Source organism: Schistocerca americana, chromosome 2 (genome assembly GCF_021461395.2).
Source record: "Schistocerca americana isolate TAMUIC-IGC-003095 chromosome 2, iqSchAmer2.1, whole genome shotgun sequence".
NCBI lineage: Eukaryota > Metazoa > Arthropoda > Insecta > Orthoptera > Acrididae > Schistocerca > Schistocerca americana.
Window position 1 is genome coordinate 9,431,976 of NC_060120.1, and position 72,089 is coordinate 9,504,064.

Genomic DNA, 72,089 nt, shown 5'->3' on the forward strand with positions numbered 1-72,089 from the left:
CCAAACAAAATTCTTTAGATAAATCCGGATGTGAAAGAAGTGGAGCAGCAACTAAAGCATCACGAAGCTGTTCAAATTCTGACTGAGCTTCCTCATCCCAACACCAATTAGATTTCTTTCCAGATAGTTCACATAAACGAGGTGTGACCAAATCGTCCAATTTAACAAAGCGTCTAAGAAAATTACAGACACCAAGGAAGCTACGAACATCACGTTTCGTAGTAGGAACAGCATAGTTACGAATAGCGTCTAATTTTTCTGGATCAGGAAGAATACCTTCTGTAGAAATAATGTGACCGAGAAATTTCACCTGAGAACGACCAAATTCAGATTTTTCCAAGTTCACAGTTATGCTAACTCTTGCTAAGATACGTAACAATGAATCCAAAATTTTGTTGTGCTCACTCCAAGAATGTTTAGCAATAAGAATATCGTCAACATATGAAGTAATGTTGTCACGAAGATAAACAGGTAAAATTTCGTTTAAGCTACGAATGAATGCTGCTGAAGATACAGTAAGTCCAAACGGTAATTTCCGAAATTGGTAACAGTTACCAAAGGCTAAAAAGGCAGTATATTTTCTACAATCAGGGTGGAGTTCTATCTGCCAAAAACTTGCGCGCATGTCAATCGTGGATAAAACTTTAATTCCATGAAAATGTTGAAGAAGTTCATCTAAATTTTGTGGGCAGTCAGTTTCAGGAATGATGATGTTATTTATCTGTCTGGAATCCAGAACCAAACGAATTGACCCATCCTTTTTAAGAACAACGTGTAATGGGCTAGTATAAGGACTGACTGCAGGCTCAATAATGCCCTGATCTAACATGTACTGAAGTTCATTTTTAACATTGTCTCTGTAAGCCAAAGGAATAGCGTACGTTTTCCCGCGAAATGGTGCGTGTTCTTTTACTTTAAATAAATATTGTAAGCCTTGTATAGTTCCTGTGTGATGACTAAATACTGTAGCATGTGAAGTCAAAATGTGGTGCAGCTCTTCTCTTGCAACGTCATCTGGCACTTCAGCTTTCTTAACCTTTTCATTAATTAATTCTTCGCTATTAATTATATCATCCATCGCGTCTCTGTATCTATTGTCGTTGTCATGAATAAACACACTGTCGTCATAATGCTCAACGAAAACATCAGAAGTAAGAAACCTTAAACATTTTGTATCTGACTCAGATCTTGTTAAACACTCGAAAAATTTCAAACATTTCGGCATTCCGGCAACAGTCAAATACACACTTCCTTCTTTAAAGTTCAAAATTGCCTTATGTGCGTTAAGAAACTCCATACCTAATATAATTTGTGTACTGAGTAATGGAACAATAATAAAATTAGCAGAAAATTCGTATCCTTGACAATTGAAATTTAGGTTGGTCTGTTGTTTGACTTCCACACTTTTTCCAGAAATCGCTCCTTGAATTGTAGTTTTAGAAATAGGTAACACGGGACAGGCAATAGTTCTTTCACATATACGAAAAACTGATTCACTAATGACATTCAACGGGCTCCCAGAATCTAAAACTGCAGTGAACTTATTCTTACCCACATATACTTCAATAACAGGATGTAAAAATGCGTCTACATTATTTTCCTTTTCGTCTAACAAAATGTCTCTCATGTCTTCCAGGCGTACGTAGTGTAAAGTCGTAGTGTCATTTACTTTCTGAACCGTCTATATTGCTGCCAGAAGCCGAAGCTGCAAGTCATTGTCGATTGTTTGCGTCACGTCTTTGAGTATTCACGTCATTTCGCGGATCAATTGTCTCTCTGAAGTTCTGTCACGTGGAGGATGCCAATTAGGTCCTTCCTGTCTGTTAGATGCAAATTCTTGGTTGTGTCTGTTATTAAAATTTCTGTTTTCCTGTCTGTCTGCATAACTACTTCTTGTGTAATTTCGACTGTCACTTCTGAAATTATTGTTGTATCTACTACCCTGATTATTTCTGTAGTAAGAATTTCTATTACTGTTTGAATAATTTCTGTCTTGATGATACCGATTACTGTTTCCGTATGATTGATCATTCCGGTACGAATTACCGTTATTATAATTGTCTGTGTAATTTCTGTTAGAACGTCTGTTATTGTCATAAGGCTGGTATCTATTGTCCTGTCTGTTACGTCTGTCATTCTCAAAGTTACCCATATAACGCCCGTTCTCTGAAAATCTATTGTAAGTACTGTTACTGAAAAAATTACAGGAAGTCCCATCGTCGTTGTCATACTCGAGTTCTTGTAGCAAAGTCTTAAAAGTCTCAATGTCGTCTTTATATCTTCCGGCTAAAGCAATTTGTCTTATGGATTGTGGCAGCTTAATTAAACAAATGCGAATTAATTCAGTCGGGCTATAAGGGTTGGACAGGAACTGATTCTTTCGAATCATGTCTTCAAAGTACTCTGCCGGCGTGCGGAACTCAGACTGTTTAAAATTACGCTGCATAATCAGACTATGTTTGACTCTGTCTTGTGTATTTTCGGACCAATATGCCGATAGAAATGCATGATAAAAATCATTTAGATTATTACAATCTCTAATGTGTGCGCGCATCCGCGTCGCCGGTTCGTTTTCTAAATATCCACACATAAATTCCAGTTTGTGACTTAGTGGCCAATTTGGTGGAAGTGCGTACATAAATTGATCTAACCAGGAACATGAATGTATGTCATTCTTAGAATTGCGGAAGATCTTAAATTTCCGAACAGTCAAAAAGTGTTTATAGTCAAAGTTTTCGCCTCGTGGCGACAAAGACCTACCGCGTCTGTCCCAGTCCCAATGACGACCATTGTCAAGTTCGCGCGCCCGGCGCTCTCCTGCCGCATCCCGCAAATGAAACAAATTATTTTCTTCAAACCCCTCTGATATCTGTGATTCCAAATTTCTTTTGCTGTCTTTTTCTACAATTTCGCCTTCGATCTGTTTGACTTGCTTTCGTAATGCCTCAACTTCCCTTTTAACGCGTTCATTAAATTTTCCCTGATTTTCAACATGTTTATTTATGTTCTGGTACCCTTCGGTTTCTGCGAATGGTAATGGAGCTGTATCATCCGAATCTCTGTCCCCATGTAAACTAAGATTTGTCAATTTATCTGAAATTTCCTCAACTCTTTCCGATAAGTCACCTAATTGTCCTTTCTGTTTATTTACGTCATCCGTAAGTGTCGTGACTCGGGTTTCAGTATTGACACATTTGGTAGTTAACTGTTCATATTGTTGTGTTAGATTATTTAATCTGTCATTTGGTATGGATTCTTCGATTCTCTCAAATATTTCTTCCTTATCTTTTGCACGTTGTAAATTTAACTCTGAAAATTTCTGTACTATCACGCGATCTCTTTCTTCCTGTTCTCTATCCTGTTCCCTTTGTCTGATTTCTACTGCAATTAATCTATTATTGTGAGCATTCAAAATCGGTTGTACTTCTTCTCTGATTTCTTTCTTTAATCCATCTTTCACGTTTTTGAAACATGTCCCTATTCGTGAGTCTAACCGTGTTTCCATTGTTTCCATCTCTGTTTTAATTGTTCCTATTTGTGATCCCAGTGGGTCTAACCGTGTTTCCATTATTCCCCTATCTGTTTTTAATTCAGATCGTAAATGCTCCATTGTTGCCATTTGTCAGTCTAACCGAGATCCCAAGTTTAATATCGCACTCATCAGCTGCTCCATATTAACTTGTTCGAAATTCTTTTCGCCCCTAACATTTCCCGCAAAACCGGTTTCCTTCGTCATTGCTGTAAACCTATCTGTGTTCGATACTATTCCAGAATCTTCTATCGTTAATCTCGTATTCTGTGAATTTTCTGATTGAGAAAACTTTTGAAATGGTTCCGGACTATCTTCCCGACTTATTACATTGTTTTCAACTCCATTATTCATCATACTGTTGTCCTGTGTTGGCGAGTTCGCCATGTCAACAATTTCGTCATTCTCACTATTCATCATTTTCGCCTTTTTCATTGATCGCGTAATCATTTGTTGTTGTTGTGGTCTTCAGTCCTGAGACTGGTTTGATGCAGCCCTCCATGCTACTCTATCCTGTGCAAGCTTCTTCATCTCCCAGTACCTACTGCAACCTACATCCTTCTGAATCTGCTTAGTGTATTCATCTCTTGGTCTCCCTCTACGATTTTTACCCTCCACGCTGCCCTCCAATACTAAATTGGTGATCCCTTGATGCCTCAGAACATGTCCTACCAACCGATCTCTTCTTCTGGTCAAGTTGTGCCACAAACTTCTCTCCTCCCCAATCCTATTCAATACCTCCTCATTAGTTATGTGATCTACCCATCTAATCTTCAGCATTCTTCTGTAGCACCACATTTCGAAAGCTTCTATTCTCTTCTTGTCCAAACTATTTATCGTCCATGTTTCACTTCCATACATGGCTACACTCCATACGAATACTTTCAGAAATGACTTCCTGACACTTAAATCAATACTGGATGTTAACAAATTTCTCTTCTTCAGAAACGCTTTCCTTGCCATTGCCAGCCTACATTTTATATCCACTCTACTTCGACCATCATCAGTTATTTTGCTCCCTAAATAGCAAAACTCCTTTACTACTTTAAGTGCCTCATTTCCTAATCTAATTCCCTCAGCATCACCCGACTTAATTAGACTACATTCCATTATCCTTGTTTTGCTTTTGTTGATGTTCATCTTATATCCTCCTTTCAAGACACTGTCCATTCCATTCAACTGCTCTTCCAAGTCCTTTGCTGTCTCCGACAGAATTACAATGTCATAGGCGAACCTCAAAGTTTTTATTTCTTCTCCATGAATTTTAATACCTACCCCGAATTTTTCTTTTGTTTCCTTTGCTGCTTGCTGTACGAAAATTACACACAATGACTCTTTATCTCCAACAATACCATTTACATGCAATGTCTCCCTCAAACACGATCAATTGAACAATTGAAATAATTGCACTAGATTGTCAAACGCGTATACAAGACAACAATTTAAATTTTAAAAAATACCATTAGAAGAATGACAATTACCAAATCTACACATGCAATACAGACTACAATTACTAAACTCAAATTACTACAACAATACAACGGTCTACTATTTTTACAATCAGAAGATTCCAGGTTCGTATCCTGGCAGGGTCGCCACTTGCATGGGGGCTTAATTAAATATGATTGAAAATATTTTTTTATTTTTTCGTAGCTGTATGGCCGATTACGCTGTGTCTCGTAATCGGTTGGCCCTTGCTAGAATTATTACGCTATCTGACTGCAAAGAACAACAACAAAGAATGAAATGAAAATTTTCATAAACACAGTTAGTTAATTAAGTCCCCAGCAACTATGAAACCTACGAAACCAAAGCATAAGTATAACTGTTCTGTATGTGGAAGTATGACTCAACGGACATCTGGCACGGTTCTTCTTCAACAAGACAAGAATTTTTAAATACCAATTTTACTGACGTGATAAAAGAAAATTAGAAATACGATAATTGCGTAAGGAAAGCAGAATTACACTCTAATACAAGAACACACGCCAGATGCTTTGTTGACTGAACCTGTAATGACGCATTATTTAGGACAGTAAAATAAAAACATACTGAGTTAATTACCTCATTTATATTGATGAAAATCATTCTAATCCTTACATTATATCTCAACCAGAACTCTCCAATATCACATCTCAGCAAGCACTGCCTAATAGCACATCTCAACAAACACTCTCTGCTACAACATCTCAGCACAGACTACCACGAGACCTCGACAGGCACTCACTACTACGAGCTCTCTCCAAGTACTGACTGCTACGAGTTCTTAACAGGCACTGACCTCTACGAGCTCTCTCCAAGCACTGTGGAGGCGGCTTAGTAATACTCTTTGGCGCAATCTCTGGCGCAGTGGCTCAGTGTAGCCACCTTTCATACTTCGCGTAAACTGCCGGATGCCTCTAACTTTTAACACGATATTTCGGCGCAGAGTCTTCTGACTATCTTCAGGTGAATACTGACGAAAAGGCACCGAGCTCACATATTTATGACCCCGCCAACACATGCGTGATATCCAGATGGCGTTGTGGATGTGCTCCTGGGGCGCATGCGCTTCTGATACAAGTCTGTGCGCAGTTCATCACATACCCCCCCCCCCCCCCCCCCTCTCCACCTCATACCATGGCAAAGTTCGCCTCATTCGATATCATATAATTTCAAAATGACGCTGACTGCGCAGAGAACGAATTTTTCCTATGACAGACCTTAACCCAGCAAGTCTGTACCATCTCTCGTGCCAATGATCTGCCAACGGAATTGGAACGCTTGCAAACTGATTGCCTGTACAGTGGAGATTCGTCTCAGAAAGTACAGAGAGCGCTACACACGTACGAATGACACAACAAGGAAGAGGGTGAGGCCTTCAAAACAGAAATTGGAAATGTTTCAGAGAAAATAGGCAGAATATTAAGAACACATGAAGTTAAGCTTTCGTCCGCCTTCGAGATCATCATCTCTGTTGTGATCTGTGAAAGACGACTTACACTTGCACAAGGCAGGTGTCTGCAAGATTTCAGTGCGAATGCGGTAAAAAACTCGTACAGGGAAAACAGCGCGCACTGTGCAGGACAGTGCTGTAGATCAGTTACATACTCGCCTCTTCCTCCACTGTCGCCGAACACCACGTCTCCGCCGGTTATTTGATGAAATTCAATGAAACAAAAACTGTGGCCCATATGTCAAACTTTTGGAGCCCCATTATCAATTGATCAGTGGGAATACCACTGTCTGAGCCCCTTATTAATCTAGACGGCGGGTTGCAGTTATATTCAGCATGGAATCCTATCAAAGAAAAGCTTCCTGCTCTACGTAGCTGCCACAGTTCTGCGATTTTGGTGTGCGAAGACAACCGATGTAATGTCGATGAGGCGACCATTCACCACCGGGGTCGCGTGCGCAACGTGAACGTGACAAGCGCAGACTGGATGCACCACGCATCCGTCGGAGGGGTCTTAAGTAAGTGACACAGTGCATTTTCGCTTATATTTACATGAAGACAGCCAGTAGATTCTCGCGCCGCAACATCTTGGTAGGAAGTTATAGACGTCCGACAATTCGCTCGAAATTTTATGGAACAATGAGATATTGTATTTTTATCAGGTTACCTTCCACTCAGAAAGTTGTACAAACAGCACTTCTGAGTAAAATAACGAGAACCCCTTTAATCAAGCTATTGTTTCAGATACACCTAGATGTTGATGCGTACAATGTCTCTAATTCGGCATTTCAAGTTATTGCAGACCGACCTCCCGTTTTTTTTTTGTTTTGTTTTTTTGTTTTTTTTTTTTTTTTTTTTTGCATTTTGCGATTTTATAGGCAGAACCAGCACTCCTCAATACCGAGGGCAAGGTACTGAATGCCACCAATCGTTTTACTCTTTAATAGTAAAAAGGAAAATATTTCCTATTGTTCTGCAAAATTTTAGTGTTTTCCTTTTTGATATTATTACCAGTTTCTGCCAAGCACCGATGGAAAATTCAGTTAATGTCATACTTTTCCATGATACATGCGAGGCGCATCGCCAACGCTATCTTCTTCTTCTTCTTCATTGCCCTAATGCTTTCAAGCATCGGGGTAACCGCACTCTATCAATTCCTTCCACTCCACTCTGTTCTTGCACAATCTCTTTATTTTCTCGATTGTTTTTCCGCGCCTTTTCTCCCAGTTTCTCGATCCTGTCCTTCCATGTGATGCGGCGTCTTCGTCCTCGAGCTCCTCCTTCAACATGCATTTCACATACTATAGTTGAGCTTTTCTTTCCTCTCCCATTCTCCTAACATGCCTATACCAGCTCAACTGAAGCCCCTTAATCACGGCACTCATTGCTTTCTTCTATTCATCCTCTTCTTGAATTCTTTCATTTCTACGTAGAACTCTTTTGATCTTTCCCACTGCTTTCCTCATGAATTTCATTTCTGTGACAGTAATCGTACTTAGAAGTTCTCTTGTAGTGCCAAGCTACGCATGCCGTAGGCTGTAACTGCTGACATAATAGCATTGTAAATTTGCATTTTAATTTTCATATTATCTGTGCTTCTTTTTCCATACCTACTTTTAATTTCTTCTTTGCTTGTCATATGCTACTCATGGCATTTTATTTCTTGCCCTTCCTCTAACCACACAACTTCATTTCCACGTAGATTCCATTTACACTGTTGTCGTACGATTTGGTCAGATGTCACCACCTCACAATCAACAGGAATGTAATGAGGATATTGCTTGCTGTTAATAAGTCTGAGATTTATTTAATTCCACTTATAATTAAAATATATATAACAATAATTATTGTTGTTGTATATTTTTCATTCTTTACAGACGAATGGAAAAACTGGTAGAAGCGGACCTCGGGGAAGATCAGTTTGGATTCCGTAGAAATGTTGGAACACGTGAGGCAATACTGACCATACGACTTATCTTAGAAGAAAGATTAAGGAAAGGCAAACCTACGTTTCTAGCATTTGTAGACTTAGATAAAGCTTTTGACAACGTTGACTGGAATACTCTCTTTCAAATTCTAAAGGTGGCAGGGGTAAAATACAGGGAGCGAAAGGCTATTTACAATTTGTACAGAAACCAGATGGCAGTTATAGGAGTCGAGGGACATGAAAGCGAAGCAGTGGTTGGGAAGGGAGTGAGACAGGGTTGTAGCCTCTCCCCGATGTTATTCAATCTATATATTGAGCAAGCAGTAAAGGAAACAAAAGAAAAATTTGGCGTAGGTATTAAAATCCAGGGAGAAGAAATAAAAACTTTGAGGTTCGCCGATGGCATTGTAATTCTGTCAGAGACAGCAAAGGACTTGGAAGAGCAGTTGAACGGAATGGACAGTGTCTTGAAAGGAGGATATAAGATGAAAATCAACAAAAGCAAAACGAGGATAATGGAATGTAGTCGAATTAAGTCAGGTGATGCTGAGGGAATTAGATTAGGAAATGAGACACTTAAAGTAGTAAAGGAGTTTTGCTATTTGGGGAGCAAAATAACTGATGATGGTCGAAGTAGAGAGGATGTAAAATGTAGACTGGCAATGGCAAGGGAAGCGTTTCTGAAGAAGAGAAATTTGTTAACATGGAGTATAGATTTAAGTGTCAGGAAGTCGTTTCTGAAAGTATTTGTATGAAATATAGCCATGTATGGAAGTGAAACATGGACAATAAATAGGCTGGACAAGAAGAGAATAGAAGCTTTCGAAATGTGGTGCTACAGAAGAATGTTGAAGATTAGGTGGGTAGATCACGTTACTAATGAGGAGGTATTGAATAGGTTTAGGGAGAAGAGAAGTTTGTGGCACAACTTGACTAGAAGATGGGATCGGTTGGTAGGACATGTCCTGAGGCATCAAGGGATCACCAATTTAGTTTTGGAGGGCAGTGTGGAGGGTAAAAATCGTAGGGGGAGACCAAGAGATGAATAAACTAAGCAGATCCAGAAGGATGTAGGTTGCAGTAGGTACTGGGAGATGAAGAAGCTTGCGCAGGATAGATTAGCATGGAGAGCAGCATCAAACCAGTCACAGGACTAAAGACCACAACAACAACAACATATTTTTCATGCACTATACTATTATGTTATATCTCTGAGAGTACGCTGAGAGTATTTCTTAGTAATATTTAGCACCTCCCGTTCTTTTCTCCCATCATTATTTAGTATGGTACCAAGATATTCATAATTGTCGACTTTCTCAAAAAGCTGTCGGGTACAAAGTATACTGAGTTCTTCTTCCACTATTGTCTGTTTTGAAATCCATACTACTTTGCTATGATTCGCATTCACTATCATTCCATTTGCCTACAGTTCTTCGTACCAGTCTACTAAGGCCTGCTGAAGTATTTCTGGTGTCAAACAGCAACACATACCTGCATAGTATGAAGCAACGTTCGCAGGTAGAGTGGTCGTAGTCTCCACGTTCCAAGTTTTGTTCTCTGGTTTCGACGTTTCCATATTTTTGTTAGCTCATATAGAAAAATGTTAAGGACTAAGAGGTTAGTAAGGCGCTTCACCTTTCTTAATTGCTTTCTCCATTGGGAATTTCGATTTTTCATCATCAGTAACATTGGTTGTTCATATGCAATATTCATGGCACTCATCAATTTCATCGGTATGCTCTTTGCTATCATTCTTCCCACACGTACCGCTTTGGCACAGAGCGAAATGAAGGTTTAAGATCGGGAATCGTGAGATGAAGGCCCTGGTTCTTGGCCATGCTGTTCTAGATGATTGTAGATATAATCCTGTTTGCCGCTCCCCCCCCCCCCCTCCTCCCTGGCCTAAATGGAGCCTGCTCCTCATCCACATCCTTTTCCACCGCCCTCCTCAGTCGTCTCTCTAACACTATAGACTTTATGGGCTGCTGATAATAGACTAACAACCTTGTAGTTATAACAGTCGTAACTGTTCCCTTTCTTATGCAGTTGGGCAAAGGCCTATTCTGATAGAACAAGTGTAAATTAGTTAACAGAAGAAATAAATCACACAGAAAACAACCATTACAAAAAAATGTCCACGGACTAACTGAGCTCTAGCTCAGACTTCTCTAATCCCTAAAAAAAAAAAAAAAAAAAAAAAACAAGAGAAAAGTTATTTAAAAAAAGAATTAGACGCGCTCAGCAACTTAAGTATGAAACCACATTCGAGAACTAAACTGTACAAAATCACGGGGTGCCACATTTAGGCAATCTAAACTTTCCAGCTACGTTCATGTGACCACCCGTCAGAAGCATGAATAACCACATTTATCAGCGCGCACCGCAGAAAGACGTGCAGAGTCCATCAGGTTCTGCGACCGTAGCAGCAGCGCGGTTCCGGACTGAAACGTGTAGAACCGCTCGGCCACAGCGGCCGGCAGTTCAGCGGTTCCTTAGTGTGTATAATCATATGATGAACTGTCGAAAGCGACTGGTACTGTCTCCTGGTGCTGACTGTCTCAATCCAAGTTACAAGACCTCCTGGTAATACTCGTATTTAGATTAAATTTTTATTTTTCTGGCAACCCTTTATGATTTGGTCATTACATTTTCAACTTAATATTACGTTGTCTTACGAAGGCCTAAGAAGCCTAAAGCCGGTTCATAAGGAAATATCAATTAAATGTTATTGTGGAACATTAATACCTCGTAATCAAGTTATTAATATGTCTATGCTCCTCCAACAACAGACCCAATATTCTATAAATATTTCGAGCATCAGGAAGTCCTCTACACTGTGGTAAAACTTGACATTGTCTGTTATAAGGTTATAGAGATCCTACTCATCAGACAAAGATCATTGTATTGGCCACGTCGGTAACAGTCCTATGCCGGATCAGAGATGATCCTGAAGCAAACCCATCACACCAGATCAACCAGTATTCCATGGCGTAACAATCCCGGCCCTCTTCATCAGTGATCTCATCACTCTTGTGGCGTGATCACCCTTATTAGTCGGAAACCACGCCCCATCTCGTCGTCCTCCTCTCGCCCTTTCCCTTCTCCTCCACATTCACCGACAAACCACAGTGAAGTATTAAAAACGAAAGAGCCAATTAAATTTAAAGAGCGTGGAAGTAACCCAATTGTCTTAGTGGGTATTAAAAACCTCTCTACCACTCCCTTCCTCTTCTTAGATCAGTTGCATTTTATACCCATATTTTCAGGCAATCAGAGTGCAATTTTAAAATGACGCATAAAAAACGACATCAAGCTGCATTATTCCCGTTATTTAAGCAATATTGGTAAACATATGATTTAATGTACCATCACCCTCTCCTCCAATCAGAGCCTAGTAATTTTTGAACCATTAAAAGAAAAGAGACAATTACAGTATAGCCCCTTCACGACTGCGCTCAAAAGTATTAAAATGTCCTGCATTATTCATTAAAAACTTCTGGGGGACTGAAGACCTCAGAAGTTAAATTAGCATCTGCATTGCATAAAATGACGAAAATGGCATCAATTATGTTTTCACTACTAATTTCAAAAAATGTTTTATGGACTAGCTCACCAGTCGCACTGATAAATTTCGGTGGCAGCTATACATCATTTGCTATCGAATATTGGAACGAGTACATAACACATCCTCTGTAAATAATTAAAACCACAGTTGTTTATAAAATGTAATTAAAAATTTGTAATTGTTAGTTGTTGGAGGTTAGTTTTATTTTAGATAGTATTCCGCAAACCTTGAAAAACACGAAATAAAATGAAGTGCTTATTTATGCCACTGTTGCTTACTGGCGCCGACAGTTATCTGCTCTGGTAAAACGTTCAAGGTTCGATTTATGGACTGTACTTGTAAGGCACAACAGAGCCACAAATTCATTATTTTTCTTTTCACTGATGTCACAATATTCTAAAATCATTTGAAAATATGTCAGAAACGCCAAAAAATGCATCGGTTACGTCATGTATCACAATGTTTACGCCTTGTATTTTACAAACATATCTGTCAAATTGGTGTCTAGAAAAAATGATTGTGAACTCTAACGTACGTTTCATGGGAGTTAAAGCAAACATAACGTATACTACAAAAATATAATCAATCATAATTATTGCAAATGATTGCGACATAGTTGAAGTCAAATACCTGACGTTGTACTGTAGTGTAAGGCTCAAATTATTTACTTTACCTTGTCTGTTATGATTGTCAAATGCCCCATTATTCTAAAGCGGCCGAAGGAAAGCGTCAGTAATGCGAGAAAGTGTAGTATGTACATTAATTTGATATCTAAATATGTAAAGCGTATTCGGTTTCATGATGTGTACTTTCATCACGAGGTTAGGAGGGAAGCGAAGAAATGCACCTCTGGGGAAAATATAGTCCATCCCAGTTGTTACAAATGCTTGAACAAACAGCTGCAATCGGAACTATACAAACATGTAATAAAAATAACACCATCCACAACTCGATTTTAAGGAGGAAGAAGGAGATTACGATGAGGGAAATGTGTAACTCTTATCACGAAGTGCTGTTATTGTTTGCTTTGCTAATTCTCTAATGTAAGTTAGAGCTACAGTGATGCTCAGGATGAAGTTAGTGTTGTGTGTGTATTTCAATAAGTATCATATACAATTTATGTACAGAAATATTTGATTTCGAGGTCCATGCTGCTTACAAACCGTGTAGAGTTTTCAGCGATTTTAATATGTGTGGGTAATAATGGTACATTTTCAAGCTGTAAGATGGATTTGCAGTAGTGCTAATATGTGACAGATTCTTAAGTATTTAGATAGATTTAGTAACGGTACGCAGACTGACCTACTGTAGTCTACTGATCTAGAATTTATATTCGATAGTCCCAATAAGCGAGCTGCATGTATTTTAATAAACAACGCAGATAATTTATTTGCTTCAATAGGTAATTTGAAGCTTCATTGTGCTTGCAAACTGTGAGAAGTCTTACCTATAATACTATTTCAAACTGCACAACTTTTCGTAGACGTCTCGCATATTACCATAAGCATTCGAAATGCGTGTATTTTAATATGTTATACAAGAACTTCAGAAATGGAAATATTTAGTTTGAAGTTCCATAGAGCTTGCAAGTGTCGTATACATATAGAACACTCGCGAAAAGCGAGTGTCGCTTAATCAGAATGTTTTCATTAGTAATATGCGATCTGCATATATTTTAAAAGTAATACAGCCAGTTTAGATGTTTGTAGATTTGATTTGAACCTCCAATGTGCTTGCAATGTATGTGAAATCTTACACATAGTACAATAAATGATAAATAGCATTATTTATTTTTGAGATATCGACTTTGTCTTAGTCTTTGGAGAGGGCACATCTCGTTCCTGTCTGGCCTCTTAAGTTTGTGTCAACAAAGTATATCGTTGTGCAGTTTCAGTGACATATGGTAATAAAAGACCTTCTTCATTTCTAAAATGATGCTGTGGGTGATGAAAATTTTATTAGATGATTCTGTAGTTCATTGCAGTTTTTTAAAGAGTTATAGTTTCTTTTACAGTAGTTGGTTCAAGCATTTGTAAAACTTGCTTCAATTACATTTTCCCTCTAGATGCTTTATCATCGTTCTCCCCCTAAATTGGTAATGAAAGTACACAACATCAGACTGTACATGCTTCAGATATTTATATACCATTGGATTGTAAATACATAATTTCTTGCATTTTTTGGACATTTAAATTATTGTGACATGTATCATAGATGGGGTAAAGTAACTGATTTGAAACTCACACTACGATACAACGTTTGGTACTTAACCTCCAATAGGTCCTAGTCATTTGCACTAATGGTCATTGCTTATATTTTTTTCTAGTGATACACTATATTATCTCTCCCACCACTGGCATATACTTTAGATATCACAGTCACGTTTTATAAACATCGCTTTAATGGATGTGGGTATTCAAATGGCTCTGAGCACTATGGGACTTAATTTCTGAGGTCTTCAGTCCCCTAGAACTTAGAACTATTTAAACCTAACTAACCAGGACAACACACACATCCATGCCCGAGGCAGGATTCGAACCTGCGACCATAGCGGTATGGGTGTAAGGTACATGATGTAAACAATGCGATCTTTTACGTTCCTGATGTAATTTTTAAGCATTTTAGAACATTTTCACATTTAAAAAACATCAGATATGTGGAAGGTAATTAAGTTAAGGTTGTGTTGCGTCTTACACCAAATATAATACATAAATTTAGCTTCAGGCATTTTGCAGTGCAGACATCTGTTGGTGACAAGTTGATTTAACTGCGCTTTATCAGGATTTTAAGAATCTTTAACAACTATTGAGTGCTAATGTGCTAATTACATTTTATAAACAAAAATTTGTTTTCTGATTAGTTATAGAGTATCGTTACATACTTGTTCCAATATTGTATAGCAAATGATACATAGCTCTCTAAGAAATTTATCAGTGTGATTGGTGAGCCAATCCATAAATAATTTTTTGAAGCCAGTAATGAAACCTTACTTAAAAACATTTTTGTCATTTTATGCGATACAGATACTCTTGTGTGTGTGTGTGTGTTACATATTTTGATGAATAATTCAGGTGGTTTGAATACTTTTGAACACAGCCAAGATGGGGTTACACTGTAACTGGCTCTTTCCTTTTAATAGTTGCTATACTAATAGACTCTGATCGGAGGAGAGAGAAGGGAGATGGTGCATTACACATGTTGCGTAAATACCGCGGAAATAATGCAGCTTAGTGTCATTTTTATGCTTCGTTTTAATACTACACGGATTGGTTGTTGAAAGAAATGGGAGGTGGAATTGCGGTGTAAAGCACAATTGAGGTAGTTCCTCCCCACCACCACCAATAATTGGGTTCTAATTTCAATACCTTACTGTGGTCGGTTGGGGACAGGAAGAAGATGGGTGGGGTATGACACATAATTAAACTAGTTTTCATTAATTTATGATTATTTATTTTCAATTCTTTGCTGTCAGTGGCTCATGATAATGGGAGGGGAGGGTAGGAGGAGATAATTTGAAAATTTCCATTTGCATAATTGGGCTATTTACACCATCTTCAATTTTTATGGCTGGCTGCTTCATTTTTAATACTGAAGTATGATTGTCTGCTCTTAAGGGGATGGAATGGATGAGGAGAGGGTTTTTAATATTCCACTGACACAACTGAGATACTTCTTCCATCTTGAATTTTTCATTAGCTGTTTTATTTTTTTAGCACTTTGCTGTACTTGTTTGGAGATACGGGTGAGAAGAGGGTAAGGAGTGGAGGAAAGGCTGAAAGGGGTATGTAGCTTCCAACTGATAAGTGTGATGGTGTTAGTGGTAAGGTGGGTGAGGCCCAGGAAACTGATTTGATCAGATTCTGATTGGTTTGATTCTCGGACATTTTTTATCCATGGTCAGCATAGAATGCCTACTAACTTATACAACATGAGAAATATCTCACTTGCATCTCTTTCCTTCTCTCACTGAGACTGGATACTCGTCATTTAATCTCAATGCGTGTAGTTTGAAACCAATACACAAGTGAAAAACTGTCTATAAAGAAAGTACTATCACTGTAAACTAATTGGGAAACATTCATAGTATCTCCATATGATGTGTGTGATGTTCATCCGGTGTTTACACTGTAAAACTGAAGATTTTCACTCTACCAACTTTCATACTTGGACATATGCACTTAATCATAATCACGAAACATTGCTGTTCTAAATGGATTTTTCGTTGTATGTTTGTGTGTGTGTGTGTATGCGTGCGTGTGCTTGTGTGCGGTGGGGGGGGGGGGGGGGGGGGGGTAATTGATGGAGGGGCGTGTACACGTTTTAGAGTACTCAGCAGCAAGGTTTCTCAACAATGTTTTGCTGTCAATAAGTGTTCTGGTTCAAATGGTTCAAATGGCTCTGAGCACTATGGGACGTAACGTCTGAGGTCATCAGTCCCCTAGAACTTAGAACTTTAACCTAACTAACCTAAGGACATCACACACATCCATGCCCGAGACAGGATTCGAACCTGCGACCGTAGCGGCAGCGCGGTTCCAGACTGTAGATGTCACGAAATTGTTTTCTTCTATTCTACAGCTTAGAGCTCTTGCTCAGGCGTACTGTACTATAGCTTTTTGTCATTGCTCAGGATTCGGGACGCAAAGGCTGGTGCTAAAACCTGTACTATTAAATTCTCCTTCACTCAATAAGGCTCACGTCCTTCCAGGCAGCTACTGTGATTATGAACTGCTTCATAAAATGGAAGATGGAGTAGCCATTATTTTTCTTTAAAATTTTGGAAGCTCTTTCCAGCTGTTCCACTGGTCGTAGTTTGCTTCCTTCTTCGGGATAATTAGTGCAACAGCTTCGTTGTCTGGCTGAAGTCCCTGATAAACCTTCCGTAAAACAACAGTGGCCCTAGGAAGCTCTTCAGCCGCTTCATAGAATTGGTCTCAAATATTCTTTTATCAGGCATAGGAGTGTTTAATCCTTCTGTCATAATTTTCTGGCGCAAGCAAGTTACTTGCTTCTCTTCCTTCTGTTGGAACTCCCGATAGTCAACCTGCAATTTTAGGATATGCAGTCTCTAAGACTGACAAAAAAAATGGCTCTGAGCACTATGGGACTTAACTCATCAGTCCCCTAGAACTTAGAACTACTTAAACCTAACTAAGCTAAGGACATCACATACATCCATGCCTGAGGCAGGATTCGAACCTGCGACCGTAGCGGTCGCGCGGTTCCAGACTGTATCGCCTAGAACGGCTCGGCCACCCCGGCCGGCTAAGACTGGCATTATGCTCCTCTGAGATAGCTGCAAACATGACCACGTCATCTAAATTCGTGATCATCCCTGGAAGTCCGATCAGTACCGAGTTCATCACTCTCTGAAAAGTGGGTCTACTGTCTATTAGTCCCATGTGTATCTCTTCTGTTCATTACATGCTGGTGTAGTGGAAAATGCTGTTTTCTCTCTATCACCCTCTTTCAACAGTATCACATGGCAAACTTTCGCACAGCCTAAAGTGCTATCCAAAATCTCATCGATGTGGTGTAGCAGAAATGTAGTGCTAGTGATGTTGTCATTTATCTGTCAACAGTTCGCGACTATCCACTACTTGGGATCTCCAATAATGGAAGCTTCCACGCATTTGTGTAATGATATGTTCCCATTTCATTAGACCTATCTCGTTTCAGGGAGCTTCCTTTTGCACTTCTGGTAGTTGACACAGCCAGATTTTATCACTTTACCTTTTGCCTCTGGTTTTAATTTAATATCGTGCTACACTCTCTCAGAGTATGCTAAGCTGTCCCTGGACTGGTGAAATATATAGATGCAATACGTGGTTCAGTAAGCGGTCTTTTCTTCTTTGCTTAAGCGATCCATTTGAACTACTTACTATAAATTTCTAACTTGCAACCTTCTCTCTTGATTCACTGAAACTATCCTACATTTGCGGTGTCACCCCCCCCCCCCCCCCCTTCTCCTACGACAGGTGTTCCACTTATAGTCATCCTGGGGCATTCCAATACAGCTGCTTCTTCCGTGGTACTCAAATCACTCATGACGGAAGTGGCTTTCTGTATGGTCAACAATGTTGCAGGTGAACACATACCCGTTCATAACTGCTGCTTCTCCGTTATTCCTTTGATTAGATCTGTGGGTTGCACCTTAATCTTTAAAATCTTATCTTCTCGTTGAAGCCGCACAGGTACTCCTTCCACTCCACTGGCTGCCCAACTTTGTTCCTTGTTTCCTTTAGATTCTGCGCCCTGTTGTTTCTTATTGCTTCCCGTTACTCACTCTGGCGGTCTCTTTCCTCTCTTGGGCCCGTTTCTCATTCAACCTGGATTCTTACTGATGCTTTCGGTGTTCTATTTGACCTTGTGAACTGTTGTGGACTGACAAGACAGCCAGTCCACAGTGACGGGTAACCGAAAGGCACGCGCTTAAACTCACGCAGGCTGGCGTGAGGTCTGAAACAGGATACGTAATGAATGCTATAAAGAAAAGTACGTAGCTGCTGGAATACTTAACTTTAATCCACAATTGGTGAACATTGGTCTTGTTGATACAGTATATGCGTCATTAGATACATAGTAAAGGATAATTGGCGCCTTGCTAGGTCGTAGCAATTGACGTAGCTGAAGGCTATGCTAACTATCGTCTCGGCAAATGAGAGCGTAATTCTCCGTGAACCATGGCTAGCAACGTCGGCTGTACAACTGGGGCGAGTGCTAGTAAGTCTCTCTAGACCTGCCGTGTGGCGGCGCTCGGTCTGCAATCACTGATAGTGGCGACACGTGGGTCCGACGTATACTAGCGGACCGCGGCCGATTTAAAAGCTAACACTTAGCAAGTGTGGAGTCTGGCGGTGACACCACATGAACCATCACTCTCAGCTGCCCAGAGTCCATTACATAGGACAACGTTCCTCTCTTCATGGCCATATCCCAATCCACAAGATTCGACGGTTCAGTTCCTGTTGCAGAGCTTGTTCTCCAGCAGGATATGGCGTGTGGCCGGTATACACCCTCTGGATGAATAGGCCTAGGCAGAGGTTGTATACCGGTAACACGCGGTGTCCTGCTGGAGTACATGCTTTACAACATCACAGTCGTGACCTCGGTGCCTGTTTCACCACACGCCCGTCATCTGGACTCTTCCCGCAGACACCAGTTTCTCAGAAGTCATCAGATGGGAACTGGCTAAATGGTTCAAATGGCTCTGAGCGCTATGGGACTTAACTCCTGAGGTCACCAGTCCCCTAGAACTTAGAACTACTTGAACCTAACCAACCTAAGGACGTCACACTCATCGATGCCCGAGGCAGGATTCGAACCTGCCACCGTAGCAGTCGCGCGGTTCCGAACTCAAGTGCCTAGAACCGCTCGGCCACCGCGGCCGGCGAGAACTAGCTCTACAACATGCAGAATGTTTAAGCAGTAATCTCTGTCTTGCACATTACCCAGTCTTCCAACATTAAGCTCTCAGGTTTTCAAATCTCGTCCGATCCAGTCCCCGATAATCTTTCCTTCTCATCCCGTGCGGTAAGTCTCAACTGACTCGTGGTTCGTAGACCTCTCCGGTTCTTTACCTTCACCCCTCTTCCTTCCCCTTCAACCCTTCTGCTTGATTTATGTATTCAATATTAAGTATTCAGTAAGCTAGAGAAGGAAGCAGTAGTGTCATATCTGAATGAGAAACTCAAAACTTTAAGCTCAGGACAGAATTATTCAGAGAGACTATAGCTCAAGTTTAAAAGAATGGTTGACCAATAACTGGATAGATATGTACCCAGTAGCACCGTTTGATACGGGAATGACCCTCCATGGTATACAGTTGCTGTAAAGAAATTACCAAAGAAACAGCAAGTACTGCACAACAGGTATAAAAGCATAAGGCTGTACATGGAGAATTTGAATGAAATGCGTTTACAAACAATCTTGTTGGAAGAACATCCGCAACTGAGCAGTTTAGGAGAGGTTGAAAACACCGCTTCAGTTGTAAATTTCTTTATTTTCAGATGACCGGTTTCGAACTGTTATAAGTCCATCTTCAGGTGTCGTTGCTGTGCTGCGGTCCCCGAGAGCCCCGTGTACCAGGTGCGATGTACCAGGTGTGATCGTGTTTTTCATGGAGGGGGTTTGCACCCCTTGTTATTTTGCCTGGCACTATCACATCACAGGCCTACACTGATGTTTTAAGCACCTTATTGCTTCCCGCTGTTGAAGAGCAATTCGGGGATGGCGATTGCATCTTTCAAGACGATCGAGCACCTGTTCATAATTCAAAGCCTGTGGCGGAGTGGTTACACGACAGTAATATCGCTGTAATGGACTGGCCTGCACAGAGTCCTGACCTGAATCCTATTGAACACCTCTGGGATATTGTGGAACGTCCACTTCGTGCCAAGCCTTACCACCAACATCGATACCTCTCCTCAGTGCAGCAGTCCGTGAAGAATGCGATGCCATTCCCCAAGAATCCTTCCAGCACCTGATTGAATGTATTCCTGCGAGAGTGGAAGCTGTCATCAAGGCTAAGGGAGGGGGGGGGGGGGCAATACCATATTGAATTCCAGTATTACCGATGGAGGGCGCCACGAACTTGTAATTAATTTTCAGAGAGGTGTCCGGATACTTTTGATCACACAGTGTATTCTATTACACATGCTCTATATGTCCACCACCACCACCATCACGAACAACGTGTAGACGATAGCGATTCTGCAATATTTAAAGATAGCTCACTCCAGTAACTGTGTTTTCCTCAAAAAAGAAGGGACCGTACACTTTTACACGAGGAATGGTACAATAAACGTTCATTTTAGGTGAATCTCTTTCGTGCTGAGTAACGTCATGAAAGTTCTGGACTGCCCATATGCCCACGTTATGTCGATTTACTTTACCACAAACATGAAATTTTGCTTCAAATGGCTCTGAGCACTATGGGACTCAACTGCTGTGGTCATAAGTCCCCTAGAACTTAGAACTACTTAAACCTAACTAACCTAAGGACAGCACACAACACCCAGCCATCACGAGGCAGAGAAAATCCCTGACCCCGCCGGGAATCGAACCCGGGAACCCGGGCGTGGGAAGCGAGAACGCTACCGCACGACCACGAGATGCGGGCAAAATGTTGCTTCATCACTGAAAATTGTCCTTAGTAAAAATGTGTCATCTTCCGTGTCCTTTAGCTGAGCATCACTGAAGTCAACCCGTTTCCTTTTATCAGCAATACGAAGAGCTTGCAGTAATTGTATAATGTGTATAGACGAAACGACGGCTTAACACTCGCCAGACAGTCGTATGTGGCATTACCAGTTCTCCGCTTACGCTTCGAGTAGACTTTCGTGGCCTCTGCTCAGTTGTTCGCGGAATTCTTTCCACCTCGTCACCAGAAGTGCGAGAGCGGTCTGGACTCTCACATTTCCACAAGCATCCTGTCTCTTGTCTCATCAGATTGGTGCTACCGACGACGAACGTTTTGGGTGCAGGCGGATCAGTGCCAAAACGCGGACGAAAAGCACGCAAAACGCCTTCTTGCTTTTGACTGCCTGCAAAATGAGAAGACGCATTGACTGACATCTAGTAGCGATTTTCTGGTTACTATAGGCCACGCCCATTCGAACAGCATGCATTTCCTTGTCGGCACATTCCATGTTTCTCAGTTATTAGCGTTCAAAGTCAAGCTATTCTTTTTGAAACACCCTGTATTACTCAAGCTTATGAGACCAGCATCGAATGGCCGCAGGTTTGTTTCACCCGTGGGAGAGTGTCACTAAGATGCTGAAACTCAACTGACAGACCGTTGCGACCATCTCCTGGAAACCAACTTAGGGAATTTTTAGGAACAACTTTCAACGATGAATGTACGAATATACTACAACCCCCTACTTATGGTTTCCATAGGGATCGCAAAGACATATTAAACAAATCACAGCGAGCAAAGAGGCATTTAATCAACCAGTCTCCCTCTGCTCCATACGTTAATGGACCGGGACAATGCTCTAGATTAGATAGTATTAATTATTCACTCCATAGACCCACAAAAGAGGGGATCCTCCTGGGTGTGGAACATGTCAGATAAACAAATTACAAAAATGTAATTAGAAAAACTTGAGTTTCATTAATTTTAATGACCCTCAGTCAATAAACAGTAAAATAATGTTGTAATGGTTCTTTATTTGCGAAACCATTACTATCCGCCAACCCTATTTTTCGATACCGTAGATTAATGAATATTTTTCTACGTAATGTCTCATATTTTTCACTCTATTCCAATTTGGTTTCATTTTTATTTGTTAGTACGTCGATATTTTGAGATGTTGAAATCGATATAATATCTAGTGTGAATATCTTTGTACTTATTGTTACCTTTGATGCTGGTTTGTGACTTTTGCTGCGGAAGCGTACAGAGTAGCCAAGTTTTTGTGTTGAATATGAACAGTCTTGACTTTGTGTTGGAAATGAAATGATTAGTCTGAGTTGTGGACAATGAAAAATGTTGTGAGTTTTATTGAGAGCAGTAACGGCTGCGAAATTGTTTGATGAAGTAATGTTTTGAACATGCGAAAGTATAAAAAGTTTAATAAATGTGAATTTTTGTGAAAAGTGAGTGTCAAGAATTATTTTCAAGTGACCATTGTTTTAAAGCAGGGAGAGCTGCACCAAACCAGTCTCAGGACTGAAGACCACAACAACAACAACAATTGTTTTAAAAAGTATGAAGCACATTGCAATGAAAAACACAAATTATCAAACTAATCCTGAAAGATTAATATCCGAGTGCGTTTCGCGCCTACAGCGACAGTCACGCTACCTAGAGACAACATTTTTAATTACGAGCCAAAGCCAGAGAGAGGTCGTCGTTGGATTGCAAATAGAAGATAAGTGATATTATTGTTAATTTTCTTCAGTGACTGTGATCAATTTATGTAGCAATACCTGCCACATTAAAGACCTTTTAGTTGAGCAATAAAAAGATCATACTTTGAGTGCGCGACGTGGTAATTTTTGAACTAATTAACTATTACTGGAGGTATTGTTATAATTTACATGAATTAAAATAAAACTCCTAATATTTACAGGTTTAATACTTACTAATAGTTAACACAATAGGGCGTCTCGGCTGACAGAGAGTTCGTCAAACCACTTTCACACTGTTTGCCTGCCGTCCCTCTCTCGAACGGCGAACGTAAAAAACGAACATCTAAATCTAGTCGTAGTCGTGGGACTGGAACTATTTCAGTTTCTTTCTGTGACAACGCTGTCCTTTCTGCAAGATAAAAATTAAAATTTTGTAAATGTGTACGTGTGTGTGTGTGTGTGTGTGTGTGTGTGTGTGAGTGTGTGTGTAAACGTTGATGTTTGTTTGTCCGTCAACCTTATTTCGGTACAAAATCTGACTCGCAACATTAATGTCCTTGCTCAAGAGGAAACTGCTAACTCACAGTGCATGTTGCTTTCGTGTTGCACTGTTACTACGCCACTTAACCAGTCTTTCGTCTTGTTAAAATGAGTTTTGTGTGTGTGAAAATAAACAATGTTAATGTATCTCCATGTTTCTCTCTTTGCACGTGATTAACCGTCAAAAACGTGCAACTCCACTGTAATAGTATTCTAACAAGATGTGTTTAACTTTTTTCCCCACAAGGAAAAATTAGTTGCTGCGAGTGATTTTCTTCTCGTAATTTCTCCTGCCGTCCCACGCCTTTCATTGTTTCTTTGACATGACAGGCCAGATTATAAATGGTGCTTGCACTGAGCAGTTACAAATAGCAACTACATTTATTTTGCTTTAAAAACAAATCTTTCTTTCATTTTTGTGTATGTAAGCGCTCTACACGTGCTGAAAAACTATATTTTTAAATTTTCTGACATTTTTCTAAGATTTTTGTTCTCTATTCTGTTTTCAATATACTTGTGTTATCATTTTATTTTAAACAAGAGAATAATTTAAAAGGCTGGTCCAGGTATGTGATCAATCAGGCAATCATTTGCCTTGAGTATACTTTTTGTATTTTCCCGCACTTGGCCGTTGGTGTGGAGGCTTGCGTGCCTCAGCGATAGCTACAGATAGCCGCACCGTAGGTGCAACCACAATGGAGGGGTATGTGTTGAGAGGCCAGACAAACGTGTGGTTCCTGAAGAGGGGCAGCAGCTCTTTCAACAGTTGGAGGGGCAACAATGTGGGTGATTGACTGATCTAGCCTTGTAACATCAACCAAAGCGGCCTTACTGCGCTTGGAACTGTGAACGTCTGAATGCAAGGGGAAACTACTGCCGTAAGTTTCCCGAGGGCATGCAGCTTTACTGTATGATTAAATGATGATGGCGTCTTCTTGGGTAAAATATTCTGGTGGTAAAATAGACCCAAATTCGGATCTACGAAAGGGGACTACTCAGAAGGACGTCGTTATCAGAAAAAAGTCGACTGGTGTTCTATGGATCGGAGCGTGGAATGTCAGATCCCTTAATCGCGCAGGTAGATTAGAAAATTTAAAAAGGGAAATGGATAGGTTAAAGTCAGATATAGAGGGAATTAGTGAAGTTCGGTGGCAAGAGGAACAAGACTTCTGGTCAGGTGAATAAAGGGTTATACATCCAATACAAAATAGGGATAATGCAGGAGTACGATGAATAATGAATAAAAAAAAACAGGAGAGCGGATAAGCTACTATGAACAGCTTAGTGAACGCATTATTGTGGCCAAGATAGACACGAAGTCCACACCTACCACTGTAGTACAAGTTTATATGCCAACTAGCTCCGCAGATGAAGAAGAGATAGAGATTGAGGAAATGTATGAGCGGATAAAATAAATTATTAAGATAGTTAAGGGAGATGAAATTTTAATAATCGTGTGGGACTGGATTTTGATAGTAAGGAAAGGAAGAGAACGAAAAGTAGGAGGTGAACGTGGATTGAGGGTAAGGAATGAAAGAGGAAGCCGTCTGGTACAATTTTGCGGAGAGTTTAACTTAATCATGGCTAATAGATGGTTCAAGAGACATGAAAGAAGGTTGTATACGTGGAAGAGGCATATAGACGCTGGAAGATTTCAGATAGATTATATAATGGTAAGACAGAGATTTCTAACCCAGGCTTTACATTGTAAGAGATTTCCAGGGATAGATGTGGACTCTGACCACAATTTAAGGAGACAGGACTTGGATAAACTGAAAGAACCAGAGGTTGTAGAGAGTTTCAGAGAGAGCATTAGGGAAGGACTGACAAATACAGGGGAAAGAAATACAGTTCTAAGAAAAATGAGTAGCTTTGAGAAATGGAACAGTTAAGGCAGCAAAGGATCAACTCGCTAAAAAGACAAGGGCTAGTAGATTCTTTGGGTAAAAGGTGAGATAGTAAATTTAATTGATGCAAGGAGAAAATATAAAAGTGCAGTTAATGAAATAAGCGAAAAGAAATACAAACATCTCTAAAATGAGATTACAGGAAGTGCAAAGTGGCTAAAGCAAGGATGGCTAGAGGACAAACGTAATTATGTAGAGTCATGTATCACTAGGGGTAGGATAGATGTCTACAGGAAAATTAAAGAGACCTTTGGAGAAAAACAAACCATCTGTATGAATATCAAGAGCTCAGATGGAAAACCAAGCTTAAGCAAAGAAGGGAAAGCAGAAAGGTGGAAAGAGTATATAGAGGCTCTATGCAAGTGAGATGTACCTGAGGACAGTATTATGGAATTGGAAGATAACTTAAATGAAGATGAAATGGGAGATTCGATACAGCGTGAAGAATTTGACAGAGCTCTGAATAAGTCAAAAAAAGGCCCCAGGAGTAGTCAACATTCCATGAGAACTACTGATAGCCTAGGGAGAGCTAGCCATGACAAAACTATTTCTTCTGGTGAGCAAGATGTATGAGACAGGTGAAATACCCTCAGACGTCAAGAAGAATATAACGTTTCCTATCTCAAAGAAAGCAGGTGTTCACAGGTGTTAAAATTACAGGACTATTAGTTTAATAAGTCAAGTTGCAAAATACTAACACGAATTCTTTACAGATGAATGGAAAAACTGGTAGAAGCCGACCTCGGGGAAGTTCAGTTTGGACTCCGTAGAAATGTTGGAACACGTGAGGCAATATTGAACCTACAACTTATATTAGAAAATAGATTAAAGAAAGGAAAACCTACGTTTGTAGCATTTGTAGACTTAGAGAAAGCTTTTGACAATGTTGATTGGAATACTGTCTTTAAAATTCTAAACTTGGCAGGGGTAAAATACAGGGAGCGAAAGGCTATTTACAGTTTGTAGGAAACCAGATGGCAGTAATAAGAAAGGGAAGCAGTGGTTGGGAAGGGAGTGAGACAGGGTTGTAGCCTATCCCCGACGATATCCAATCTATCTATTGAGCAAGTAGTAAAGGAAAGAAAAAAAAGAATTTGGAGTAGGAGTTAAAATCAATGGAGAAGAAATAAAAACTACTAGGTTTGCCGATGACATTGTAATTCTGTCAGAGACAGCAAAGGACCTGGATGAGCAGTTGAATGTAATGGACAGAGTCTTAAAAGGAGATAAACGATGAACATCAACAAATGCAAAACGAGGACAACGGAATGTAGTCGAATTAAATCATGTGATGCTGAGGGCATTAGATTAGGAAATGAGACACTTATGGTAGTTGATAGGTTCTACTTGTTGGGGAGCAAAATAACTGATGGTGGTCGAGTTAGAGAGGATATAAAATGTAGATTGTCTACGGCAAGGAAAGTGTTTCTGAAGAAGAGAAATTTGTTAACATCGTGTACAGATTTAAGTGTCAGAAAGTCCTTTCTGAAAGTGTTTGTATGGATGGTTCAAATGGCTCTGAGCAGTATGGGACTTAACTTCTGAAGTCATCAGTTCCCTATAACTTAGAACTACTTGAACCTAGCTAACCTAAGGACATCACACACATCCATGCCCGAGGCAGGATTCGAACCTGCGACCGTGGCGGCAGCGCCTAGAAACGCTCGGCCACTCCTGCCGACTATCTGGGGTGTATCGAACTACTCGTATATTGTCAACAGATTCGCACACATAAAATAATAAATACAAAAGAATCGCAATGTATATAATATAATATTTTACAGTTTACACACAGATTCAATAATTGCAGCTGAGGAAACTTGAAATGTCAGTATGGACAAAATGAAATATCAGTGAGAGAACTGAACGGAGACTGGGAAGCATACATCTTGGGGTTGGAATGATTCTGCAACCACGGATAAAAGACAAATTTCATATACAGCCGTTATTGCCTCGTTTAAAACTAAACTCGTTTTTTATATATGCGACTTGTCGACGACATGCACTTGTAGATTTTTGCGTAACATGTTAAATATGTGCTGAGAGATTATGCACTGCACTTGAAAACGGTTCCAAAGTAGAAATGCCAGTAGAGGACATAATAAGAATAATTACAGTCAAATGGCGAAAATGTTGTCTTGGAGAATTAGGCGTTATTCTCTGTGAAAAATTAATTTTTTTCTTAAGAAACTAGATATCTTAGGAAACGATTAATATCCCATACGTTAAGCTCTTTAGAGAAACAGTGGATTATTAATTATAGAGGGTCGAACAGGAAACTGGAGCGCCATCCTCTTGAATGTGAGTCCTGAGTGTTAATCACAGTGCCACATTGCCAAGGAAGTGGAAGATAGGCACTAATTGATGAGCTTCTGGAAACACAGGCGAAAATAAAACCACGTAGCATTCTTACAAGACGGGGTACTTAGCGAAACGGTTTTCGGCACTGCTAAGGATCGAGATGCGGATCTTTATTGCACGAAAGGTGAGAATAATAAAGAATACGGATTGTTGTGTATGTATAGTGCAGTGTGTGAGGGCACCGTCATCGATGCCTTTACCAACGATCTACCGAGAAGCATGAAATAGTCAGTGGGCCTTACGTTCCAGTACTTTTGGAGATATGCGCCTTTTCTGCCGGCTGGGGCATTGTCGTATTGAGCCAACCCTAGGGATGGGCGATTATGTGTGATAGTCTAGTAAATGGCCTTTCGAATTACCTGAATGAATCGGTTGCATCGATTAAGTGTGTCGTAATAATCGGTTATTCGATTGTTATTTTAGTCTTTATTTTTAAGTCTACATAGTATTCAAGTAAAATTATTTTTTGTGATAAAAGGGTTCGCTACACAAAAAATAAGTTTATGCTATCACAATTATATTTATAGTTTTTAACTGAGAAAATTTGCTCAGTTATATAAAATACAAAATACCATTTTTTTATTTTTAGCTGAATTATACAGGGTGGTCCATTGATAGTGACCGGGCCGCAAATCTCACGAAATAAGCATCAAACGAAAAAACTACAAAGAACGAAACTCGTCTGGCTTGTAGGGGGAAACCAGATGGCGCTATGGTTGGCCCGCTAGATGGCGCTGCCATAGGTCAAACTGATATCAAATGCGTTTTTTAAATCCCAATTTCTATTACATATTCGTGTAGTACGTAAAGAAATATGAATGTTTTTGTTGGACCACTTTTTTCACTTTGTGGTAGATGGCGCTGTAATAGTCACAAACGTATAAGTACGTGGTATCACGTAATATTCCGCCGGTATTTCCTTCGTGATACATTACCCGTGTTAAAATGGACCGTTTACCAATTGCGGAAAAGATCAATATAGTGTTGATGTATGGCTATTGTGATCGAAATGCCCAACGGGCGTGTGCTTTGTATGCTGCTCCGTATCCTGGACGACATCATCCAAGTGTCCGGACCGTTCGCCGGATAGTTACGTTATTTAAGGAAACAGGAAGTGTTCAGCCACATGAGAAACGTCAACCACGACTTGCAACAAATGATGATGCCCAAGTAGGGGTTTTAGCGACCGTCGCGGCTAAGCCGCAAGTGAGTAGCAGACAAATTGCGCGAGGATTTCCGGAAGGCTTTTGCCACCGTTCCTCACAAGCGACTTCTAATCAAGCTGCGGGCCTATGGGGTATCGTCTCAGTTGTGCGACTGGATTCGTGATTTCCTGTCAGAAAGGCCGCAGTTCGTAGTAACAGACGGCAAATCATCGAGTAAAACTGAAGTGATATCAGGTGTTCCCCAGGGAAGCGTCCTGGGACCTCTGCTGTTCCTGATCTATATAAATGACCTGGGTGACAATCTGAGCAGTTCTCTTAGGTTGTTCGCAGATGATGCTATAATTTACCATCTAGTAAGGTCATCCGAAGACCAGTATCAGTTGCAAAGCGGTTTAGAAAAGATTGCTGTATGGTGTGGGAGGTGGCAGTTGACGCTAAATAACAAAATGTGTGAGGTGATCCACGTGAGTTCCAAAAGAAATCCGTTGGAATTCGATTACTTGATAAATAGTACAATTATCAAGGCTCTCAATTTAACTTAGTACCTGGATGTTAAAATTACGAACAACTTCAGTTGGAAAGACCACATAGATAATATTGTGGGGAAGGCGAGCCAAAGGTTGCGTTTCATTGGCAGGACACTTAGAAGATGCAAGTCCACTAAAGAGACAGCTTACACTACACTCGTTCGTCCTCTGTTAGAATATTGCTGCGCGGTGTGGGATCCTTACCAGGTGGTATTGATGGAGGACATCGAAAGGGTGCAAAAAAGGGCAGCTCGTTTTGTATTATCACGTAATAGGGGAGAGAGTGTGGCAGATATAATACGCGAGTTGGGATGGAAGTCATTAAAGCAAAGACGTTTTTCGTCGCGGCGAGATCTATTTACGAAATTTCAGTCACCAACTTTCTTTTCCGACTGCGAAAATATTTTGTTGAGCCCAACCTACATAGGTAGGAATGATCAAGAAAATAAAATTAGAGAAATCAGAGCTCGAACAGAAAGGTTTAGGTGTTTGTTTTTCCCGCACGCTGTTCGGGAGTGGAATGGTAGATAGATAGTATGATTGTGGTTCGCTGAACTCTCTGCCAAGCACATAAATGTGAACTGCAGAGTAATCATGTAGATGTAGATGTAAATGAGAATCGGGAATCTCAAAAACGTCGGTGTTGAGAATGCTACATCAACATCGATTGCACCCGTACCGTATTTCTATGCACCAGGAATTGCATTGTGACGACATTGAAGGTCGTGTACAGTTCTGCCACTGAAGTTGAAGCGGTATTGAACAGCACATTTCATGACAGGTGGATTGGTCGTTGAAACACCACTCCATGGCCCGCACGTTTACCGGATCTCACGTCCCCGGATTTCTTTCTGTGGGGACAACGCCTGAAGACATGCGTCAGCATATTGTCAATGCATGTGAGAACATTACGGAAGGCGAACTACTCGCTGTTGAGAGGAATGTCCTTACACGTATTGCTAAATGCATTGAGGTTGACGGACTTCATTTTCAGCATTTATTGCATTAATGTGGTATTTACAGGTAATCATGTGTTCTCAGAAATGATAAATTCACGAAGGTACATGTATCACATTGGAACAACCGAAATGAAATGTTCAAACGTACGTATGTTCTGTATTTTAATTTAAAAAACCTACCTGTTACCAACTGTTCGTCTAAAACTGTGAGGCATATGTTTGTGACTATTACAGCGCCACCTATCACAAAGCGAAAGAAGTGGTCCAACTAAAACACTCATATTTCTTTACGTACTGCACTAATATGTAATAAAAAATGGGGGTTCCTATTTTAAAAAAACGCAGTTGATATCAGTTTGACCAATGGCACCGCCATGTAGCAGGCCAACAATAGCGCCATCTGGTTTCCCCCTTCAAGCTAGACAAGTTTCGTTCTATGTAGTTTCTTCGTTTGACGCTTATTTCGTGAGATATTTGGCCCGGTAACGATCAGTGGACCACCCTGCATACCTATTTAACATTAGTAAATCCAATTGCTGTAGTTAATGTGCTTACAAGCACCAAACGTTACCAGGAAGTGAAGTAATGAACACTAATCTGTGCAATCTTTTTCCACTGAGCCTCGACGGCAAGCTGCTGCTGTATCCCCTGCCTTAGAACAGTCTTCCAGAAGGAACAAAGGTAGCCACTATTCACAGGTATTCACGAGCGCCACTACGCTGAACTACCTCACTGCCCTTCCAGAAATGCAGAGAAGATGATTTTAGGTTGATTACAGGTTGATGTAAATAGATACGAACTTCATAGATAAAATCCTGTCTATTTGTTGTTGCTGTGGTTCCTGCTGTGTTGAAACTAATTTTTCATGAATTCTCCAGAAATACTTTTCTGCAGCAGCCGTTAAATGTAGTCGGGGTTCTCAGGCTTCGGCTACTTAACAGCTAGATCGCAGCAATCACAACACAGTAAGCACGAAATGTTCCGACTTGTGCCGATGTTACAAGATAAATACTAGGGAAAAGTCGGACTTCTTTCCTAACCCAACCTGTATACAGCAAGTCAACGCTCAACGGGCTTCAGAGCAAAAAAAGGAAAACTCGAAATAATGAACCGTAGGAATAATCAATTATGCAAAATTAATTGACTTGAAAGAAATCTCGGTACGACCGTATTCTATTACGAGAATAATTTCAATTAATTGTGATTAATCGCCCATCCTTAGCATACAGTACTTGCACTAACGAGGGCACAGAATCAGCAGAGGTTTAGAGTCGGTCAGTTAACATCTGGGAAAAGTGTCTGGGAAAATCGACTTGTGGTTAACGTGGAATGTATTTAGCAAATGTGTCGAGGTGTGCATTTAATTGATACATAAAACTGAATGAGAAGACGTAAATTCGAGAGTGTTTAGGATAGACCAGAGTTGTATTTACGGGACGAGACGTCAACTTACGAGATTTATGTGAATGTCTACTGCCAGAGTGAATACAGGCACGCGGTATGATTTATAGACGATGTGGCTTCTTGGAAATAAATTGAGTTTGATTTTGTGAATTATACCATTGGGAATGAGTAATACATATTTATGAGTGTTCCGTTGTCTGAAGCTCAAAAAACTGTGTAAGCAATCGTCGTCTTTTACTGCAGAGTATCCTTGCCATTATCGGTTATTAATTTTGTGTGGCAGTTAATTACAGACAAGTCGCAATCAATCAGGTACACGGTTTATTTTGTATGTCGGACGCGGTCTATCGTAAATCGTCCCCCGTTAACGTCCGATAGGAAACACTGGTAAAGGGAGAATTTACAAGTGACTAGTGGCTAAGCAAAGAAGGGAAAGCAGAAAGGTGGAAGGAGTATATAGGGGGTCTATACAAGGGCAATGTATTTGAGGACAATATTATGGAAATGGAAGAGAATGTAGATGAAGATGAAATGGGAGATACGATACTGCGTGAAGAGTTTGACAGAGCAATGAAAGACCTGAGTCGAAACAAGGCCCCAGGAGTAGACAACATTCCATTAGAGCTACTGACGGCCTTGAGAGAGCCAGTCCTGACAAAACTCTACCATCTGGTGAGCAAAATGTATGAGACAGGCGAAATACCCTCAGACTTCAAGAAGAATATAATAATTCGAATCCCAAAGAAAGCAGTTGTTGACAGATGTGAAAGTTATCGAACTATCAGTTAAATAAGTCACAGCTGCAAAATACTAACGCAAATTCTTTGCAGACGAATGGAAAAACTAGTAGAAGCCGACCTCGGGGAAGATGAGTTTGGATTCCGTAGAAATGTTGGAACACGTGAGGCAATACTGACCTTACGACTTATCTTAAAAGAAAGATTAAGGAAAGGCAAATCTATTTTTCTAGCATTTGTAGACTTAGAGAAAACTTTTGACAATGTTGACTGGAATACTCTCTTTCAAATTCTAAACGTGGCAGCGGTAAAATACAGGAAGCGAAAGGCTATTTACAATTTGTACAGAAACCAGATGGCAGTTATAAGAGTCGAGAGACATGAAAGGGAAGCAGTGGTTTGGAAGGGAGTGAGACAGGTTTGTGGCCTCTCCCTGATGTTATTCAATCTGTATATTGAGCAAGCAGTAAAGGCAACAAAAGAAAAATTTGGTGTAGGTATTAAAATCCATGGAGAAGAAACAAAAACTTTGAGGTTCGCCGATGACATTATAATTCTGTCAGAGACGGCAAAGGACTTGGAAGAGCAGTTGAACGGAATGGACAGTGTCTTGAAAGGAGGATGTAAGATGAACATCAACAAAAGCAAAACGAGGATAATGGAATGTAGTCGAATTAAGTCGGGTGATGCTGAAGGAATTAGATTAGGAAATGAGACACTTGTAGTAGTAAAGGAGTTTTGCTATTTGGGGAGCAAAAGAACTGCTGATGGTCGAAGTAGAGAGGATATAAAATGTAGACTGGCAATGGTAAGGAAAGCGTTTCTGAAGAAGAGAAATTTGTTAGCATCGAGTATAAAATTAAGTGTCAGGAAGTCCTTTCTGAATGTATTTGTGTGGAGTGTAGTCATGTATGGAAGTGAAATATGGACGATAAATAATTTGGACAAGAAGAGGATAGAAGCTTTCGGAATGTGGTGCTACAGAAGAATGCTGAAGATTAGTTCGGTAGATAACATAACTAATGAAGAGGTATTGAATAGAATTGGGGAGAAGAGGAGTTTGTGGTACAACTTGACAAGAAGAAGGGACTGGTTGGTAGGACATGTTCTGAGGCATCAACGGATCACAAATTCAGCGTTGGAGGGCAGCGTGGAGGGTAAAAATCGTAGAGGGAGACCAAGGGATGAATACACTAAGCAGATTCAGAAGGATGTAGTTTGCAGTAAGTACTGGGAGATGAAGAAGCTTGCACAAGATAGAGTAGCATGGAGAGCTGCATCAAATCAGTCTCAGGACTGAAGACCACAACAACAACATAGTGGCTGAGCGGGTAAGTGTCCGGTTACTAATGCAAAGATAGGGCATTCAGCTATAGCTTCCTCCCCCATCCCTTTTCTTGGCTCTTTCTTTTGCTAGTAATGATTTGGCGATGTGACACATGCAAAGATCAACAGTGGTTCGAAGTCTACGGTAGTATGTACACTATCCGATCAAAAGTATCCGGACATCGATTAGTGAGCATTAGTAAAGAGTGTACCCACCCTTCACCTTTATGAAGGCTTCAACTCTGCCGGGAACACTTTGAACAAGGCATATGAAAGTCTTCCTTAAGAGAAGGTTGGTGCGTTGATTTGGGGGGAGGGGACCAAACAGCGAGCCGCGCGGAGTGGACGCGCGGTAAAAGGTGCTATGTCACGGATTGCGCGGCCCCTCCCGCCGAAGGTTCGAGATCTCCCTCGGTCATAGGTGTATGTATTGTTCTTAGCTTAAGTCAGTGTAAGTAGTGTGTAAGTCTAGGGACTGATGACCTCAGCAGTTTGGTCTCTTAGGAATTCACACACATTTGAACATTTTAACATTTTCAGCCAAACAGCAATGTCATCGATCCCATTGGATTAGGTGGATTAGGAAAGGCTGGAGAGGGAAATCTGCCGTCCCGTTTCAAAGGAACCATCCCGGCATATGCCTGAAGCGATTTAGGAAAATCACGGAAAACACGAATCAGGATGGCCGGACGCGGGTTTGAACCGTCGTCCTCACGAATGTGAGTCAACTTCGCTCGTTCTTAAAAAAGGTAGTGATGTTGGATGGTAGCATCTGGAACGATGTCGATGTTCAAACTCACCATCACTAGGGCAAAACAACAGGCTTGTCGTTGGAATTTTCAGAGAGCTAACTTGTACCAATGCAATCATAACTGTTCATTCCTCTCATTCGCCACGGTATAAGAAGCTTTGTTTGGCCCAGCGATTAATCAGCCACAGTGTTACGTTTGCCTTACACCAAAATGGAATTACACGAAAACCAGGCAATTAGTATTTTGAAACAGATGGTGCTTGCTAACGAATATCAGGTCTGTGAGGTAACAAAAATGTACAATAAACTAAGAAACAAGAAATTAACTTCTGACATTAGTGGACAGCACAGGAAGCAAGAATAACAGTCACAGAACTAAAACTAGTTATACAACCATGACCTATAAAGGCCCATGTACCATCCCCATGACGTTATTGTGAAAGTTTACGAAACTAGTGTGACGATATAAAAACAGTTGTAATAAGGAAAATATTGATATTAGCTATAAAGTCGATGTGTTGTAATTATTGCAGTGAAATATTGTAAAATAATATAGAAAAAGAACAATGCAAATTATTATTAATACGAAAACTATGTATTTCAAGGATAATCTGTGAACAAAGATAAAAATGAGTAGACAGTCCTCTAACGAGGAAGAAAGAGAAAAAAGTAACTACTCTTCGTATTGTTTTTAATGTTACAAGTACGCCATTGACGATTCGTCATGCGAATGGTATGTCTTTGTTACTAATACTGCAAGAGAAAGCATTCCTATGATAATAATAATTAATCCTATAAATGTGTAAACTTGTGTTTTCCATTCAACAGTGTAGGGAAAGGCATCCCATAATTATTTCTGAATAATTTGCAATTTACATATACTGAGCTGATTTTGTTTCAAAGACGCCATTACGGTCGACAACATAATTTTAAGTTTTTCATTACACCACATGGCTTAAAAACAGGAACTCACTAGCTGAGAATTATCTGCGTAAGTGTTTCACTTGAAAGTGAATTAATATTTCGTTGCAGAAACAGATTTTGTGTTAGCCTGGACCAGTCAGCACGGATCAGGTCTCACACGATTCACAACAACAACAAAAATTGTAATTCAGATGTAAATAGAAAATAGCTTCCCAAGAATTTTAATCAGTTCTGTAACAAGATTTCAACGCGAACCTCACAGAAAGGCCAGAGTCTCTTCTCTTTAACATAACAATGAAGCTGGTCAGATTTTTAATGTGCGCGACGTTAAGCTTTGGTACATTTCATGTCTAATACGTTAAACACACACATGCTAGATTGCTTAAACTCGCAGTTGAAAAGAAATTAACATTACTCGGACAATAATCAAAGCCCTTCAAGTAACCGTCAAGATTTTGGTGCACTTTAACATAGCATTTCAACTTCGATAGGCCCTCAGAAAACTAAATTGTGGGGACCAAGGCATCCAAGAAAAGTACATTTCTTTTTGTTGAAAAAAGCAAAGTTCCTTCGAGGTGGCTTTAATGGTGTTGCACTTTCTAATTTGCAAACTTACATATCAGAGAACGCCATTACATGTTAGTTGAATTGAGTATTCTGCATTTACAACTGCATTTATCATTGATACTGAGAATAAGTCATCTTAATTATTTCTTGTGCTCCACGAACACTAACAATAACATCATCCGTTTCGGAAAGTAGTACACCCAGCTTCTAGTACGATTGAGCAGTGTCTACGAAAAACGGAAGTTAAGATCGATTTTCAAACAACTAATAGATGAAAGAATGGGATAAATTTAGCAATTCCGGGGGTGCACAAAATAAGTTTTAATGTCTGTGACCGCTATTATATCGGCCAAACGGTTCGTTCATTAAGCATCTGATTTAGGGAACACTCGTACGCTCGAAATAATGCAGCTTTTCGTATGCACATTAATACTAGGAAGCAAACAGTACGAGACACTACACTCGGAATGAAAATGCGCCCAAGGGAGGAAAGTTAAGTTTGTTAGAGGAACCGGAAATTTGTAACGGTAGGAAGCACGTGCCTGGTCGTATATTAAATGAAGAAACTGATTTTAATCAGAACTGTTACTTTACTATCTATTATGAAGTACTTTAGCTGGAGGCAGTCACCGCAAGAGACGCAAGGCAAGAGCGGCAACTCGAAGGCCGTGGCTGCAGCGCCATTAACCTCCATCTAGCGGCTCCTGCAAACTCAACTGCGGCTCTTCCTGCGGAACGAGTGGTGCGAATCATCCTCGATAGTTGCATTTAATTTTAAATATAATTTATTCGTTGGTCAATGTTATGTACTGAGTAACAAACTTCTTAATTTATATAGTTTTCCTGATGAATGACAGTGAATTACGTCGTGTAGTAAATTACAGCGTTTGTTTGCTTCCTCCATTTAGTCATACGACATTTTAGATCTTTTTAAACCGTACCCTTTGTAAAGTTGTTTCACACTCTTTATTCTCTGCAGTACCGATTAGGTTCCTTTCACATTACGCTGATACAATAGCTCCCTACACCGCTCGGTAACTGATGGATCTGTACCTACAGATTGGAAAATTGCGCAGGTCGCACCAGTGTTTAAGAAGGGTAGTAGGAGTAATCCATCTAACTACAAAAAAATGGTTCAAATGGCTCTCAGCACTATGGGACTTAACATCTATGGTCATCAGTCCCCTAGAACTTAGAACTACTTAAACCTAACTAACCTTAGGCCATCAGACAACACCCAGTCATCACGAGGCAGAGAAAATCCCTGACCCCGCCGGGAATCGAACCCGGGAACCCGGGCGTGGGAAGCGAGAACGCTATCACGCGACCACGAGCTGCGGACATATCTAACTACAGACCTATATCATTGACGTCGGTTTGCAGCAGGGTTTTGGAGCATATATTGTATTCAAACGTTATGAATCACCTCGAAGGGAACGATCTATTGATACGTAATCAGAATGGTTTCAGAAAGCATTGTTCTTGTGCAACGCAGATAGCTCTTTATTCACACGAAGTAATGTCCGCTATCGACAGGGGATGTCAAGTTGATTGCGTATTCCTAGATTTCCGGAAAGCTTTTAACACCGTTCCTCACAAGCGACTTCTAATCAAGCTGCGGGCCTATGCGGCATCGTCTCAGTTGTGCGACTGGATTCGTGATTTCCTGTCAGGAAGGTCGCAGTTCGTAGTAATAGACGGAAAATCATCGAGTAAAACTGAAGTGATAACAGGTGTTCCCCAGGGAAGCGTCCTGGGACCTCTGCTGTTCCTGATCTATATAAATGACCTGGGTGACAATCTGAGCAGTTCTCTTAGGTTGTTCGCAGATGATGCTGTAATTTACCGTCTAGTAAGGTCATCCGAAGACCAGTACCAGTTGCAAAGCGATTTAGAAAAGATTGCTGTATGGTGTGGCAGGTGGCAGTTGACGCTAAATAATGAAAAGTGTGAGGCGATCCACATGAGTTCCAAAAGAAATCCGTTGGAATTCGATTACTCGATAAATAGTACAATTCTCAAGGCTGTCAGTTCAACTAAGTACCTGGGTGTTAAAATTACGAACAACTCCAGTTTGAAAGACCACATAGATAATATTGTGGGGAAGGCGAGCCAAAGGTTGCGTTTCATTGGCAGGACACTTAGAAGATGCAACAAGTCCCCTAGACATCTTACACTACACTCGTTCGTCCTCTGTTACAATGTTGCTGCGCGGTGTGGGATCCTTACCAGGTGGGATTGACGGAGGACATCGAAAGGCTGCAAAAAAGGGCAGCTCGTTTTGTATTATCACGTAATAGGGGAGAGAGTGTGGCAGATATGATACGGGAGTTGGGATGGAAGTCACTAAAGCAAAGACGTTTTTCGTCACGGCGAGATCTATATACGAAATTTCAGTCACCAATTTTCTCTTCCGAATGCAAAAATATTTTGTTGAGCCCAACCTACATAGGTAGGAATGATCATCAAAATAAAATAAGAGAAATCAGAGCTCGAACAGAAAGGTTTAGCTGTTCGTTTTTCCCGCGCGCTGTTCCGGAGTGGAATGGTAGAGAGATAGTATGATTGTAGTTCGATGAACCCTCTGCCAAGCACTTAAATGTGAATTGCAGAGTAATCATGTAGATGTAGATGTAGATGAATTAACATAATTTTAATTTAATAAGAAGAGGGGAAAGAAAAATCTTTTCTCACACTTATCACTTACGTGGCAGAACGCCAACTACCGCCACTTTCTGTAACTGTTAACTTTCCATTTTTATGTAAACACAACGGTCAGTATTGCTCTAACTATGAGTACATAGGAGTCATGTGTCAATCGGTGTACATATATCTTTACTGTTTGGACAAGTTATCCAGTGTGTCTGTGTAGTACATGTCTTATATGTTTAGCTTTTGACTTCAGGTACAGCTTACATGATAAGTTTCACCACGAATATGTTACTATTTTGAACAACCATATTACTTTTATGCGCTGTTAACTGAAAGCAAACGTTTGCTACTTGCTTCTTCATTTTCGTAGACAAATCTCAGCTTACAGTTACCGACTGTAACGAAAATAATAGAATGGAGATTTCAATGCATAAAATTTTTACGACGCAGTACAGGCTTTTTGTTTTGTTTCAGTTGCTGTCACAGGTAGCACGGTACGCTCATTGAACGAGTCTTTCTTCTAGATAATTATGTCTTATTCTCAATTGCTTGCTAGTACGTAATATACTGGCTCTTACTTTCGCTTCAGGCTGTACATAACAGCTTTTATTTATTTATTTATTTATTTAACCTGGCAAGATTAGGGCCATCAGGCCCTCTCTTACATCTAACCAGGCATTCTACTTATTTGACATTCGTATGTTTTAGTAGGCATGTTAAACTACATCTAGTATAAAAAGTGAAATAAACAATTAGAAAGGTACACCTGGAAAAATACATACATATAGAGTTTATATTCGTAGATTATAAGTACTGTTATAATTAGACATTATTGAAGAGACAGATTTTAGATAGGAGTGCTGGCAGCAGGGAGTATGAGGGAGACTCATGGTGAAGGGAGGAGAAGAATAGAGAGACATGATGAAACATAATTAAGGAAATATAAAGGAAAAGAAGATTGCGTGGCTAATAGAGATAGATGAAGAGGAAGGCATCTCAGGAGCAAGATAGGAGACGCTAGCTTTGCTATTTGACAGATGAGAGGATTGGCCTTGTACATTAACTTTCTGGAAAACGTTATGAGGATGATAGTAGGAAATGCTTCAGCTTCTTCTTAAAAGCAGCAGGTGGTTGAATTTTGCGCAAGGTAATGGGCAGTTTGTTCCAGAGGCGGACAACGACAACTGAGAAGGAGTTTGCAAAAGTTTTTGTTTTGTGAGAGGGCACAGTTAGGTTACCAAATAAGAGTGACCTCTGTTTCGATTATGATGGCATGACAGCTTTTACCCGAAGATTTAATGTTATGCACGATCAAAGGGTGTTGTACGCCGCTAGTACGTTAATACTACATGTTGAATGTTAATTTTCAGTAAATTATTGACAGTAACGCAACAGCAATTTTTACGTAACTTTGTTACGTAAAGGAAATTTTCCTTTGGTTTTCCTGTTATCAGATGTGAAGATGGTAGCTAAGCAGTCGGAAAACGTATCACTTTCTAAAAAAATTTAAATGTTAAATGCGACTGAAACTGTAGACAGAAAATTTTTGAAAATTTTTAAAAGTTTTATAGAAAGCTTATAAAATTTTTATAATTTTACGTTTGATTTCCGCTTAAGATCGCTTTGTCCTACTCCGACAATGTCGCATATATTCAGTCTTCCATTGGGTTCAGGATGGGTCTCTTAAAACATGAGTTCATTTCACGAATGCTACGGAGAATGGAAGCTTTCGAAATGTGGTGCTACAGAAGAATGCTGAAGATTAGATGGGTAGATCACATAACTAATGAGGAGGTATTGAATAGAATTGGGGAGAAGAGGAGTTTGTGGCACAACTTGACTAGAAGAAGGGACCGGTTGGTAGGACATGTTCTGAGGCATCAAGGGATCACAAATTTAGCATTGGAGGGCAGCGTGGAGGGTAAAAATCGTAGAGGGAGACCAAGAGATGAATACACTAAGCAGATTCAGAAGGATGTAGGTTCCAGTAAGTACTGGGAGATGAAGAAGCTTGCACAGGATAGAGTAGCATGGAGAGCTCAATCAAACCAGTCTCAGGACTGAAGACAACAACAACAACCGTCTACAAACCAGTGTCTCACAGACACTGGTTGTGGCAGGGTGCACTGCTGTGCTAATACATACAGTCGACGTCTCCGAACCGTTCGTCTACTGTACGCACCACACAGTGCTGGAAAATGTTAACGTTTTCTTAAGTGCAATTATGGGGCCACGCCTTAACCACGAAAAACACCCCACACGTGTGGCGATGGACAAAGCTTTATAATGAAATATAGACACACTGCAGCATCAAGAACGAAGTTTTGTGTCAAATGCACTTTCTGCGTGCTGAGGACAAAATTCTTGTGGTATACTTTGATAAACCCCCCCCGATGAACCATAGACCTTGCCGTTGGTGGGGAGGCTTGCGTGCCTCAACGATACAGATAGCCGTACCGTAGGTGCAACCACAACGGAGGGGTATCTGTTGAGAGGCCAGACAAAGGTGTGGTTCCTGAAGAGGGGCAGCAGCCTTTTCAGTAGTTGCAGGGGCAACAGTCAAAAATGGCTCTGAGCACTATGGGACTTAACATCTGTGGTCATCAGTCCCCTAGAACTTAGAACTACTTAAACCTAACTAACCTAATTACGGCACACACATCCATGCCCGAGGCAGGATTCGAACCTGCGACGGTAGCGGTCACGCAGTTCCAGACTGAAGCGCCTAGAACCGCACGCCCACATCGGCCGGCGGCAATAGTCGGGATGATTGACTGATCCGGCCTTGTAACACTAACCAAAACGGCCTTGCTGTAGTGGTACTGCGAACGGCTGAAAGCAAGGGGAAACTACAGCCGTAATTTTTCCCGAGGGCATCCAGCTTTACTGTATGGTTAGATAGATTAGCATGGAGAGCTGCATCAAACCAGTCTCAGGACTGAAGACCACAACAACAACAACTTTGATAAAACTTGGGTTTCACAAAACCAAACGCCAAAACATATTTTGTTCGACTTAAATGGAAATACTGGCTTCAAAGTACGTACAGTTAGTTTTGTATGTGTATGTCAGCGATTTGGGCGATGGGTGGGCGACCGTGCGGTTTTATGTTTCTGTACTGAATGTCGCTGTCTTTCGTCGTATTGTTTACTGCAAAAGTTCGGCCTACCTCAGTACGGCGGCAGATCACCAGCCCGTTTCTCTGAGATTCATTGGAAGAATCCTAAGGAAATGCAGTCCGAAAACAAAGGAAGTAGGTTACAGTACACTTGTTCGCCCACTGCTTGAATACTGCTCACCGGTGTGGGATCCGTACGAGATGGGGTTGATAGAAGAGTCAGAGAAGATCCAACAAGATCATTTAGTAATCGCGAAAGTGTTACGGAGATGATAGATAAACTCCAGTGGAAGACTGTGCAAGAGAGACGCTCAGTAGTTTCGAGAACATACCTTCACCGAGGAGTCAAGCCGTATATTGCTCCCTCCTACGTATATCTCGCAAAGAGACCATGAGGATAAAATCAGGGAGATTAGAGCCCACACACAGGCATACCGACAGTCCTTCTTTTCACGAACAATACGAGACTGGAATAGAAGGCAGAACCGGTAGAGGTACTGAAGGTATCCCTCGCCATACACCGTCAGGTGGCTTGCGGAGTATGTATGTAGATGTAGATACTTATGTACTGCGCTGTCGACGTAAAAGCAGCGTTGAAGAAAACACCATCAATACTTTCGTGGCAAAGTCCGTGTAGACTTTGGCAGTAAGCTATCCTGTAAATTTTTATAATACTTTTCGGGTGGAAAGTGGTTGCTTCGTTCTCTCAGTAAAATTGAAACGTCCCCTTAGAAAAATTTATACAAGACTGTGCTTAACCTGACACACAATATTTTGTTAGCGCAACGCAATCTGACTTTCAAAATTCCCTACAAAAGAATGGCCCTGACTAACATTAAACTATACCTTTCACAAATCACTTACCTCACAAAAATCTTCGCTGCTCAAGCTACTGCAATACAGCGAGCGCCACTACTGCCAGCTAAATAAAAGATTCAAACTATGGAAGGCACTAACTACTGATAGGGATAGTTAGCAAATGAAAGATATTAATAGAGAACAAACAATGTATTTACCTTGATATCATCATATATAAATATAGCAGTTCATGACAAATTTCAAAACTCCGCCATCTCTCTCCCCACATCCACCACTGCTGGCGGCTCACCTCCAACTGCGCAACGCTACGCGCTGTTCACAGCCAGCTGCCTAACACTACAATGGCGAGTATTGCAACAATGCAAAGCAGCCACAGACTGCACACAGCACAGCCAGTGATTTTCATACAGAGGTGGCGTTACCAATAAAAAAACCTAAACAGCCTACTTACATAGCCCCCATGCTCCCCACAAAAAATTTTACAAATTGGATTGGGCAGTGGCCAATACAGATTTGAAAAAAATTTTTCATAATTACAATAACAAAGAAATCAAATGCACACACTTATTGATACAATGTTGGTCAAAAGCTAAAAATTTCTCACAGTCCATAAAGACAGTCCAGATTGTTCATCACAGTAAAAATGCAGAGTTTTTCTCAAAGTCTGAGCAGTAAAAGAAAATGCACACAGAAGTAGTGGATTTCCATGCAGTCTTGAAGAAGTAGTGTTGTCCTTCCAACGGAAAGACAGTGCTGACTCTTGACATGCATACAGGTAATGGGCCACAACAGAGCAAACCCACAGCAGAGTCAGTCGAAATTTTGAGGAGTATTGGTAGGTAGGTCATCACAGAGCAGACCCACTGTAGTCCTGGTAGAGATTACGGTATTGGTGGGCCACCAGAGGTGCAGACCCACTGCAGTCCTTGTAGAAATAATGATATTGATGGATCATCAAAGATGTAGACCCACTGTAGTCCTTGTAGAGATAGCCAGCCGCCATCTGTTGTGACTGTGCAGGTGCACAATCACCATTGAAGAGTCTTGCGGATAATATAGCAAGTCCATAACCACCACTTGTGCACTCACAAAGGTTTTGGAATTGTCCTTAGAACCAGCAATGCTGTTATCCAGTCCCTTGCTGAATCATTAACACACGTGCAAACACTAACAGTCCCTACTTCTCACATATTGTCCATATACTATGACCAACAGAAACGTGTGCAGTGAAATGTAACTTACAAGTTAATAGTATGATGAACTGGTGTCAATTACAATTTTATAAGATAAGAATACAATTACAAAGGTACAAAATACATCATTAAAGAACATAACAATACAGATAACATTCGTGGTACAGGCTTTACAAAAGAATCGAACTAACATATACATCAGTGTTACAGGAATTATGACATAAGTAAATACATAAAAGATCACAATAACTTTTGAAACATCACATCAACATAAGCATTAAACAGAACAGAATTAATAATATCTAACATCTTTACAAAGTAAATAACATATTATTAATGCCAATTATATTCGAGGATAACAGTATTCCTCATCATAGTGAATGTAGCTTAATATTAAAAGAAGAAGAAATTCTATGAAACTACACAGAGACAGGAAGAAAACAAATACACAAGGGTACACAAACACATAGTGGGATGACACCAATAGAAAAAGGACAGGGTTCGTTTTCAGTGTAACATGTGGTACTGCAGTCCAACCCAAAACTTCATATATCTTTCCTCTTATTACATCCTTTGTTTCCACCAAAAAAAATTCTATCTAAGCATGCTTTCTGTATTTATATGTTCACACATTTCTTACCTCAACATTTATTTCCAAGAAAATCCTACCTAAACCTGTTTTCTGTACTTTTTTTCGTATAACTTCTCAATGCATTTCTTCCAATTCATCGCAACTCATTCTCTTAGAGGCTACCCCCTCTTACGCTAACTTAAATCTACTGAGCTCAGATGCTAAACTAAGGGACGAGGCAATGCAGCAGCACAAAATAAGTAACACAAACAGCAATGACCAAAAAAATTTAAATAGGCAAAGCAAGCAGCATAAATTACAAGTAATATAAGGCAATGAGCAGCAAACAAGAAAAATAAATCAGTAGTAAACTGGCTTAACAGCGTAATACAAAGTCAAATTCAGTAACATTATGCCTGGCTAACAGCAGCAGAAAATGAAATAACTTATACGTAAACATGACATAGCTCAAGCAGAAAAAATAGTACACTAAAGATAACAATGCAGATAAGGGAAATGTATAATCACATCTTAATGTCTAAGTAATTAAAGTGGTGCACCACAAATTATTCTACAAAAGAAATTACCAAGTACTTGAAAAGAAAATTATAGATGCAGTTACTGTTATTAGTCCCTTCTTATTGTTCTCTCCATTCCAAGAGCTCCTTTTTCGAAGAATGTGGATCAGAAAATAATTATTTAATAAATCTGTTGACAGAAAGTGTTCACATTAGCAGATGCATTTAAGTTTATTTTATAAAACCAATGCTGCAACACAGTTGGAAACCAGATATTAAACAAAATGAGCAATCTCTTAACTACAAAGACAATAGATGTAAAATGTTTCTAATCATTTCATTAGGCATTTTAGTAAATATCATAAATTACGAGCTCCACAGTATGCTTTCAACAAGGAAATGTCAATAGCGAGGACAATGGCCTCCCCTTTCTTTTATTCCACCTGTGCTTCTGATGAGGCACTCACTAATGACTTGTTCTCCCGGCGTCTGACACAGCTGCATGCCCACGACGCATTACGTGCAGGTGGTCACTTAACTTTCTTACGGAAATATTTACGACAGCAGTTTCCGCTACTGTGACAGTCTCATATACAAAATTTCACGGGTCGAGAATTTGCGTTGCAAATGTGTAGATACAAAATCTTATGAATATAACAGTGTCCAAAAAGTTTTCGTCGGCATTGTGATACATTCACGCCTTTACACACATTTCATAACTCTTAATGTACGATTCTTTGTTTCCAACAACCTTTTCCACAAATCAGAGTCCCTAAACGCTACTCATTATTCCTTACCTCATTATACATATACATATTCATCGACACTTCTTCAATATTTCATCATGAGAAATACATAGCATAATAAACATTCCTCAACAACATAATACACATCGTCGTCGTAATAATAACATCATAACACCTCAGTCAAATCTCAAACACGTCGTAGCTTTCTGCAATAATTTCAAATCCCAAAAAAATATTCTCTGTTCATTTCAATAATGTCATCTACCTCAAACGTACTTTAAAAATCATGATCTCATACCAAATACATCATTCAAAGCTCTCGTAGTATCACAATGGTTCCGAAAAATATGAGCATTTCTCAAAGTACAGACAAAATACAATTTCGTAAGTGTGAAGTTATCCAACTGTGTAATTGCGCAAACATCTGTCACTGACGTAGTAAAAAGAATGTTTGTTTCTCTGTCAAATAATCAGATAGCTGTGTCATTCTGTGTTAGAAAAATATGGTACCGATGTGTAAAGTTGTATAAGCAAATACCATATTAGCTAGGGCTCCTTATGCTTGCCAAACACATGGTACACAAAGTAGGCGTGTACCCCCCTGAGGATTACTGTAATTATGCCCTCAGGTGTTACAGATTACAGCAATGGAATGAAATGTACACTCCTGGAAATTGAAATAAGAACACCGTGAATTCATTGTCCCAGGAAGGGGAAACTTTATTGACACATTCCTGGGGTCAGATACATCACATGATCACACTGACAGAACCACAGGCACATAGACACAGGCAACAGAGCATGCACAATGTCGGCACTTGTACAGTGTATATCCACCTTTCGCAGCAATGCAGGCTGCTATTCTCCCATGGAGACGATCGTAGAGATGCTGGATGTAGTCCTGTGGAACGGCTTGCCATGCCATTTCCACCTGGCGTCTCAGGTGGACCAGCGTTCGTGCTGGATGTGCAGACCGCGTGAGACGACGCTTCATCCAGTCCCAAACATGCTCAATGGGGGACAGATCCGGAGATCTTGCTGGCCAGGGTAGTTGACTTACTCCTTCTAGAGCACGTTGGGTAACACGGGATACATGCGGACGTGCATTGTCCTGTTGGAACAGCAAGTTCCCTTGCCGGTCTAGGAATGGTAGAACGATGGGTTCGATGACGGTTTGGATGTACCGTGCACTATTCAGTGTCCCCTCGACGATCACCAGTGGTGTACGGCCAGTGTAGGAGATCGCTCCCCACACCATGATGCCGGGTGTTGGCCCTGTGTGCCTCGGTCGTATGCAGTCCTGATTGTGGCGCTCACCTACACGGCGCCAAACACGCATACGACCATCATTGGCACCAAGGCAGAAGAGACTCTCATCGCTGAAGACGACACGTCTCCATTCGTCCCTCCATTCACGCCTGTCGCGACACCACTGGATGCGGGCTGCACGATGTTGGGGCGTGAGCGGAAGACGGCCTAACGGTGTGCGGGACCGTAGCCCAGCTTCATGGAGACGGTTGCGAATGGTCCTCGCCAATACCCCAGGAGCAACAGTGTCCCTAATTTGCTGGGAAGTGGCGGTGCGGTCCCCTACGGCACTGCGTAGGATCCTACGGTCTTGGCGTGCATCCGTGCGTCGCTGCGGTCCGGTCCCAGATCGACGGGCACGTGCACCTTCCGCTGACCACTGGCGACAACATCGATGTACTGTGGAGACCTCACGCCCCACGTGTTGAGCAATTCGGCGGTACGTCCACCCGGCCTCCCGCATGCCCACTATACGCCCTCGCTCAAAGTCCGTCAACTGCACATACGGTTCACGTCCACGCTGTCGCGGCATGCTACTAGTGTTAAAGACTGCGATGGAGCTCCGTATGCCATGGCAAACTGGCTGACACTGACGGCGGCGGTGCACAAATGCTGCGCAGCTAGCGCCATTCGACGGCCAACACCGCGGTTCCTGGTGTGTCCGCTGTGCCGTGCGTGTGATCATTGCTTGTACAGCTCTCTCGCAGTGTCCGGAGCAAGTATGGTGGGTCTGACACACCGGTGTCAATGTGTTCTTTTTTCCATTTCCAGGAGTGTATCACGGAAAACCTTTGTATCATTGTACTCCAATTATCTTTAAAAATAAATATTTTAAGTACAAAATCAATCACTCAAATACGTGTCCTGTAGCGCTAAATGTGCGTCTTGTTGCAACACAATCTCTGTGGAAGTGTCGTAGTTATCGTCCTCCGAAAGCTAAGTTCTGCAGAAGTCAATGTACTTACCTCATGATAAACAAAAGTGAAATGCTTTGTGTATAGATATCGTAGTTATTACGCTTATTGTTGTGATGAAGAAAGTACTGTACTGTAACGTATTGTTGTGCTACGGAAAACCCTATCTCATTGTAGCTATACTACAAAAGTTACTACTAAAACCTGTTTTACTTTCCAGAAGAATTCAGAAAAACTGTGCAGATATAAAACAGATACACCGCAAAAGCAACATTGTAAATTGTCACTTATTAGTAGCGTCGTGATAAAACCGTGTAGTTGTCACATAAACTAACCACTGTGTCGTCTGGTATCTCACAGAAAGTACTTTAAACCCAGAATGTATTTTCAAGTAAACCAAAATGTTGCATCAAAATCTCATTAGCAGTACCAGTATGTGTCCTAAGTATGTAAGCCTGATAGTCATTACGTAATCGTGCAACTAACAAGCAAGAATGTACACACACAATAACACTGTGTCATCAGTTCACTATAACAATGCATTCGTAATTTCTGTTTAAAAATGTTCCCTAGGTTCTAGACTGGATGTTTAACTTCAAACATTGTTGCATGGTAACAGTTTCTAAGTCTGACAATGCATACTAGTAATGTAAAGTGAAAAGTTATATGGCAAAGACAAAGTTAAAAAGCAGATTATCTTTCAATAAACGGTTTTACATGTGAAATCTGGTGTAAACCTTTACTCTTCATAGTACTCAGAATTTGAACTTGAATGCAATTGTCATGCGGTATACGTCGGTAAAGAATACTGGAATTTTTCTCAAGGTTAGCGTCTATGTTATTTTTCTCTGAGCCAGCCGGCGCACGTGGGTGCCTGCGGCGCGAGTCATTGTCTGTCTCTTTGTTGTCGCGCGTTGTTATTGGGATTAGGAGACCTAACTTCTACAAATTCACGTTATCGAAAGTGCCCTGCTCTGTTTGAATCCCGCCAGTTCTGATGCAATTCAGGTCTGTCGTTACGAATATATCGTCTGTCGTCATGTCGGTAGATTCCGTAGTTTCTTCCTTGTCCGTCATGTGGTGGAGAGTTTCTCCCTGAATCGTAACTGTGCGCCGAACTGTTGCGTCTGAAGTTATTCTGCCTCCCTTGATAATAATTATTTTGGTTCCCAAATTGTCTGTTTCTCTGATTGTCTCTGTGATAGTCACTACCGCGGAGAGGTGATCTTTCCCTGTAATTATTACTACTCTGCCAACGGTTGTAATACGTGTGGTGTCTGTTTCGGTCACGATTTGTGTTGTGAGAATAGCCTTGTCGCGTCCAGTTATTATTTCTTTCATCGCGGAATTGCGACTGATGTGATCTGTAATTGTTGTGCTCCTGCGTTCCGCGATTGTCAGTGTCACTTTCCAGTTCTTGTAACAGTCCCTGAAAAGCTTCAATGTCGTCTTTGCAACGTCCTGCCAAAATAATATGTCGTAAATGTTCAGGCAGTTTGATTAAGCAAATGCGGATGAGTTCTGAGGGGCTGTATGGGTTTGAAAGATACTGATTCTTATGCAACATGTCTTCAAAATATTTCATAAGACTGGAAAATTCAGATTGTTCGAAACGTTTCATCATTATGATGCTATGTTTTACTCGGTCTTGTGTGGCTTGAGACCAATATGCTGAGAGGAAGGCATGGTAAAATTCTCCTTCACTGTGGCAATCGTGAATTACCGATCGCATTTTTACAGCTGGTTCATTCTCCAAGTAGCCACACATAAATTCCAATCTGTGTTCTAACGACCAGTTGGGAGGGAAATAATGCGAGAATTGATGGAGCCATGCTTGTGGATGAATGTCATTGCCAGAATTCTTAAATGTTTTGAATTTACATGTAGTAATGAACAGCTTATAGTCAAAATCATCACGTCGGCGAGTCGCATATCGGTCATTGTTAGGTCGTGTCGGCCGTTCCATTTCAAAATTCGGTGCACATTGCCAATTTCTTTCATAACTTCCGAAATGCCCTGTGTTATTATTTTGTAGCTGTTCCGTATTTCTGTGTCCCTCTTCCCGTATTGGGGCGCGTGTATCCTCTGAAATACGTAATTCTTGTATTACCTGTGTCAGCTGATCTTGTACTTCCCGGATTTCTCTTTTGTACTGTGTATTGATTTGATTTTGATTCTGTTTGAATTTTCTAATTTGTTCATACTTTTCCGTGTCAGTGAAGGCTACAGGTCTTGTGTCATTCAGATCATCATCTACTTTGTAGATAAGTTAGTGACCTGATCCGAAAGTTCGGCTACTTTCTCCGATAGTGAACACATTTCCTCAGTGTGTTTTTCTGAACCAAGTTTCAGAGTGTCCATTTGTGTTGAAATCGAATCTACTGCGTCCTTTAAGTTTTCCTGAGTTTTTGCAAGTTGCGTAACCGAATCGGTAGATGCAGCTGAGTCAATTTTAGCCCACAAGGTCTCATGATTTTCATGAACAATGGTTTGCAGTTCTTTTATGGCTGCTTCGTGATTCTGTAATGCATTTTCATGCCGCGAAAAAATAGGTTGAAAATGCTCACAAATTTGTGTTTTTACGTCATTACAGACTTTTTGACATTTCGATTCAATGTTATGTAACTCAGTAGTTAAATCTTCACGTGTTTGTTCAAGCGTGGTGTGAAGATTTTGTTCCATTGCGTCTAACTGTTTCTGTGTTTGTCTCTGGTGTTGTTCCATTGTGTCTAACTTTTGAAGCTTTTGCTGTGTTTGTCTCTGATTTTGTTCCATTGTGTCTAACTTCTGAAGCTTTTGCTGTGTTTGTCTCATTTGTTGTATTAATTGTATTAACAATGCATTGGTGTCTGAAAGATGTTCCTCAGTGCTTTTCGGCAGTGAATTTGCACCGGCAACGTTCACATTTTGACAAGCGGAAAATGTGTCTTGACTCATTTGAGAAAACGGTGAGAACCCAAAATCTGAGTCTACAGTATTTGCGAAATTGTGTCCTGTCATTTCGGATTCCTGAGGCGAGCTGTTGCCGACCGATCTATCGATAATGCTTCCCTGTTCACTACCTGTTTCACTGTCTACACCATTGTTTGCAGCCCGCTCCATTTCCCTATGCACAATTACCAAATTACTACTTTGAACATCAATTAATTCATTACTCGGTGGCGCTAACACACTGCTTTCATTTTCACTGTCATTTCTCAGTTTACTTTGGAGCCTAGTATTACGTTTTTCACACGCCATTATTGTCACAATATTTCACACGACAACACAGAATAACACAATTTGAAGATCAAAAATAAGAGAACACATTAACATAGCACTGAAAATAATATCTAGTTAATTGCAGCTGCGAAATACTTGGTGCAAATCTACATGCATGCCACAACTGTTTTACTGTACAACAATGAAAGACTGCAACTACAAAGGAGATTTTCTCTACAATTACGCGCTAGCAATAAACAAAAGCTACACTAATTACACAAACTACAGGAAAAAATCAGAAGATTCCAGTGAGGTATCCTCGGCTAAGGGTCGACATATGAAACGTCCCCTTAGAAAAATTTATACAAGACTGTGCTTAACCTGACACACAATATTTTGTTAGCGCAACGCAATCTGACTTTCAAAATTCCCTACAAAAGAATGGCCCTGACTTACATTAAACTATACCTTTCACAAATCACTTACCTCACAAAAATCTTCGCTGCTCAAGCTACTGCAATACAGCGAGCGCCACTACTGCCAGCTAAATAAAAGATTCAAACTATGGAAGGCACTAACTACTGATAGGGATAGTTAGCAAATGAAAGATATTAATAGAGAACAAACAATGTATTTACCTTGATATCATCATATATAAATATAGCAGTTCATGACAAATTTCAAAACTCCGCCATCTCTCTCCCCACATCCACCACTGCTGGCGGCTCACCTCCAACTGCGCAACGCTACGCGCTGTTCACATCCAGCTGCCGCTGCCCAAAACTACAATGGCGAGTATTACAACAATGCAAAGCTGCCACAGACTGCACACAGCACAGCCAGTGATTTTCATACAGAGGTGGCGTTACCAATAAAAAAACCTAAACAGCCTACTTACAAAATGTCAAAATTCTGAAATGAGTCTTTTATTCCATTTCAGTTCAAAAAAAAAAAAAATACCTGCCATCACATGTAATTAGTGAACATCACTGTCCTCGGTTCATAGTTCATGCAACCCAGTACACACGCAAGGCAGCCAGAAATGAAGTCCAACCCGAAGAATTACTCGATTTCACAGTCAATAATCCGCTACTATATCTGAGTTTCACATTCAGTCCTTTTCAGTGGATTTCTACTAAAGAAACTGCTCGCCAAATATTCCATATACGGATACGAAACATAACACGCAGAATTTTACAAATGCCGAAAGTTCACACGCATTTTTCTTTCCAACAAAACGATTCTAGACTTCCAAATTTCAGAAAAACTGTCCGTAAAAGCAACTGCTTTTACGGCAACACAATCTGGATGCAAAATTCCAATAAATTCTTCATTTTGCACATTATGCAGATGGACACACGTTCAACGTGAACTGCACGTTCGGCAGCTACCCAGCGACTCCTCCTTCCTGCTCCTTCCACAGCCTATAACTAACTTGCAGTGTGCGGGAGCTGCTAAACTCTTGATTGGTTGATCTAAATGACCAGCCAATCAGAACAATCGTTCAACATCATTCCCGCGCCAAAAGTGTCATATGCCAATCATTATTCCCAGCTGCATTTACGTCATTTCAATATGCTAATATTAATATAATGCTTAACATAACCAAACGAAAAGAAAACTAATCTGGGGATTTATTAAGAAAACTATTTTACTTTTTACCGATATTCTGGCTACCTCCTTACAAAAGTAAGTACACTTCGAAATAATTCATCAGCAATGTGGGTACAAACATCTTTCCCACGCTATGATCACGTAACGTATTACATAAATTTAATCTTGAAATTTAACGTATTTCCCACATACACACACTCACTCACTCTCATTTACTCCCACAACAATATTAGACACAAATAATAATTTTGTCTGATTTTTATGTTACGAAAATGTAAAGTAGTTAACGTTTTTAATATGAAAATCCAAATAAATTGGCCTGACATTTTATGAACTCCAGTAATGATTTCAAATTATACTAAAAGACTAACTGTTATTATTCCTAACTGAGTTATTTAGTGTAAGTGTCGGCTTGGGGTGTTTTAGGTAATTTCCTCTAACTCAAAAACTATGACAGATAGGACGCTGAAATTTTTATACCGTATTCTCTTGATTAACAAAAGGCCGTGTATCGACTTTGAACAATATTAAGGGGCTCCGGAAAGGCTCAAAATCATGAAAAGTTCAATTTTTACTTTTTTGCGTTTTCTGAATCTGCAGACTATTACCTTTTAATAGATATATAATTTATTCAATTGCGAAGACTACAACTATTTTTAAATTTTTTTTGAAATGTGTTCTACATGGGCGTGACCCACTGTGGCGCTGTTAAACTGCTGTCAAATGGTGTTATTATTAACGTCCGTGTTCATCAGGTACATTTTAGTGATGTGAGATAAAGTATGTGTTGTGGCTAACCTGTGATGGTTCAATATATATCGCTGGTGTGATTGTCGATTGTTTCACGTTTATTTACTCTGTCGTTATCTCGAAAATATTCGTAATTAATTCTGTGTCTTGAGTCTCTGTTTTGTTGAAGTATAATAATGAGTAAAAGTAAAGTTATTAGAAATCCTCTGAAGGCTTTTAAGAAAAGGAGAAATGTTGGAAAGCCAAAGGTTGTTATTACTGTAAACAAGTTGGCGATAACCAAGTGAGTGAACCTAACCTCTCAAGTACACCTGCCCATAGGAGTCAAAGTGGGAAAGAAAATACTTCGCAGAAGAAGCTTGGTTCAATGAGTGAAAACTATGAATGTTTTATGGGCGAATCGGATGTGAATGAAATATTTGATATGTCGGTTCTCAAAGGAATTTTTTCAAACTGTGTAAGATGTATTCATTGTAGTGAAGTTGGTCTGGAACTTTCCATAATAAAGCACGTAGGACTTGCTAGTGAAATACAACTGAAATGTGATAAGTGTTCATACATGACCACCTTTTGGAACAGTGTTGCAGTAACTGCAACTGAAGAAAATGGTAGCAAAATCTACGAACACAACAACGAGCGATGCTTGCTTTAGACAAGGAACGCCTTCGGGCTGCAGACAGGGCTGTAAAGAGTCTAGAAATACAAGCAAGAGTAAACAGGAGGAGGAACAAGAGGAAGCTGGAGGAGGAGTTTGCAGAGGATGAAGATAATCCATCCTATGGACCTGGAATGCACTAAAAAGTTAATCCAATCTTTGTCGCTCGATTCCCAAAACTTTTATTTTCTCATACTAATTACATGTTTTCTAAGGATCTTCCAAACATATTTCTTTCAAACTTTCAGTAAATGTTACACAGTACCTTCTGCATAATTTAACACAGCCCTTTTCCAAAAAACTGTATATTTTTGAATATATAAATAAAAAATCGCAAAAAAGTTGTGAATTTTCATTACAATTGAAAAAAAAATCATCTTTAATAACTGAACTAAAATTTTGTAAAATCCCTGTGTTAAGTTGTAGCCCATATTCCAATAAATAATCTGTAAAAAGATCAACTTCCTACCTCAAATACTTTGTGAGGAAAGATGTAATTTATAAGCGTTATTTTAACATTGTCTTGAAAGGAGGATATAAGATGAACATTAACAAAAGCAAAACGAGGATAATGGAATGTAGTCAAATTAAATCGGGTGATGCTGAGGGGATTAGATTAGGAAATGAGACACTTAAAGTAGTAAAGGAGTTTTGCTATTTAGGGAGTAAAATAACTGATGATGGTCGAAGTAGAGAGGATATAAAATGTAGACTGGTAATGGCAAGGAAATCGTTTCTGAAGAAGAGAAATTTGTTAACATCGAGTATAGATTTAAGTGTCAGGAAGTCGTTTCTGAAAGTATTTGTATGGAGTGTAACCATGTATGAAAGTGAAACATGGACGATAACCAGTTTGGACAAGAAGAGAATAGAAGCTTTCGAAATGTGGTGCTACAGAAGAATGCTGAAGATAAGGTGGGTAGATCACGTAACTAATGAGGAGGTATTGAATGGGATTGGGGAGAAGAGAAGTTTGTGGCACAACTTGACTAGAAGAAGGGATCGGTTGGTAGGACATGTTTTGAGGCATCAAGGGATCACAAATTTAGCATTGGAGGGCAGCGTGGAGGGTAAAAATCGTAGAGGGGGACCAAGAGATCAATACACTAAGCAGATTCAGAAGGATGTAGGTTGCAGTAGGTACTGGGAGATGAAGAAGCTTGCACAGGATAGAGTAGCATGGAGAGCTGCATCAAACCAGTCTCAGGACTGAAGACCACAACAACAACAACATTTTAACATTGCAAGTATAGGGCGTTCCGGAGCCCCTTAAATAATATTTCATATAGTTTATTTAGATTCTTAGGGGTCTGAATATTCAGTCGCTCGAAGTGACACTGCTTCCCATGGCTAGCATTGCGACAGGTGCGAATAAGTCATTGCTTAGACACATATGGCTGTCTCATTCACTGCCAACGGCTCCAGTGTTACCGGTTGTTGTGCAAAGTAGCTTGCTGCAATAAAGCTACCGCATATTGACTCGCGACATTACAACTGCAGTGACGGAAGTTCAGAAAGATTTTCAAATGAAAAATTCTCTGGAGGCAGGGAATATTCTCGATAGTATTAAGACGAGCTGTCAGAACTAAAATCTTGGCGGCTGCGCACAAGTACTCGCGTTCTGTCGTGCACAGAGCCTCTCGAAAATAAAACGGGTCCATGCATGACACGATACAACAATGGTTGGTTGGTTGGTTGTTTCGGGGAAGGAGACCAGACAGCAAGGTCATCGGTCTCATCGGATTAGGGAAGGACGGGGAAGGAAGTCGGCCGTGCCCTTTGAAAGGAACCATCCCGGCATTTGCCTGGAGCGAATTAGGGAAATCACAGAAAACCTAAATCAGGATGGCCGGACGCGGGATTGAACAGTCGTCCTCCCGAATGCGAGTCCAGTGTCTAACCACTGCGCCACCTCGCTCGGTACAACAATGGTGTTTCAGATACAATCAAAATTAATTTCATGGTTTTCTTAACAACTTTCTCGCTGGAAATTTCTACAATGTCAAACAGAACGCAAATTCATCAGTGACGATATTTTTCGTTACACAGCTGGAACAGTTCACACTTCTTATGGTATTTAATTTTTTATTTCGGAATACTTTTATGTTTTCAAGATTAAATATGTATCACATTCATCTATAAACTTTGAGAATTTTGATATATTAATACAGTCCAATACGTCAGAGGTTCATTTTTTTCTGCAGATTGATGTAAAAAAACATTTTCCATCAAAATTTCTTGTAACGTCAATTTTTATTTGTTTTCATAGAAGCAGGCAAGACTTTTCTTTTGGAAACTATTCCAACAATTTCAGACTAAAAAAAGTGACATCTAGTATTTTTTCGGAATTTTTACTAGCATTTCAAATTGGCACTAGCTCCCAACGCTGTAGGACGGTGAGATGACCTTGAAGTGTGTATTTTCGTGACGGCTCTACACAGGGTATAACGACTATTGTTTATAACGTGACACAGTTGTCTAGAGAAAGTCGAGACGAACAGTTTCATGGAAGACACATGTGGTCCATCAGGCCGGGAAACAAATTCAACTTGGCCTACAAAAGCCGCATAAGCTAATGGGAATAAGCCCCGTGAGAGATTTTTTTCTTTTTTTTCATATCTCTGTCCCTGTAACACCACTGACTTAATTGTGCATTTACAAATCGTAAAGCTGACGTTTGTGTAAAAAATATATCACAGTTTTGTGAATTTCAACTGCGTAAAATTAACAATTACAGCAATTTCGATCCGCTAGCCTTCTTACTACGAGGCAACTGAGTTTGCAATGGTCGTTAACTTTAGATATAATTGGAAACGTAACTAGTTTTGGTATAAGATGTTCAATAGTGTTTCCCTTCATTATCCTCACAGGAAAGATTAATTTACTAATGTTAACGAAAGTCAGTGGCTCAAGAGAGCGAGAGAATATAAGAAAATCTCTCACGACGCGCATGTACAGTTTTTGTAGGCCAGTTTGTGGTTGTTTTCCAGCTGCATACGACCTAAGTGTCTTATTGTTCGTCTCGACTGTCATTACTCCACTGTGGCACGATGTAAACAATTATTTACACATAGATTCCAGAACTTGTATTTGATTGTGAATGAGCAATTAATGTAACTGATTATCTCGTCCTGACTAATTTTAAGCGTTGCTGTAAGTTTTTGATTATTGCAGAGGCAGATTTCAACTCTTCTGGAAGTTGCTACGATGATTAACCACATTTTCGACGAATTACACTGGGAATAAGATATTACGCACCGCCATTTTATAAATAGTGTGCAGTAGGATCAGAACAGAGATGCAACTGAAGATCAGTGGAGTAGATCATCTTTGAAAGAAGGAAGTAGTTCATTTCGTGATGCCAACAGACTGTTTGTCATCCAATGAAAGCAGATTAAAGACTAGAGTACGAAAGACAGATAAAGCACGAACAGCAGTTATTAAAGAACACATTTTAAAGGTAAGTAAACACGTTCACATAATAAATCTTATAATCATAAACTCTTACGCATTAGTTCGGTGCTACGAACGTTTCTCTATTGACTGCTGTGGATGATAGTGTGATTTCTCTCACAGGTGAATTTTGTACATCACGTTTATAAGTAACAATCAATCGCGTAACAATGTCTAATCATTGGTGTAAATAGTAACTGAACACAAGGTCAATCCCAATGTGCTATCAAGAAACGCAGGAATGGTGATTACCTACGGTCCTTCTAAGTAGCTTCAGGCTAATGACATGGCCCATTTCATAGGTATCTGATGATTATCTTCTATGTGCTTGTTAACTTGAATTTAACAGTTTGCTATAATCTCAAAAGTTGATGAAACTCTTGCAACAATATAAAAATTAGTATGATACCGTTCGAAAAAATTACTTCATTTAACTAGTGAAGAAATATCAAAAGTTAGGGTAAATAAGCTAAACACCAACAAGGGCACCGCGCTTACCCATCATCACCGATTTGGTCCAAAATAATTGTTCATACAGAGCTTGGTCAGAAATTAAAGTAACTTGAGTGAGAGGTCCAGACGGCCAAGCGTTTAGAAAAGAAATTGCATTTTTGTTGCAGTTCAGGCGAAACACGAATTATTAATACTAGAATAGTTTGCAGGCAGCGGAAGGACTACAGAAAGGTAATCAGAGGGTCGTGGAGTCGAATTACTGTACAGATAGTTTTTTATTTTCAGTTTTTACGTTTCTCAACTGAAATGCTCAATACATTGTATTCCTTAGAATTTGGGATAGCAAATAAATTTCTAAGGAGAAGTTGTACTTCACAGCGTCCATGAGGACTCTGCAAATAACTTTCCAAGAATGCATTTCAGTTAAAGCGTACAGAACTCCGCATGCCATTAGTTTCATTTTCACCTTCGAGAAACGTTACGCTTGGTTTGCTGCAAACTGTGCGATGAGATAGAATCTTTGATGAATGTAAACCAAATTTGTTAAGTTTGTCTATAGAAACTTCAAAACAACCGTGTAACTATAAAATTTACACGGTGCTGAGAAAATTATTGCTTCGCCTATTTCACGATGACTGTAACCCAGGACGTGTGAATCATCAACTGTCGTATAATAAAAGAACCTAATTCCATATACGAACTTTTCGTGTGCGCCTTACCATCTTTTCCTCGAAATTTATTTCCCGAGTTCTATTGGAAGCTGAAGTGCAGTCCTTACTCGGAAATTTATTTGCTATCCCAAATTCTACTTTGCCTTTCCTTTTCATGCCTTTTATCAAAATATTAGTAAATACAATACAGTGAGCGTTATTTCGGTTTATTTGTAGTATAAGTAAAGAAAAAATTGAAAATAAAAAGAAGGTCGCGCATACGAACTCGATCGCACGACCCTTGGATTACGGTTCTGCATTCTTTCCACTGCACCAACCCCCCACATGGAAACGGCGGCGACCCAAATGTCTCACAGCTCACCCGACTTGCGCCAAAGATTTTATTTTTTCTAAACCTTTGGCCTTCTGGAGCTCCCTCTTATGTGACTTTCATTTCTGGCCAGCTCTTAAACCCTTAAACATGGCATTAATTTGGACGAAACTGATGACGACAATGAAAGCGCTGTCCTTTGTAAGTTGTTTGTATTGCTTGATCAAAAAGTTCTTGTGAGGGCCTATTAGTTGGTGGCGAGAGTACTGCAGCTACAAATTTGTTCTTAGTGGTGGAAAGCATTTCTTGCGGAATAGACGTGACTTAGCTGTTTGTATTTCCTGGCCAGTCAAGCTTCTTTCTTCTTTATTGTTTCCCTTTCTCATGTACTGTCTTTCGATTTTCAGTATGTTACGCTACTTAATAGATATGGCGATGCCAGACAGACCTCTGTCGATCCGAACTTATTCCTTGTTGGTGGTGACTGTCATCTTCCCTTTTCAAAATATACTTGCGCTGTTTTAATTGCCTTCATTATGTAAATCTCCTGCTGCGTCTGCACGTACAAATAACATGGCTTGTCTGCCGTAATTGAAGTTCGCTTATTGCATCGTTCAATGGAGGAGCTGTCGTCTGCTAACCCGAATATCCTGCGATGACAACACTGATCTCTGTACACAAGTAAGATGACGTCCCTGTAGGATGTCCAATCAGCACTTGAGTAGTATATCTTGATAGCTTCGTATACAAATTACTTCTTTCATCTAGTGAAGTCGTTGTCGGAAACCATTTCTCGTTGATGAAAGCATACAGGCTTTGCACGGGACAAGAAACACGTTGACTTGAATATCAATCTTTGGCTTTGTTTAAAACTGGCTGCCGGGTTTAATCGAAATCGTTGTTGTTCCCTAGAGCATCGTCTTTGTACATAATAAGCAGGTGATATATGTGAGCGAAATATACCTTTCAGTCTTCGTTTTTGTGTTATGAATAGGATTAGGTGAGGAAATAACTCTACAAAATTCCACCTCGGAGGAAAAGATCAGCGAAATGAATGGGAAAATATACAGGAATTTATCTTGTCCATTGTGGTCATAGTTGGACTACACGAGTCACGAATTTTTGCCTGAAATATTTGTTTTCCCATTCTCAAGCTTCAGTTATTCCATCATCATTTCGCCCTGTCAGTGGCACATTAGAACAGCAAGATCATATGCGCAACTTCGGTATTAAATCACAACTTGGCTTACACTGCTGCACTCTACAGCAAGAGAGCTGGAGTCGATTTTCCTTAGACTCGTTACACTCATGGACGAAGCCAACTTAGAAGCCAACATAGCACTGACAGAATAGTGGTGTCACGATTTCTCAGGTATGCAACCCTTTACATTACACTAGTACTCGCTCCGTCCCTGATCTCTGGAGTCTATTGGTCTACACGTCCCACCGAGTCGCTGGCATCGACCCCAATCCGAACGTCTGAATAAAGACATTTATTGTCAACTCAACTCTTCTAACAACGCAACCATCGATTAGCTGGTTGTATACAACCTACCGTACAGCACACCTCATCCTGAGAAGGCCAGTCTGGAATTTAATGGTTCCATACCCGTAAAGCTATTACACTCAGTGCAGCTCTTCCATTGAAGACAATTTCCATCACCTGTGCCAATCTACTATTGACACTTTCCTTACTTCGATCATCTTGTGTAGTCTTCCTTCCTAGATACCAGAATTATTTCTTTATTCTTTCATATCCATTATAATGTTGAGCAAGATGTTAGGCTCCTTTCTACTGCTCATAATCACCCCCATGTCTGGTTATCGTCAAATCATATTACTCACTAAGTACGTTCTCAATTCCTTTTAACAGCTGTTCCAGTATTCCCAACATCCAGCCTGAAGGGTTGTTGCCTGCGAAATTTAGCATCAGTTCACCTGCTACTTTCGTTTCTCTCCGATAATTTTCTTTCACTTTTTAAATTGCTTCTTTTCACACAAGTTGAACAAAATCACTGATAAATTGTAACCTTGCGTGACACACTTCTTAACATTAAATAGTATATTTCCCACTTTACACCTTTATTATTTGCACTTGGGTTCAGTAGATATTATCAGTTAGTCGCCTCTCGGTAGTTTAGCTCCAGTTTTAAATCGGTTCTGAGCATCATGTCTTCCTTACAATATCGATGTCTTTTGCTGGATCCATAAATGCAAGGAAGACACTTATATTCCTCTCCAATCAGCTTTCCGTTTCGAAGTGTAATGTCAGAATTGCTTCCCTAAAACCAAACTACAGTTTGTCTTTTCTTTTCCTCTGCATATGATTCTGGTAAGTAGTTTACCAGTGGGACTTGTCTTCTTCTGATAGTTTTCGCATTCTTTCTCGTGTTCGACGATGACATGATAACGTCTTTTCTGTAAATCAGATGATAAGTCACTCGTTCATAGTGCAAATAATCTAAGCATTCACATATTTCAGTGGCTTCGAAGGTATAATGGGTGGGCAAAGATATGGGAAAAACAGTATTAAATACAGGCGTGAATATAAATCCAGATGATAGCCAAGCCTGGAGGTTGCTTTGTTCTGTTAGACCACGAACGGCTCCTGTGAAATGCCCCTAATACGTTGCAAGTTTCATTCGTGGACAGAACACTGTTCTGAGTAGTTGCGAATGCTTAATGTCGGACCTAAGTGAATTATAAAATGGGCACATTGTTGGTGATCGTATGGTGAGTGCTTCCGTACCCAAGGAAACGGAAATATCTGGTGTTTCTAGAGATATTGTATGTAGTTGTTGTGGTCTTCAGTCCAGAGAATGGTTTGATGCAGCTCTCCATGCTACTCTAACCTGTGCAAGACTCTTCATCTCCCAGTGCCTACTGCAACCTACATCCTTCTGTATCTGCTTAGTGTATTCATCTCTTGGTCTCCTTCTACGATTTTGACCCTCCGCACTGCCCTCCAATATTAAATTGGTGATCCCTTGATGCCTCAGAATATGCCCTACCAACTGATCCCTTCTTCTGGTCAAGTTGTGCCACAAATTTCTCTTCTTTCCGATTCTATTCAATACCTCCTCATTAGGTATGTGATCTACCCATCTAACCTTCAGCATTCTTCTGTAGCACCACATTTCAAAAGCTTCTATTCTCTTATTGTCTAAACTATTTATCGTCCACGTTGCACTTCCATACATGACTACACTCCATGCAAATACTTACAGAAACGAGTTCCTGAATTTAAATCTATACTCGATGTTAACAAATTTCTCATCTTCAGAAAGGCTTTCCATACCATTGCGAGTCTACATTTTATATCCTCTCTATTTCGACCATCATCGGTTATATTGCTCCCTAAATAGCAAAACTAGTTTACTACTTTCAGCGTCTCATTTCCTAATCTAATTCCCGCAGCATCACCCGACTTCGACTACATTCCATTATCCCCGTTTTGCTTTTGTTGATGTTCATCTTATATCTTCCTTTCAAGACACTGTCCATTCCGTTCAGCTGCTCTTCCAGGTCCTTTTCTCTCTCTGACAGAATTACAATGTCATCGGCGAACCTCAAAGTTTATATGTCTTCTCCATGGATTTGAATTTCAACTCCGAATTTTTCTTTTGTTTCCTTTAATGCTTGCTCATTATTTACAGATTGAATGACATAGGGGATAGGCTACAACCCTGTCTCACTCCCTTCCCAACCGCTGCTTCCCTTTCATGCCCCTCGATTCTTATAACTGCCATCTGGTTTCTGCATAAATTGCAAATAGCCTTTCGCTCCCTGTATTTTACCCCTGCCACCTTCAGAATTTGAAAGAGAGTATTCCAGTCAACACTGTCAAATTTCATCGACACAGCATCACCAAGGAATTCCCAGCCACGTGCTCGGCCTGGACCCCTCTTGTCCAGCTAACATTCGGCACCACGTGGTTGGTGCCGGGCCCCGGCTAGCCGAGTGGCCCGCACGGCCACGCCAACTCCGAATTTATAATATTTCCAGGGCTCCGCAACTCAACCGTTACTTTACAGGATGGTGACGAAATATGAGAACTGCAGCTGCAAAACTCACTGCAGAATTGAATGTCGCACTCGCGAACCCCGTCAGTTTGTCAAATATATATATATATATATATATATATATATATATATATATATATATATATATATATATATATATTGTCTGTGGGGAGGTTACAAAAAAAATCTATAAAATATAAATAAATATAAATCATTCACATTTAGTGAATCATTCACATTTAAAAATAAAAATAAAAATAAAAAGTCATTCACATAAAATCATAATCATTCACATTTAGTATAACCTACCAACAGATAAATTCCGTAATCTACCAATAATAAAATGTGACTAATCTCTCAACAAAATTGTGTCTCACTTATAACCTTTCAGTAATTGACTGTGAATTTAAATAGGTAAATTTTGGACGTCAGCAGTGCTGCGTCATGGCCCTGAAAATTCATTCTGAATAAACTGAAAAATCTTACCTCAATGAAGTCGCCGGATAACTCGTATATATCTGCTCCTATAAGAAATTTTTCTGGCACAGCCCAGTGCAATGCTGGCCGCTAGATTTGTCACGTATAAAAAGAAACAACTGATTTTTCTTTACGATAATCGGGATGACCATGGATTGCAGAAATTAGTAAATTCTTTAAATTCAAATGAATGATTGTCAAAAAAGTTAATTTTACAAAGAAAAGATTATTATTATTAAAAGATTTTTTTTAAACATTTACATGGGACTTGATATAACAACAGTATAAATTTTGTTGTAATAAACTATATACGCGCGCGGCTATTTTTACCTTATACTACAACGGTCAGGCACCGCCATCGCTCCCCACGACCGGCCTCGCGAACTCCGTACACCACACTGCTAGTTACTACTTACTCCTACTGCCACTGCTCTTGCTGCAGCCAACACTGCTCTCTGGTCTGAGATTCTCCTATAGCTTACATATCGCAGGCAGCGCGTGAGCAATCCATCGAAATTACATCTGCTCGAGTGCGCTAGCAATAAATTCCTTAGTCATGGACCTCTTACAACTTCCATCCAACGGTACAACCTTTGCTCTCCTATGGGGACAATGTGTTCCATGACGACAGGGCCCTCGTTCAAACGCGTCGCATCGTCCACGACTTTTTATGTGAGCACGGGGACGAATTCTCGCATCTCGCTGTCTACCGCAGTAACCAAATTTCGATATTACTGAACCTTTGTAGTATACTTTTGAGACAACGGTGCCTAATCGCTATCCGCCTCCATCATTGTTACCTCAGCTTGCCACTATTTTGTAGGAAGAATCGTAGAAGATTCCCTTGAAAACCATATAGGACCTGTATTTATCCATTCACAGATGACAGGAAGCTGTTTTGACTGCCATCGGCTTTCTTGCACTGTATTATATATGGTAATGTGTCGTGTTTTGGTGTTTGCATATTTTTTTCCACCCCCTGTATACTGCCAAGTCCATTCTCACTTATTTCCTCTCCAGTCATTACGTGCTCAGTCGAATCCGGTTTTCTTTAAATGTATCACTTATTTCTTCAACATTACCTTCCACCTGTTCTATCACATTTTGCGACGGTCTCTGATCACTGTACAGGCCTTTGACGTACTCGTTCCGCCTGCCTGCTCTTTCTTCTGCATTTAATATACGTTTCCTACCTGCACCTTATAGATTCACTCATGATATCTTACTTCTTCAAAGCTATGTTCCGTCTTCTGGTACAAAGTGTCAATTTTCCAATAGTCATATCCTTCTGAAAGTCTTTACACCCTTCTCATTCTACTTGTACTTCGTGTTAGTTTTATTCCTAACAATTTATACTACTAAGTCTCTGTCTCATTCTTACGAATATATTTTGTTCTTCCGTCTATAAGCTTCTGTATTTTCTGAATCATCCACGGCTGCTTCGTCTCCACTTTCGCCTTACCTACGGCTTTCTGTCCTGCCCTCATTATTTCATTTTGAATGAAATTCCACTCCACTTCTAGCGAATTACACGTGGCCCTATTCCTTAGGCGCTTGGTCAATGCCAAAACAAATTGTGTACTCTTTTCTCTTTATTGTTGTTAATTTTAATTTGTTGTTCGTCTCTATCAGGTTACGGTAGTTTCTACAGGACTTCCGGCTCGGAGCTGTCTTTCAAGTAATCGATTTGCAACAGTCCATTGTGTCACTGGGGTGGCAACTGCTGTTCAGATTGCTGCCGCAAATCCAGTACGGTGCACCAGAGCCATGCGCTCGGTGGTACGACGTGGCCATCCAGAGGCCGCTCTCCTTGCGACCGTATATTCTCGTGACTACCGCTGCCAGGACTCATGTACCGGGCTACAAGTCTTTCTGCAGTATCGCAGGAGTAACATCCAGCTCCTCGTAGGCCTATTACACGACCTCGTTCAAACTCACTGAGGTGTTGATAATGGGGTATTTGTCGCCTTAAAGGCGCTGTTGACTAACATCAACTCAGCTCGTCCAACGCTCACGACCGTTAGAGGGTGTATTTAAGGCAAACCTGATTTACATCCCCATGGTTACGCAAATAGTGTTACTGTTATGCGCCTGGCGCGTAATTTGAAAAGACATCATCTTTCAGACGTAGAAACACGCCTGCGAACTTTTGTTTATGTCGCCCAATTAATTCTTTGTTCCGTCAGTGTATTTCACCATTTGTAGCGAATGACTACCCAGTAAGAAAAGACCTAACGACGCGTCAGCAGGGCTACATAGCGCCAAAGATGTTCAAAGAAAAAATTGTGGTTGCTGCTTCGACAGCATAGCTTATTGTAATGGAAATAGTGTTAATATTGGAACTAAAGTGTGGGAAGCGGGGCACAAATTGAAAGGTTACAGAAACCGAAGTGAGAGACTTAAACTATCACTGACTCAGTGTAATGGATATGCAGACATGAAAAGAATGGTGCACCCAAAAATAAGGGAAGCTTCACTGAACAAAGAGACTTACTGTTTGATGATACTTGCCAGAACAAGGCCACAGTAGTTGTTTTGTGCGCGTTCCCTGTCTACCCAAGCTAGTTCCATCACAGCTACAGTCACGCAAGAACTAATTCAGGGTATAAGTCTATGAACTTTGTATACCTGGAAACTATCTGCTCGCAACGTCGCAGCCTATATGGACCCGAGTTCTGGCTCGTTAGTTCCTACATCCCCTGTGGGGTGCAATGCGGCCCTATCCAAGTCACGTCGACGCCGCCATGCAAATGATCAACGTAAACAAAATACCCTGCTGCTGGAAGAAGAACAAGACCGCCAGCACTTGTCTACACTACGAATTACCATATTCCCTCTTTCTATTATACCGAAATTGGCAATTGTTCTACTTGTTTTAACGTTTATGTCTTACTTTTCTTTCTTTTGTGATGCACATCTATATTTACACCTACATGATTACTCTACAATTCACACTTAAGTGCCTGGCAAAGGGTTCATCGAACCATTTACCCACTGTTTCACTACCGTTCCAATGTCGAACAGCGCGCGGAAAAAGTACGCACACAATCTTTGAGTGCGAGCTCTGATTTATCTTATTTCATTGCGGTGACCATATTTATCTATATAGACGGGAGTCAGCAAAACATTTTAGCTTTCGGGGCAGAACGTTGGAGATCGAAATTTCGTGAAAAGATCTACATCTACATCTTCATCAACATCCATACTCCGAAGCCACCTGACGGTGTGTGGCGGAGGGTACCTTGAGTACCTCTATCGGTTCTCCCTTCTGTTCCAGTCTCGTATTGTTAGAGGAAAGAAATATTGTCGGTATGCCTCTGAGTGGGCTCTAATCTCTCTGATTTTATCCTCATGGTCTATTCGCGAGATATACGCAGGAGGGAGAAATACATTACTTGACTCCTCGGTGAAGGTATGTTCTCGAAACTTCAACAAAGGCCCGTACCGAGCTACTGAGCGTCTCTCTTGCAGAGTCTTCCACTGGAGTTTACCTGTCATCTCCGTAACGCTTTCGCGATTACTAAATGATCCTGTAACGAAGCGCGCTGCTCTCCGTTGGATCTTCTCTATCTCTTCTATCAACCCCATCTGGTATGGATCCCACACTGGTGAGCAATATTCAAGCAGTGGGCAAACAAGTGTACTGTAACCCACTCCCTTTGTTTTCAGATTGCATTTCCTCAGGATTCTTCCAATGAATCTCAGTCTGGCATCTGCTTTACCGACGATCACCTCTATACGATAATTCCAATTTAAATCACTCCTAATGACTACTCCCAGATAATTTATGGAATTAACTGCTTCCAGTTGCTGACCTGCCATATTGTAGCTAAATGTTAAAGGATCATTCCTTCTGTGTATAAGCAGCACATTACACTTGTCTACATTGAGATTCAATTGCCATTCCCTGCACCCCGCGTCATTTCGTTGCAGATCCTCCTGCATTTCAATACAATTTTCCATTGTTACAATCTCTCGATATACTACAGCATCATCTGCAAAAAGCCTCGGTGAATTTCCGATGTTATCCACAAGGCCATTTATGTATATTGTGAATAGCAAACTGTCCTACGACACTCCCCTGCGGCACACCTGAAATCACTCTTACTTCGGTAGACTTCTCTCCATTGACAATGACATGCTGCGTTCTGTTATCTAGAAACTCTTCAATCCAATCACACAATTGGTCTGATAGTCCATATGCTCTTACTTTGTTCGTTAAACGACTGTGGGGAACTGTATCGAACGCCTTGCGGACGTCAAGAAACACGGCATCTACCTGGGAACCCGTGTCTATGGCCCTCTGCGTCTCTTGGACGAATAGCACGAGCTGGGTTTCACACGATCGTCTTTTAGAAACCGAGAACTCATTTGTTTTAATGACTGCCATCCCAACTCGCGTATCATATCCGTGACACACTCCTCCATGTTTCACGATAATAGAAAACGAGCTACCCATCTTCGAACTTCTAAGATGTTTTCCGTCAGTCTTATCTGATTAGGATCCCATACCGCACAGCAATACTCTACCACAGGACGGACAAGCGCAGCGTCTCTTTAGTGGATTTGCTGCATCTCCTAAGTGTTTTGCCAAAAATACGCACTGTTTTTGTTTGCCTTACGCCAATGTTAAGTTGTTCGTAAGTGTAATTCCTAGGTATTTAGTTTAATTGACAGTCTTAAGATTAGCGTGATTTTTCGTGTAACTGAAATTTAACCGACGGCCTTTAGTACTCTTGTGGGTGACCTCACACTTTTTATAATTTAGAGTCAGCTGCCACTTTTCCCATGAAATAGGTACCTTGTTTACATTAATTTGTAATTAGTTTTGATGTTCTGATGATCTTACTAAACAGTAAATGACAGCACCATCTGCAAGCAGTCTAAGATGACTGCCTATATTGCTTCGTAAATCATCTATATAGATTAGGAACAGCAGAGGCCTATAACACTTGCTTGAGGAAAGCCAGACATCACTTTTGTTTTAGACGATGACTCTCCAACAGTTACTACAAACTTTGACTTTTCTGATAGTAAATCACGAATCAACCTGAGAACTCCTGTCGATAGCGCTCACTACTTCATGAGAGTAAACAGCTTTTTGTGTTTCACAGAAACGATATCTTTTTCGAATCCGTGCTGGCTGTGTGTCAACACATTGTTTTCCTCGAGGTTATTCATATGTTCGAAAATGCTACTGCCGATCGACGTCATTGATATAGGGCTGTATTTGAGCAGATTACTGTCCTTTCTAACGTACTGTGCAGTGTGCAACTATCCAGTCTTAGGCACCGACCTTTCGTAGAGCGAGCCGTTGTATATAACTGCTAAATATGGAAATATTACGCTGTTATACTCTGAAAGGAACCTAAATGAAATACAATATGGACCCGAAGACTTGCCTTTATTAAGTGATTTCAGTTGCCTCGCTATCTACTTCTTAATTCGATTCCTGGAATATTTACTTCGTCCTTTTTGCTGAAGGAATTTCGGGAAACCAGATTTAGTGAGACTATCATGAGTAACAATGCAGTGCATATTCTGGTATAATAGGAAAAACTGGTATGCTCTGTAACCTCATAAAATTATTTTTTTTTTTTGTTACGTAAGTTATTATGTTAATACACTCCTGGAAATGGAAAAAAGAACACATTGACACCGGTGTGTCAGACCCACCATACTTGCTCCGGACACTGCGAGAGGGCTGTACAAGCAATGATCACACGCACGGCACAGCGGACACACCAGGAACCGCGGTGTTGGCCGTCGAATGGCGCTAGCTGCGCAGCATTTGTGCACCGCCACCGTCAGTGTCAGCCAGTTTGCCGTGGCATACGGAGCTCCATCGCAGTCTTTAACACTGGTAGCATGCCGCGACAGCGTGGACGTGAACCGTATGTGCAGTTGACGGACTTTGAGCGAGGGCGTATAGTGGGCATGCGGGAGGCCGGGTGGACGTACCACCGAATTGCTCAACACGTGGGGCGTGAGGTCTCCACAGTACATCGATGTTGTCGCCAGTGGTCGGCGGAAGGTGCACGTGCCCGTCGACCTAGGACCGGACCGCAGCGACGCACGGATGCACGCCAAGACCGTAGGATCCTACGCAGTGCCGTAGGGGACCGCACCGCCACTTCCCAGCAAATTAGGGACACTGTTGCTCCTGGGGTATCGGCGAGGACCATTCGCAACCGTCTCCATGAAGCTGGGCTACGGTCCCGCACACCGTTAGGCCGTCTTCCGCTCACGCCCCAACATCGTGCAGCCCACCTCCAGTGGTGTCGCGACAGGCGTGAGTGGAGGGACGAATGGAGACGTGTCGTATTCAGCGATGAGAGTCGCTTCTGCCTTGGTGCCAATGATGGTCGTATGCGTGTTTGGCGCCGTGCAGGTGAGCGCCACAATCAGGACTGCATACGACCGAGGCACACAGGGCCAACACCCGGCATCATGGTGTGGGGAGCGATCTCCTACACTGGCCGTACACCACTGGTGATCGTCGAGGGGACACTGAATAGTGCACGGTACATCCAAACCGTCATCGAACCCATCGTTCTATCATTCCTAGATCGGCAAGGGAACTTGCTGTTCCAACAGGACAATGCACGTCCGCATGTATCCCGTGCCACCCAACGTGCTCTAGAAGGTGTAAGTCAACTACCCTGGCCAGCAAGATCTCCGGATCTGTCCCCCATTGAGCATGTTTGGGACTGGATGAAGCGTCGTCTCACGCGGTCTGCACGTCCAGCACGAACGCTGGTCCAACTGAGGCGCCAGGTGGAAATGGCATGGCAAGCCGTTCCACAGGACTACATCCAGCATCTCTACGATCGTCTCCATGGGAGAATAGCTGCCTGCATTGCTGCGAAAGGTGGATATACACTGTACTAGTGCCGACATTGTGCATGCTCTGTTGCCTGTGTCTATGTGGCTGTGGTTCTGTCAGTGTGACCATGTGATGTATCTGACCCCAGGAATGTGTCAATAAAGTTTCCCCTTCCTGGGACAATGAATTCACGGTGTTCTTATTTCAATTTCCAGGAGTGTACATCAGTTGTGATGAATACTCTGTACTTTTGAAGTGTATCTTACTTAATATACAGTTTCAAAACGCTCATGTGCCTTCCACTTGACAGTAACGACAATGATGTTCTCCTACAAAATTCCCGCTCCAGTGCAAAGAGAAGAGATAAGATATTAGTGTCTGAGAAACAGATGAAATAGCTAAAATTTAACAAGGCTTGAGCAACCGATGTAATCCACATCAGATTCTATATCATACTTTCGTCTGAGTTAGACCCTCTTTTACCTATAATTTACCGTAGATCCCGCAAACAACAAACGGTTGCGAATAGTTTGAAGAAAGCATCTATCTTCATGAAGCATGTCAGAAGTTAACCACAAAACTAACATCCAATATAGCTGAGTTCCATTTATTGCAGAACCTTAGAACGTATTCCGAGTCCAAACTTGATAAGGTATCTCCTCAAAGCCATACAGCAAGGAATCCGAAAGCATCGGTCATGTGGAACCCAGTTTTTCACTTGACATCCTGAAAGCCGTGGGTCAAGTCAGTCAATGCATTCAGTATTTCTCGATTTACGAAAAGCATTTGACTGAGTACCACATCTACGCTTACTGACAATCGGGAGAAATTTGTGATCGTGCTGAGGATTTTTTGGTAGGGAGGACGCAGCAAGGTTTATTGGATGATCAGTCATCAACAGATGTAGAAGCAACTTCGCTTGTGCCCCAGAGAACTTAATTGGAGCTGCTGTTGTTAAATATATATAATAATGATTTTGCAGGGTTATGGAAAGGAACGCTCTCAGAGGCTGAGTTGTAGCTAAAGCGGGTGGCAGAGTTTGGTTAATTGGTAGGATACTGGTGATACGCAGCAAGTCTAAAGAGGAGACTGCATACAGCCCGTTATCGTCCACCGTGTATGTATGTATAATGGCCTTTTTGTTAGAATGACAACATATCTTTTGTTGATAGTTTGTCACCACATTTTAATTGCTTTAGTAAGTAATTGCGTAAAAAATGTGTGTAATCTGGCTCTAATTTTCCTACAGTGCGATGTATATTTTGGTAATAATTTGTACTGTTACGTTTCCTACTTTATGACTTTTTTCTGTATGTACGATGTATACAGGGTGATTCAAAGAGAATACCACAACTTTAGGAACTTAAAACTCTGCAACGACAAAAGGCAGAGCTAAGCACTATCTGTCGGCGAATTAAGGGAGCTATAAAGTTTCATTTAGTTGTACATTTGTTCGCTTGAGGCGCTGTTGACTAGGCGTCAGCGTCAGTTGATGCTAAGATGGCGACCGCTAAACAGAAAGCTTTTTGTGTTATTGAGTACGGCAGAAGTGAATCGACGACAGTTGTTCAGCGTGCATTTCGAACGAAGTATGGTGTTAAACCTCCTGATAGGTGGTGTATTAAACGTTGGTATAAACAGTTTACAGAGAATGGGTGTTTGTGCAAAGGGAAAAGTTCTGGACGGCCGAGAACGAGTGATGAAAATGTAGCACGCATCCAGCAAGCATTTGTTCGCAGCCCAGGAAAATCGACTCGCAGAGCTAGCAGAGAGCTGCAAATTCCACAATCAACTGTACAGAGAGTCCTACGAAAAAGGTTAGTTATGAAACCTTAT